The sequence below is a fragment of the Cibotium barometz genome, chromosome 12, assembly GCF_041138505.1.
Source record: "Cibotium barometz isolate CiBa-2024 chromosome 12, ASM4113850v1, whole genome shotgun sequence".
NCBI lineage: Eukaryota > Viridiplantae > Streptophyta > Polypodiopsida > Cyatheales > Cibotiaceae > Cibotium > Cibotium barometz.
In genome coordinates, this window is record NC_141057.1 from 35,457,904 (window position 1) to 35,529,992 (window position 72,089).

The window sequence follows — 72,089 nt, forward strand, 5'->3', positions numbered from 1 at the left end:
ACGTCAAAATTCTTCTTCCACCCTCCCAGGCAGCTTCACAGGTGAGTACAATTCTCTAGAGCCAAGGTTAAATGATGCTGTCAGGAATAGAAACTGTTTGAGAGCATACAGATCCACTTAAAAGCTCAAAGCCTATTCAGGATCAGCCAAGCTTAAGTGATGCTGTCAGGAGTAGAAACTGTTTTGAGAGCATACAGATCCAGTTAAAAGCTCAAAGCCTATTCAGGATCAGCCTTGCTGCCATTACTGTACCTGAGCACAACATGGGTGTAAGGAAGGCTTTATGAGCTTGTAAAGAGAGTAGCCCTCAATACAATGGCATGTTATCGAAGACATGTGAATTCAATATCATCTGATAAAACCCCTTTCTAGTTACTCAAACCTCTTCCAAAATCCATGTTTACCGTGCCAATGACAGTGTGAGGCCTTGTGAAACGATAGAAAGCATCCATCCATCTTGGGAAGTCCAGTACAATATTATCAACAGCTGCTGGAACAGACCCAGTTGATGGCCCTTGATCATCATTGACTGGTCTTGCAGTAGCCCGCACGGTAAGGATTCTTCCCGGATGTCCTTTACATTGCCACTGTGCCTTGTTGCTATACGTGATGCGATGTATACCAGCCTCTGTGTACCAAAACCCTGTTAAGATTTCAAACATGGAATGCCACAACATCAAAATTTCTACTTGCGAAAATTCCTATTCGAGACAACGCCTGCATATCACAGTGCCCACTTACCTAGAGTTGGTTAAAAAATTACACAGGGGGTTTTTGTAATGAGAGAAATTAGTGAGATAACCTGATAGAAATTAAGGGGTGCAGGATTGACTTGAAGCTCATGTAATGATGATCAAAGAGACTACGCTTCCAACTTGTTCCAAGCCTTAATGTAACAGATTAACTAGACTGAAACCGAAGTACATGCAGCACGAGATGGCCCTCGGTAGGAAGAGATTCACCGCCAATGTGAGCTGTCTAGTGAAGCAAAAGCGACTCCTCATCTTATAGGTACATGTAACCAAACTATGTGCAGCTGGACATGAACGCCGAGTACGAACCAAACTATGTGCAGCATGGACCACACATGCAAGTCGAGTAAAGCTGAGCAGCAAACATCAATGCATGAAGCGGGAAAAGGAACCCAAATCTCTAAGTACCTTGAGGTCGTGCAGAGATTCGCTCCAGCCGCCGCGGACTACAGGGGGAAGTGTGTGCGGGCGATCGATGGCGGGCCTGCGACACAGAGAAGCACCTTGCAGCTCGCAGAAGCTCCATAGAAGCACAAAAGAAGAGTGGGGAGGGGGAGAACTCAGAGCGATGGTGACATGATACTACTGGGAGGAGGCTATGGCGACGGGCGAAGGGCGAAGGGCGAGGGCGAGCAGCATGGAGGAGACGAAGGGGCGAAATGGAGGTTTAGGTTGAATCAGTAGGCGGCCTTCGTCCGCAACCATCGCAACGATCGCCATACACGCTTTTAGAAATTGGGCGCTTCAGTACGGCAGGTCGCCCGTCAGCTAAACAATTTCTGAAAACGTGTACTTGAAAATTTGAAATGTCTTGAAAACGTGTACTTGAAAATTTGAAATGTCTTTGATTTTGGCGTTTTTTAAATTGAAAAAAACTAGTATTGGACCCTCGCGTTGCCGGCTCAGAAAAGAACTGGTTCTCTCTCTATAGCCATTTCTCTATCTCTCTCTCTCTATTACACACACGGCCCCTATCTTTCTCTCTCTTCTCCCCTCCAGGCATGTCCCCATCTCTCTCTCTCTCTCTCTCTCTCTCTCTCTCTCTATTACACACATGGCCCCTATCTTTCTCTCTCTTCCCCCCTCCAGGCATGTCCCCATCTCACACACACACACACACACACACGTACTCACACACATACTCTCTTTCTCTCTCTCTCTCACACACACATGTAAATATTAGTATATATAATATTATGTTTTATATACATATAGGTGAATTTAAAAATATAAATACACACATACATATTTTTAATTAATTTTGATTAAATTTTAATGTATGGAGATGGGTGGTAAGGTGTGCTCATTTTTAAATATATAGATAGATATATTATACACACAAAAACACGCGCACAAATATATATTTCTATATATATGTGTGTGTGTGTGTGTGTATATACATTTACATATATATATGTATATACACACACATACATATATATGTATGTATGTATGTATATACACACACATATATATATATGTATGTATAAATGTAAATAAAAACACACATACATGTATACACACATATACATATATATTTTTTATTTAATTTAATTTATATTTATATTTTATTAACAGCTACTTTTTATTCTCTATCTCTCGCTCTCTTTCTCTCTCTTTTCACCCTCTCCCTCTCGCTCTCTTTCTCTCTCTCTCTTTTCACCCTCTCCCTCTTTGCACCTCTCTCTCTCTCTCTCTTTCCAGGCCTGCCCCATCTCACTCTCTCTCAAGCACACACACATAGATGCAGATGTACGCACACGCATGCACTCTCTCTCTCTCTCTCCCTCTCTCTCTCTCTCTCTCCCTCTCTCATACACACACACACACACATGTAAACACCCGCACATGCACTAATGCAACACACAAACTATCTAACACATAGAAAGTCTCTCTCTCTCTCTCTCTCTCTCTCTCTCTCTCTCTCTCTCGTCAGATAGATCATATTTGGTCTCTTGGGATTGTTCCTATGACGTTAAAAGAGCTGCTTCTTCTTCTTCTTCTCTCTCTCTCTCTCTCTTCACACACACACACACACACTCTCTCTCTCTCTCTCACACACACACACACATAAGTTTAATTAATTAAATTTTAATGGTGGGGATGTGTGGTGAGGTTTGTGCACGCACACATGCACATGCACACCCTCTCTCTCACACACATATACACGCACACACACACACTCTCTCTCTCTCTCTCTCTCTCTCTCTCTCTCTCACACACACACACACACATGTACACACCTGCACATGCACTAATGCAAACACACTCTTCCCCCCCCACACACACTCTCACACTAGACCGTCTCTCTCTCTCTCTCTCTCTCTCTCTCTCTCTCACACACACACACACAAACACACTCTCTTTGTCATGCCCGCATGCACACACACATATATGTAAATATATATTATCTATAATATTATGTTTTATTATATTTAGAGACATATATGTGTGAGTGTGTGTGTGCATATACCTATATACACATGTGCATTTACCTATATACATGTACATTTATAAAATAAATAAACACACATACACATATACTTTTAATTAATAATAAATTCTAATAAGTAGGGATGCATGGTGAGGTGTGCTCACTCTTAAATAAGTGTATCTTACATAGAATGTCTTTTATGTTTTCTTTTGCACGCTAATGTGTGTGATTGTGTGTGCACATACACACGTATACGTGATTGTGTAATGTCGACTTCATGTGCGTATGTGTCGTGCAAGTCTCTTGATTGTGTGTATGGTGTGAGTGTGTGTACGTGGTGTGTTTGTGTGTATCCATGTGCGAGTGTGTGCATGTACGTGTGTGTGACCATGTGAATATATCCATGTACATCTTTTTTTATATGTGTGTACGTGCACGTGCATATGTGTGTGTGAGTGTGTGCATGCAAATGTGTATAAGCTTACGTCTATGTATACATGTGTGTACATGTACTTGTGAATGTGAGTGTATGTATGTGTGTATATGTATGTGCTTTGTGTGCATATACACGCATGTATGTGTATGTGAAAGCTTGAGTGTGTGTGCATGTAAGTGTGCATATCTCTGTGTATACACGTGTGTCCATGAGTCGAGTGTGTGTGTTTGTGTGCATGTGTGCATGTATCATGTGCGTGTGTGTGCATGCACATACATGTGTACGTCGACATACATACAGATCTATTTATATATACATGCTTACATACCTATAGATAGATAGATACATATATATTATATATGTGTGTGTATGTATTTATCTATGTGTGTGTGTGTGTGTGTGTGTATTTATCTATGTATGTATAGGTAGGTATATTCTCTCTCTTATACATGCATATAATATAATATTAGAAGATATGTGTGTGTGTGTGTGTGTGTGAGGAGGAGGAGGAGGAGGGAGGGGTGGGTAATTTGCTTTCGAATGTATTATATATATATATATATATATATATATATATATAAGAAACTCATTCAATGAGCAAATGACTTGATGGTGATAATTAATTGTGAGCCCCAATGTAGCTAGTAATATGGAAAAGAAACCCCCAAAGACTGTTTTCTCTTCTCCTTTCTTCTTTTCAAAAGTTCTCCCTCTCCTTTCTCCACATAAAGGCTAGGTTTATAGGGTAGGCACCCTTGCTTTATCTTATACAGATATAGACGTATGTGCATATATACGTGTATATTTGTGTGAGAGTGTGTGCATGTACATGTGCAATTGTGTATGCATGTGTGTCTATGTATACATGTGTGTGTGTGTGTGTGTGTGTGTATCTATTTGTGCTTATATGCGTGCATATGCATGTATGTGTATGTGTAAGTTTGAGTGTATGTGTGTGTATGCGTGTCCATGTATGCAAGTGTGTGTGTTTGTGTAGGTGAGTGTACATGTGCGTGTATGCATATACAAACGTGCAACTCTATACATATGTTTGCGTAGGTGAGTGTATGTGTATACATGTTTGTACATGTGAGTGAGTGTGTGTGCATGTATGTTCGTGTGTGCATGTATGCATGTGCATGTGTACATGTGTGTGTGTGTGTGTGTGTCTCACAGAGACACACTCAATCTCCCACATATGCGCATACAAACATCCTCACATATACACATATACACATGCACATGCACATGCACCTGTCCTCTCTCTCTCTCTCTCTCTCTCTCTCTCACACACACAGTCACACCTCTCTCTCTCTCTCTCTCTCATGCATACACTGCATATGTACTGTCTCTTCTCACATATATAGAAACTCTCTTTCTCTCTCTCTCTCTCTCTCTCTCTCTCTCTCTCTCTCTCTCTCTCTCTCACACACACACACACACACACACGCGCGCACACATACTTGCACGCTCATCTGTGTGACTGTGTGTACATACACGTGTCTGTGATTATGTAATGTCGACTTCATGCCTGCATGAGTGTCTTGATTGTGTGCATGTGCTAGTGTGTGTATGTGCATGTGTTTGTGTGTACGGTGTAAGTGTGTGTACGTGTGTATGTTTGTGTTTGTATGTCCATGTGCGAGTGTGTGTACGTGTGTATGTTTGTGTTTGTATGTCCATGTGCGAGTGTGTGAGCATGTTAATGTGTTTGTGTGTGCGTCTTTGTGTCTATGTGTGTGCATGTACACGTGTAAATGTGTATGCGTGTGCATTTATGTATACATGGATGTGCATGTGGGTGTGCATATCCATGTGCGCACTCGTGTACTTGTGTGTGTGAGTTTGTGTATGTGTGAATATATATGTATATACTTATGTGCGTGCATATGCATGTATATGTGTGTGTCAGTGCATGAATACATGTACGTTCATGTCTCTCTCTCTCTCTCACAGAGACACAATCTCCCACGTGCGCATACACAGACATCCTATCTTCTCACATGCACGCACATACACATGCAATATACCTCTCTCTCTCTCTCTCTCTCTCTCTCACACACACACACACACACCCCTCTCTTATGCATACACATGCACATGCACTCTCTCTTCACACCCCCTCACACATGCATAGAAACACACACACACACATTCTCTCTCTCTCTCTCTCTCTCTCTCTCTCTCTCTCCACACACACTTGCACGCATATGTGTGTGACTGTGTGCACATATATACGTGTGTGATTGTGTAATCTCGACTTCATGCATTGTGCAAGTGTCTTGATTGTGCGTATGGTTAGTGTATGTATGTGTACGTGGTGTGTATCCATGTGCGAGTGTGTGCATATACGTGTGTGTAAACTTGTGAATATGTCCATATGTACATCTTTGGGTCTATGTGTGTGCACTTGTGTGTGTGTGAGTGTGTGCATGTAGCATGTGAATGTGTATGTGTTTCCATCTATGTATACATGTGTGCATGCATGTACTTGTGTATGTGCTTGTGTGCATATATACACATGTATGTGTATGTGTAAGCTTGTGTATGTGTGTGTACATATCTCTATATGTGCACGTGTGTCCATGCATGCAAGTGTGTGTATGTGTGTTTGTGTGCGTGTGTGCACGTATCACGTGCGTGTGTTTGTGTGGTGTGCGTGTGTGTGTATAGATCTATTTATATATACATGCTTGCATACCTATAGATACATACATACATGCTTGCATACCTATACATACATACATAATATGTGTGTGTGTATGTATTTATGTGTGTGTGTGTGTGTGTGTGTGTGTGTGTGTGTATTTATCTATATATGTATAGGTATGTATATATTTATGTGTGTGTGTGTGTATGTATATATTTATTTATATATGTATAGGTATGTATATTCTCTCACTTACACATGCACATAATATAATATTAGAAAATATATGTGTGTGTGTGTATGCGAAGGAGGGGGGATTGCTTTCTAATGTATGATATATATATATATATATATATATATATACATGCTTACATACCTATAGATACATATATACATACATAATATATGTGTGTGTGTGTGTATGTGTGTATTTATCTATGTATGCATTGGTTTTTTATATTCTCTCTCTTACACATGTACATAATATAATATTAAAAGATATATATGTGTGTATGTGGAAGGGTGGGCAATTTGCTTTCTAATGTATTATATATATATATATATATATATATATATATATATATATATATATATATATATATATATAAGAAACTCATTCAATGAGCAAATGGCTTGATGGTGACAATTAATTGTGAGCCCGAATGCATCTAGGTGTGTGGGAAAGAAACCCCCAAAGACATTACAGTGGTCGGTATGCTTCTCCACCCAATCAACAATCTTCTTTCATGGGAATAAAGGTTTTAGATCTTCTTTTTGATGCCCTCAATTTTATCAATCTCCTTCATCACAACAACGGCATCCATGGAATGGTAATAATGGTAATTTTGGTAATGGTGGTAGCAATGCACACACTTTTTCCAGTTCAAATGTAAATAACAATTTTAATACTACCAACCCAAGCAATGTACACCCCACACCAAATTCTAGTCACAATAGTAATGCACCCACTCCTCGCCCTACCCAACCTCATCAAGGCAATAATGTGCCTACATGCTTCAAGTGTCATCGAGCCAACAACAAGTGTACCTTTCGTCCTACTCAAAGGACGCATACATGATGGTGATGGTGATACGAGTTTGGATTGGATGGAAGAACAACTCAACAATGAAGAAGTCAACTGAGGCCACTAACAACACTATTTTAGATCTTTTGAAATCTTACACTATCTCATCTCCTACAAATTTGGATCAATATTTGCATCTTTTGCAATTTGCATATAATAGCACGCCTCATAAAACCACTCGTTCGCAAAGCTCCTTTTGAGATTATCTATGGTAAGAAACTTCCAACTCCAATTACTAGACTTTCTCATGAAGTTCCAACGGGGCCGATGATTTTGTTGTGACTCATAACCAAATTTTGGCTGAAGCTCGTGAGTTTATTCTTAAGGCTCAACAAGCTTACACTAAACAAGCTAACAAGCATAGAAGACCAAAGACTTTTAAAGAAAATGATTTACTTTGGCTTCTCATAGAAAAGCGCAAACTAAAGTCTGTTGAGAAACATCCAGCCATTAAATTATCTCCATAATTTTATGGGCCTTTTAGAATAACTACTAAGATCAATGACAATACTTATCATTTGTCCCTTCCTGACCATTGGAATATTCCTAATTCCTTTCACATTAGTCTACTCAGACCCTTTAAAGGTAGACCACCTTCTACCCCCATTTATGATCACCCACCTCTCCTAGAGCTTGATACAGAAATTTTAGTTCCCTGAAGCAAACTACTACTTGCAATGGCAATGTTTATGTCAGATATTTGGTTAAGTACAAGAATCATCCTGTAGAAGAATCTCAATGGATTCCAAACCATGCCCTTGCTACGCACTAAACCCTAATCTACTCCTTTCACCAGACAGTTGCAGTGAATTTTACACGGTATTGAGACCGGTGTAATCGTGTGAAGGTCACCGGTGTAATCGTGTGAAGGTCACCAATTTGAGGTATCACACGATTGGCAATTCATTTTAGTATTTGATATTGATATGTGTGAAGGTCACCGATTTGAGGTATCACACGATTGTCAGTTTATTTTAGTATTTGGCATTGGTATGTGTGAAGGTCACCGATTTGAGGTATCACACATGGTTATTTTTATGTGCAAAGATCACTGAATTGAGGTATTGCACGAGGTTTTGATATTGTGGATTCCTGTGATGGATATTTTGAACTTCATATTTACTTTCGTGCAAAGGTCATTGAATTGAGGTATTGCACGTAGTTGTTTAAATATGCAAAGGTACCAACTTTGAGGTATTGCATGTTTGGCAATTAAGGACAGTTGCTTTTCACTAGGGGAGGAATGTTGGAATTATTCGCATTATTTGGAATTTATGGATTTATTTGATGGATATTTATTTTAAGTGCAAGCAAGACTGATTACCTCTAACTTGTTACATATTTGAAATTTATGGATTTATTTGATGGATATTTATTTTATGTGTAAGCAAGACTGATTACCTCTAACTTGTTACATATTTTGAGCTTATATTGTGAATGTCAGTGCAGATCAGTGGGGGCAGGGTTAGTGTGTGGGAAGTGCATGGATCCATTGGGCTTGCTTCGATGGAAATCTATTGACGCCTTGCGCGTGGCGATTATTTATTTGACAATGGCAGTGATATTTTATGTACACATTAGTGTGAAACATTTTGATATACATTAGTTCTATTTCATGAGTGAATCTTAGAGTGTTCACATTTTTTGTATTTAGGCTTATGCAAGCCCAATGTGGAGATCCATATTTTTTGTTACATGTATTTTTGGCTCTTGCTTTTTGTACAAAGAAATATATTTAAATACACCATGAAGAGGACTTGAGCCACTCTCATGGTGGGGGAGATTTAACCCATTCTTGTTTTTTGTACAAGGAAATATATTTAAATACACCATGAAGAGGACTTGAGCCACTCTCATGGTGGGGGAGATTTAACCCATTCTTGTGTCGCGTGCAAAGCTTTCTTCTATTTTGAGCTTGACTATTTCTTTCAAGTTGATTTTTAATAGAGGGCCAACTGTGAGCTTCCAATAACATTAATAAATGGGTATGCTTGATGAGAGAGAGAGAGAGAGAGAGAGAGAGAGAGAGAGAGAGAGTATGTCATACATACACACACACACACACACACAGAGTACATGGCATGTGATTGTGATTTCTCACTTGTTTATGCAGCACTCACATATCGGTTGTTCACACATCCACATCTACTTTATTTAAGGTGAGATTCAGTATGAAATTTTATATAATCAAAGAATGATTTTTTTAATATTCTATACAGTTGGATACTCAAAGAGAATAGTGGGGCATGGGCCCCTATAAAAATTTAAAGCTAAAAGGTTTGAGTGGGTTGGAAAAGTTTGAGGTTTCTCTCATCTAATACTATCATTCACACTTCTTTGAGCAATTATCAAACCTTCCACTAGAAAGTCATTTGAGATTGAAAGAGAGCAAAGAGGATCTCCTTCAAAGCACATGGGTGTGGGCTCACTTTTTAGGGTCCAATGTGGAATACATCTTTCTTGTAGAACAATCAAAGGCTCACCTCTTCGGGTCTTACGCAGAACACATCGAAATATGTGTAAGGTGCATCTATTTGAGGATATAATAAGTGAGCACACCTCACCACACATCTCCACACCAATGGAAAAAAAAGTAAAAGCAATAACCATTTATATCTTTTTTTTTAATATTTTTTCTTTACAAAAATTCTACATACATGCACACACACATACACACATATATGTGGCACACAGACACACATATGCACACACACTCGCACGTGTACACACATACTTGCATGCACTCATGCACACTCACATACACATGCATGCATAGACACATGTAAGCATACACACACATAGTGTACACTTGTATATGCACATTCACACACACACACACGCACACACACACACGGCCATGCATGTACACAGTCACACACACTCACATGCATGCACACAGAATCGACACACACCTAATCACCCACATGACATGCGTGCACACACCCATACACATGCACATGATGCACATACACACTTTCTAGCATGCACGCACACACTTGCATACACACACATAACACAAATACACGTGTGCATGCACTCGAGTGTACACACACACATGCACATACATGTATGCATCCACACACACATACACATAGATGGATGCACACACTCTTGTGTACGTGTACACACACTCTCTCTTCCGTATGTGCACACACACTCTCTCTTGCAAGCGTGCACATAGAGACACATACATGTGCATATACATAGGCACCCGCACATACACATGCACACTCGCTTACGTGCGTGCACACAGAGACACACACACACATGCATAGACATAGGTACACACACATACAAGCACACACACAATGCACGCGCATATGTGATTGTTGTCGGCAAACACAATCATATGCGTGCACACTCAGAGTCGATACACATAATCTCGGTGTGAGAGTAATGTGAGTCGCCTTTCTTAAGGCTTTAATAGATGAGGATGCACGTCCATAGACATGTACGTGCACACACTATTGACACATAAAGGTGCACATATATGAGTACACACAGAGTTGGCGTGCACACACTCAATACACACATGCATGCATATACACACATACACTTCCACTTGTGTGCGCACTCGATACGCTTCCACTCATGTGCACACACATAAAGAAACACAATTGGCACATAGACTTGTACGTGCACATAAAATCGACACATACATGCATGTGCATGCACATATACCCACACACATGCACGTGATGCACATACACATAATGGCATACACACATATACACACACACTCTTGCATGCTTGCACACACACACACACACACACACACACACAACACATACACACACGAAATTAACGAGGCAAACCTTTCTTGTGCTCGGAATCATGAGCAAGAGAGATTGCATCAAGAGAAGTTGTCTTGAACATGTTCACATCTGCTTGAATAGTTGTCACAAGACCATCTTCATACTTTTGTTGGAGTGACTCTTCAGGAACATCCTCGAGCATACGAAGCATAAAAAGTGATTGCCAAAATCTTTCCGTGTATTGAGAAATTGTATCACGATCTATCATGCAGAGAAGATTCCATGCTCGATGAGTGTTAAGGTGGAATTGTGGAGAAAGAAAATCAGACTTGAATTTGTCTTGGAATTGATCCCAAGTGAGAGGCTTGGTAGGACCCATGTGAAGTGCGTTCCACCATAAAGAAGCTCAATCGTTCAAATCATTAGTAGCAAACTTTATTTTATCTTCCTCGGAGAATCGTTCACTAGCAAAATAATCACCAAATTGAGTCAACCAAGAAAGAACTAGATGACCATCTTTTTTACTGTCAAATTTGGAGAACGTGAATGCGCGATGGCTGATCTTGGAGTCCTTGTGAGTCGAAAACGGATTTGAGAATCTTGCTCAAGCGATCATCTTCGAGAGGCATGACATCAAGAGACTCCTCATGACCATGCTGTTGTTCTTTCAAGTTACATCTCGAGTAGAAGAATGGGCTCCTCCAAAGTAGGAGCGGGAAGAAGTGACACATTCAAAATGGAATCCATGGCTGTAGATGCTCGGTAGAAATCGGGGATGTAGGGAAACAAGGATAGGAAGAAAAATATTCCCCCTCAAAAGATATATATATATATATATATATATAATACTTCTTTTTTCTTCTTCTTCTCTCTCTCTCTCTCTCTCTCCTTCTTCTTCTCTTCTTTTTCTTCTTCTTCTCTTTTGTTCTTCTACTTCTTGTTCTCCTCATGATTTCACCGCAGAACACCACACAACCCCCCTAATAATCCCACATAGTGTTGAAAAGGGAAACGAACTAGGTATAAAGGAGAGAAGAGGATAGTGTTTGCCTTTGTCTCTTAGGAGACACCCACATTGGGATTATGGGGAGGTGAAGTCGTCGATGCATCGCCTGTCTCGGTGATGTTGCCGTCTGTCGCTACTGTTGTCGTCGCTTGTTGTTGCTAGTGTGCTGACTATACTTGATGCCCCTTATGCTCGCCTGTGTGCTGGCGGTCGATAGGAGCCGGTGTGTTCGTCAGTGGTTGGTATGTGTTAGCTAGTGGTTGATGCCCTGTCCACTATAGAAGTGTGCATTGTATACAAGGAGATAGGTGGCGCTCTAACAACTGGTGTCACCCTAGGGTTTTGTGCCGACGTCTCTCACCTTCGCCCAAAGGATAGTAGTCCTAGGGCATCTGAGTGCCCAATCCATAACTTTTTTTTTCTCTGACAAGAAAACTACGACGGCACAATTCTCTGTGTTTCCTGGCTCTATGGCTCAACCAATATTGGAGGCTCACGGTTGGCCTTCTATTAAAAATCAACTTCAAAGAAATACTCAAGCTCAAATTAAAAGAAATCTTCGCATGTGACACAAGAATGGGTTCAATCTCCCCCCACCACCATGAGAGTGGCTCACGTCCCCTTCATGATGCATTTAAATATATTTCCTTGTAAAGAGCCAAAAATACATATAGCCAAAAATATGGATCTCCACATTGAGTTTGCATACGCCTAAATACAAAAATGTGAACACACTAAGGTTCACTCATGAAATAGAACTAATGTATATTAAAATGTTGCACACTAATGTGTACATAAATATCACTGCCTGTAAGATCCCTGTCCCCACCGCGCAACAATTTCAAGGGTGCTAGCAGCAGAAGTAGCACTTCTTGCGCGGGTCAGGGTCCCACACTCGGGGCCTCACCCACGGATATCCGGACAAGAGACTAATCCATCGGTTTTTCCAAAACCGAACCTGGAAAAACTTCCTTTGTCCGAAAAGCACGGGCGACTCCACCAGGATAACTTTTCCCTAACATAGTCAAAAGCCTTAACTAATTGAGCTCATCTAACCGAAACCATAAGTCCCATAGTCAGATCAGGGAAAAGACTGTACTTGGATCATAGAGACCAACGCTTTTTTCCTCATTGAGAGGCAACTGGGTTGAAAGTTTCCTCATAATCAATGCCATATGTCTGCGCATACCCTTTGGCTACCAATCTAGCCTTATACCTGTTTATGCTTCCATCACTGTTATGTTTTACTTTGTACACCCACTTGCATCCTATGGCTTTCTTGCCTTCAGGCAATTGCACTAAATCCCAAGTCTCATTTCCATAGAGTGCATCCATCTTCTTATCCCTAGCTTTCTCCCAACATACATTTTCAACAGCCTCATCAATGCATGTGGGCTCTACAACCTGCACAACCTTTGCCATATATGCATAGTGATGTGCCACATAACCATCATAGGTAAACCTCTGCACAGGGTTTTTCACTCTCCCAGATCTTCGCAGCTTTTCATTCATGGCTTCCATAGCCTTCTTTACACCAGGTGTTCTCATAGCTGGGATCCCAAGCTCCTCATCAAGGCTCATCTCTGAGTCACTAGACTCTCCATCAACATGAGAATGCCTTGCAGAAATGTCAGGCATACCAAGGGGCTCAACCACTTTCTCTTTTCCTTTACGTGACGTACTAATCACATTTGCAGGACTGGTATTATGATGCAACCTGCCACTCCATGGTCTATCAACAAACCCAGTAGATGAGGACTCTCCTGGTCCACTCAAAGACTGTGATTGCTGACCTGCATTCTGTGTAACCACACTTCCACTCACATCAGCCCCAGCAGCCTGAAATTCTGAAAGTGAGTGAACACCTCACTCTTCTCCTTCATGAAATATACCCACACTTTCCTTGTGTGTGGTCATCAATGAATGTCACATAATAATACCTGCAGCCTCCCATAGAGATGGTCTTCGTAGGACCCCATACATCTGAATGCACAACATCTAGTGCATTTCTTCTCACATATCTGTTACGTGGAAATACATGCTTTGTTTGCTTTCCAAATTGGCATGCTTCACATATTCTCTGCATACCTTTCACTTTAAACTTTGGCAGCCCTGTCTCACAATTCCTTTAGTCTGCATAGACTTCATTCTCTGCACATTCACATGTCCAATTCTTTTATGCCAAATGTCTGTCTGTAACAATTCCTGAACCATTTGCAAACATCGCAGCACTCATTTCAGGCATGTCTACATTCAACGTAAACATTCTGTCCACTCTGTTGCCTTTTGCAAACAACCAACCTGCACTTATCTTAAAGTCTTCAACATAACAACCATTAGGATTAAACCGAACCTGCAAACCCTGCTCAATCATCTGGCCAACTGAAACCAGATTCTTTGTTATGTTTATCAGAACGTGAAGTACATCTGCAAGGTACTTCACTTTGCCATCCTGCATAGACAATGGCACATCTCCAACATGGGCAATTGGATGAGCAGTGTCATCCCCTGTTTCCACAAAACCTGGTCTTTCAAGGTTTTTCATCTCCTTGAACCACTCCCCATGACTTGTCATGTGGTTCGAAGCACCTGAATCCACATACCATATATCATCTTTTTGTGCTGCTTCAACATTTTCAGACATGGCATTAACGACATGCTGCATAACAAACAACCTTTCATTATCCTCATTGTTGCTGCTTGAGGATGCATAGTTGTTTTGCTGCACTTTCCTATTTTGCATGTCAGCTTGCTTCTTATAACATTCTGCCTGCACATGTCCAGGCTTACCACAATAAAAGCATTCACGTGTATCATTATATTGCCTTTGCCAATTTCCACGTCCTCTTTGACTCCCCCTACCTCTGAATTTGCCTCTTCCACCTGTGTGTTGTTGATGTTGTTGTTGTGCATTCTGGGGCTGTTGTTGTTGCTACTGCTGGCCATAATTCTGATTACCTGTTCGGCCACCTCCTTGACCGCGTCCACGGCCTCCTCTACCTCGTCCTCTTCCTGAACTTGTGTAGAATGCCTGTTGCTCTGAACTGTTTTTGTTTTGTGAAGACTGTTGGTCTTCACCCAAGCTCTTCTCTTCTATAATCAGCATAAACACCAAATCTGTAAAGTTGGGAATGTTTTCCCGAGTTTGATTAGACGTCTTGAATGCCTTGTATTGTGGCCCGAGACCACGTAGACAGACTTCCACCTTATCATCATCATCTACTGACACACCAATAGATGCAAGGGATTCCACAATACCCTTTATCTTCAATGCATAGTCATTCACAGACATGCTCTTTTTCTCCACAGTATGAAGTTCATTCTTCAACTGTATCTTACGTGCCTTGGTATTTGTTTCATATAGTTTACCAAGGTGTCCCATGCCTCCTTGGGGGACTTGGCATCCTGAATGTACCCAATCATGGTGTCCTATATACTAATGGAGAGCCAATACATAACTTTCCTGGCTCCTTGGTTCTAGTCTTTAAACTCTTTCACATCTGCAGCAGTCGGATTTATGTCCGGTATCTCTGGTGCCTCTTCATGCTCACCTTCTATGTAGTCCCAATAGCCCTTTCCCATCAGGAAATTCGTCAACCTGAACCTCCAAGCATGGAAGTTGTTCTTATCAAGCTTCTCAGTCACAATCTGGGTTATGCCATCATTTGACAGCTTGCCAGACACACAAATTTACCAGAAACAACACTCTGGTTGTTGTATTTTCTGCAGCGGTATTGTAGTACTCTCAAATGTCACAACCAGTGACCTCATTGTGCATACATACACCCAATGGCAACTGTTGACCTCTTTGCAGCACCCACAGTGTCTACACAGCCAATCTGTCTTCCTGTAGTTCTTAAAATAGAGTTCTGCAGAGAATCGATGACTTACCCGCAGTGCTCGAAATCGCCTGCTTTCTGAAAAACAGAGGTCCAGACGCGCCCGAAACGCATTTTCGTCCCAGAAAATTGGTCCGATAGGACAATATAGTTGCCCTATAGCTTTACTCCCACGAAGAAAACTCTTCGATCAGAGATCGTTTGCCGATGCCTCCCATAGAGCTCCCGACAAGGGTGTAGTCACCAACACAAATAGGGAAGAGTAGTTGAAGCTCTTACCCTTGTACCGCTTCCTGTGGTTCTCTTGCTTGGAGCTCAGCCCTTAGCATGAACCAGGCTCTGATACCATGAAAAGATGCAAAAGGGAAAAGAGAGCTTGAGCTCTTGCAAGCACACACACACTCACAAAACCTAATAGAGAACACACAAGGTGAGAGGCTAAAAATCTTCTTCTTCTTTACTCAACACTCAACACACCATATACAAGATAAGAGTACACACAATATGAAAGGTACTCAACCAAATACATACAAGGGTTCTCTATAGTGTGAACCCAACTAAATGAGCTGGCGCTATAACTATGCCAGTCTCTAGAATGGCTGTCACACAGCCTGTCATCCCACTGGCCACATATCACCCATGATCTCACCAACCATGCCAGTGGTGTAAGTGTGGGGCCTATCCCCCAGGCGGGTCATCAGGGTCCATCGTCTCACTAGATGAGCTTGATATCTCAACACCGGGTACTAGGGAAAAGAGTTCCCAGGCTCCCTAGCCGGATGTTCATGCAAACATAAAACTAGTCACACCACTTACACACCCAATATGAAATTGCCTTTTTTCTTAGCATCAGCTATCTTTAAAACAATCCTTTAATGAAACCATTGTGTCACTGATCACAATCCTCAAAATCTCTGGTTGAATCCTTATTTCCAATCATTCCTTCATCGGTGTACTTATGGCATTATTGGCAACCAGAATGCTCACCACCTGTTCACTCACGAGCCTTTTCTATAGTTCCTAGCTCATAGTAACCGATAATATATTCACATAACAAAATGGAATCTTCGAGGAAGATCAGCAAGATCAACCAACAGATCCATATAAAAAGGTCATGGACTCATCCATTGAGGATCAGCAAGGTCAATCAACCAGATCCACACCCGAATTGAGAAAACAACTCTTACTCCTTGTTCCAACATCTTCCTCGATGTACTTGTGGGTATCTTCGACGACCCATATGTGTACTCATTCTCATCCAATCACATCACATCAGATTCATTCACATCACATATCATTTATTCACATCCCAATTCACATGTTATCACATCTCATCCATTCACTCATATCGACGTCACATCATTTCACATACACATTCGCATTCATTATTCCACATACACATCCACATTTGTACATCCACATCCATACATCTACTTCCACATCCGCATTCATACATACACATCCATATCCACGTCCATACATCTACATCCACATTCATACATCCACATCCATACATCCATTTTCACATCCACATCCACATCCACATCCACACATCCATTTTCACATCTACATTCATACATCCATATCCACATCCACATCCACATTCATACATCCACATCCACATCCACATCCATACATCCATATTTCCACATCCACATCCACATCCATACATCCATTTTTACATCCACATTCATACATCCATATCCACATCCACATTCATACATCCACATCCCCATTCACATTCATACATCCACATCCACATCCACATTCATACATCACATCCACATCTACATTCATACATCCACACATCCATTTCCACGTCCACGCTCATACATCTACACCCACATCCACATCATCCATTCATCCATCTACATCAACTCCCACATCATTCACACATCAAACCACATCATCCATTCATCCATCTACATCAACCCACATCATTCACACATCAAACCACATCATCCATTCACATGCCGTCATTTATTCACATCCCTTATCATTCATTCATACCACGATTCACATGACATCACATTCCTTCACATCCTATACCATTCATTCACATCCTAATTCACAGAACATCACATCCATTCACCCATTTTCATTTATCTGATTCATATCACTTCCATCCATCCATTTACATCTATATGATTCCTATCACATCTCATCACATCTATTTAAAGAATGTAAGAGAATTCTAATTTTTTGATATAAAGATTCTTTACGCATCTAATTAGGCATAAAGACAACTTTAGTAGGAATAACACTTTTATAAAAAGCCTTTTTTTTGCATCTATTTAGGCATAAATTCAATTTTAAGGAAAATAACACTTTCGAATTAAAAATAAACCTTTTATGCATTTTACTATGCATAAATTTCATTTTAATGAGAATAACACTTTCAAAATAAAAATAAATCTTTTATGCATTTTACTATGCATAAATTCCATTTTAATGAGAATAACACTTTCAAAATAAAAATAAATCTTTTATGCATTTTGCTATGCATAAATTCCATTATAATGAGAATAACACTTTCAAAATAAAAATAAATCTTTTATGCATCTATCTATGCATAAATTCAATTTCAATGAAAATAATACTTTCGAAATAAAAATAAATCTTTTATGCATCTTTCTATGCATAAAATCAAAATTGATGAAAATAACTCTTTTGAATTAAAAATAAAATTCTTTATGCATCTATTTATGCATAAAAATAAAATTGATAAAAATAACTCTTTTGAAATAAAAATAGATTTCTTTATGCATCTTTCTATGCATAAAATCAAAATTGATGAAAATAACTCTTTTGAATTAAAAATAAAATTCTTTATGCATCTATTTATGCATAAAAATAAAATTGATGAAAATAACTCTTTTGAAATAAAAATAGATTTCTTTATGCATCTTTCTATGCATAAAATCAAAATTGATGAAAATAACTCTTTTGAATTAAAAATAAAATTCTTTATGCATCTATTTATGCATGAAAATAAAATTGATGAAAATAACTCTTTTGAAATAAAAATAGATTTTTTTATGTATCTTTCTATGCATAAAATCAAAATTGATGAAAATAACTCTTTTGAATTAAAAATAAAAATTTTTATGCATAAAAACAAAATTGATGAGAATAACACTTTTGGATTAAAATAAATTCTTTATGCATCTTTCCATGCATAAATCTAATTTAGTAGGAAGTTCACTTTTAGAATGAAAGAATTTCTCTTATGCATCTTCCCATGCATAAAAACTAAATCCAATGAAAAATACTCTTTAAAAATAAAAACTTTCTTTTATGCATCTATTTATGCATAAATTCAATTCTGATGAAAGTCACGCTTTTATAATAAAACAATTTCTTTTATGCATCTAATTTATGCATAAAAATCATTTATGATGAAAATCAAACTTTTAATATAAAAAAATTCTTTTATGCATACAAATCATTTATGATGAAAATCACTCTTTTAATATAAAAGAATTTCTTTTATGCATATGTTTATGCATACAAATCATTCATGATGAAAATCACTCTTTTAATATAAAAGAATATCTTTTATGCATCCCTTTATGCATAAAAATCATTTATGATGAAAATCACACTTTTAATATATAAAAAAATCTTTTATGCATATGTTTATGCATACAAATCATTTATGATGAAAATCACTCTTTTAATATAAAAGAATTTCTTTTATGCATATGTTTATGCATACAAATGATATATGATGAAAATCACTCTTTTAATATAAAATAATTTCTTTTATGCATCCATTTATGCATAAAATCATTTATGATGAATATAACACTTTTATAATCAAATTAACACTTTCAATATGCTTCCTTCTATGCATAGAATTTAATTCTAAAGAAAGTAACACTTTTTTAATAAAATATTTTTAATATGCATTTTTCTATACTTAGGATGAAAAATAACACTAAGAATACATATACCATGGGAATTACTCTTTTTGAATTTTTTAAAAAAAGTAAAACTTATTTTACACAATTTTAGAAAATTTTGCCATAACCTCCTTTGTATGGCTGACCATTTTTCAATTTTTACTCTCTAAAATTAATTAGAATTTCACCAAGAGTATTTAAATCATTCTAATGTAAACATTTTCTACTTATTTGAGAGAAACATTATGAAAAACTTGATTTTATCCATTAATCATTCATCTAGGATAAAGAATGGTTGGATTTACTAAAGAAGAGAGGGGAATGCCTTTTTTTCAATGAGGCATAACATCAATCATTTTAGAGAAGACAAAAATCATAAAAACCATTAAAATTAAGCATAAATGGGAATTTATGTATTTCCTTACTACCATTCATCAATTAACTTCAATAGCATTAAAAAGCCATTCCAATTAAGCTTCTCAAGCTTGAGAGGGGTTGAGAAGAGAGAAAAATTGAGAAATTATAGAAAACTGGTGTGTTGATGGAGCCACCAATGGAGATTGAAGAAGGAGGGAAGCTCCAATTTCTTCAATTTAGAGAGAATTTTAGAGAATAGTAAAAATTATCATTATTTCAGCATAATTCTGGCACAGTATAATTCTCCTATTTTTTTACAAAGGACTCAGGTTCTATTTATAGGAGAGGGAGGCTCTAACCAAGACCAACTGGTTTCTAGAATTTTCTAGATTCAGTTTGGTTGAATTTGGACCAGATTTGGACCGGATTTGGACCTAGTTCCTTTTTGATTCGGTTTGATGCAAGAGAGAGGAGAGATAAAAATATCATATTATTTTTTTAGTTTAAAACTTATTCAAGCATGTGAAGTAGGCACCTCCTTGAAGGGACTCCCCTTCCTTACACATGTGTCAAAATGGAATCATTATACCCAAAATATCTCATTTTTTTTTAGTAATACTCATAGTTTTTTACTAATAACCCTTGTACATAGTCAACTCTTCATCTTATGTGAGCATTTACTCATTTTTGGGTATTTTTCTTTTACAAATTGGATTTATCTCCTCCCTACACATGGATTGATCTTATTGGCCCATAGGAACTTTAATTTCAAATTTCAAAAAAATCTTGACCCTCAGGATAAGGCCTCTTGAATAGATTATACTTGATTTCTAATGCACCTTCTGAAAATCTTTTTGATCTTCTGTTTCGAGGGAACTTATTTAAATAAGCAGAGATATTTTTCCATCCAAAAATATTTAAAAACTGAATTACCACTCTCTAGAAGATTTTCTCTCTCTAGGCCAAAACTGGTAGAAACAAGATCTTTTATATTTCTGAAGAGGAATTTGACTACAGGGGAAGATACTGGACATCCTGAGAGGCTGGGGAGGAATCTTACACTGCCAATGTCGAATAAATAATTGCCACACGTGCCATGCGCCAATAGATTTTTGTTGAAGCAAGCCCAATGGATCCATGCACATCTCGCACACTAACCATGCCACTGATCTGCATTGACATTCACAATATAAGCTCAAAATATATGACAAGTTAGAGGTAATCAGTCTCGGTTGCACATAAAATAAATATCCATCAAATAAATCCATAAATTCCAAATAATGCGAATAATTCCAACAAAGGTCTATTATATATTCATTATATTCACATAGTTATTCTGTGTGTGTGTGTGTGTGTGTGTGTGTGTGTGTGCGTGTGCGTGTAATCACTTACTCATATAACCACTTATATAGATGTTTACATAAGTTATTCTTTCCTCACCTACATATTTTTTAAATATGTATATTTATATTTATACACACTCTTTTATAGTTTTATTTTACACACACACACACACACACACAACACACATATATATTTATTACATATACCCATTTTTTTCAATTACTCTGTGGGTGTGTGTGTGTGTGTGTGTGTGTGCGTGTGTCTCTATCTCTCTCTCTCTCTCTCTCTCTCTCTCTCTCTCTCACGTGAAACTTTGTTAAAATCATTTTGAAACTTATTGATTTGATCATACATGTGGCTATACACATGTATGGTGAAAAGAATGTATGGCTATACCCATTTGCTTAACATGCATGTACACACTTTTCAAATATTTGAAAATATTATCAAGTTATGATTTGGGTAAAACATTTGCTTAACATACACGTACACACTTTCATAAAAAATACTATATACATGTAAATTTTAAAACCTTAATACACATTTTTTAACCCTTCCAAATGTATTTTTAATATGGGTTACTATACCTACAAATTGTTTCGTCAATTTTAGCTATGCATACTTTCTCTCCTCACATCACTGGCAACAACCGAGAGCATTTTTATAAACACTTCGCCAGTTACATGGTTTCTCCTGCCCATCCTACTGTAAGGCACTTTGGCCTCTTACGTGCTAAAACGAGCACCTATCTTTTGTAAGACGGTGCTGGAATATGTAAAGTGATATTACCATGAGCTTAATGTCAAGTAGGAGAAGTCTAAGAAATTTGTGTATGTACTTACTTAAGACTAGTAATAGTGGTCAGACCATTTATAAGCTTTGGGTAACACTCGTTACCTGTGTGTGTGTGTGTGTGTGTGTGTGTGTGTGTGTATATATATATATATATAAGCTTTGGGTAACACTGGTTACTTGTGTGTGTGTGTGTGTGTGTGTGTGTATATATATATATACAATACTTGTGAGCTCTTCTCTTCTCTTCTCTACTTTTGCTTACATATGTATAGAATACTTGTGAGCTCTTCTCTTCTCTACTCCACTCTTTCTTCTCTTCTCTACTCTACTCTTACTTGTATGCTATTGGATTCTTGCATACTAGATGGATTTCTTGCATGAATAGGTTTGCTTGTAGATTGCTCTCTCTCATTAGCTTCTTCTGTCTACCTTTGTGAGAGAGAACCATCACATGCTATCTCCTTATTGCCTACATCTAGGCAAAGGAAGCTCTACCTTCACCCCCATAGCCATGGATCATTCATGTGTGAAAATGTGACAATAGAGTGAGGACATGATGGAGAAGCTAGCGCACTCACATCAAGAGTTATATTTGCGACTCGAAGACAAGACCCAACAACACTTGATTTCCATCCATTCTTAGCTATTGGGATTACCTAATATTGCTCAGTGTTGATTAGAAGGTCACACTCTAAAAAACATATGGTTTTGGAGTTTTGAATATGTTTAGTTTATTGTTGTTATTTCATTTTGAAGCTTGTTTGCATTAGGGCATTTTATTTTCATACTTGGAAGGGGAAAACCTCGATTTCTTTGATGCTTTGTATGCCCATAAGCTTTGTATTGATCGAAAAAATAGCTTAGTAATTGTGATTAAGAGTATAATTCACTCCAAAAGCATAAGATTTAAGCTCCATTAGGTGTGGATTAGAGTGGGAAAAAATTGTTCATGCATTGTTGAAATTGGTAGCTTAGAAGCATGCAAAATACACTTAATCACTTACATAACTATAATTCCTAGGATTTTTAGTTATACATGGCCTTCGTACTTATATTTGGTTTTAAGACTGAGACCTTAGACCATATAAAAGGCTCACTCTGAATGGAAAAGTGACTGGATCTTGGTACAAGGAGAAATCTCTTATCACTCATTTACCTTTTAAACTAGAATTAAATGACATATGTTAATAAATCAACCATGGTAAAAGCATATAAAAACACATAAAATCATGAATAAATTAGAACAACACAAAGTATTGGGTGCAATCTCCCCTCCTGACGTGAGTGGCTACAAAAGATGAAGAGTTTTGGGAAGAGGAGAAATAACTTGGAGAGTGCTGGTCTTGGAACATCTTAGGGCTTGGATTTTTTAGAACCTAAGCCTCGCGAAATCGATAGATCTCATGACACATTTTTGTACCTTGGAGAGAGTAGGTCTTGGAACATCTTAGGGCTTAGATTTTTAAGAAACTAAGTCTCATGAAATAAAGAGATCTCATGACACATTTTGGAGAACATTTGACACATAGTCGGTGTCACAAACCCTAACTAAGCAAGGTCTACTCTATAGGTATGCTAAAAATTTGGCAATCCTACTAGGGAACTCTCAACAATCAAGTGTGAGTTCTAGATTCTACTGTCGCATACCCAACACATGCTCTTGGGTTGGGCCATTGAGTCTGTTAAAAGCCCCTTGTCAAGTTGTTGCTATAGTCATAGAAAATACACTTTTAGTTTTGTGCCTCTTGCCCTCCTTGTAGCCCTCCTCCACCCTTACCCTTACTTAACTTAATCAAGATTGTTGGGATGGGTGAATTCCAAGTTGCAAAATTTTAAAGGAACCACCATAGAGGATGCCAATGACCATGTGCAACATTTGCTTCTTGGCCATGTGCAAGAGCAGAGGATTGGACTTGGAGGATGCCTATGTGGTGGTACTCTTTCCTTCCACCTTAGAGGGGTCACCTTGGAAAATGGTTCAATCAATTTCCAATGAACCATTTTGGCAACTTGACAGTTCTGTGTGACACCTTCTCCACCTTAGAGTAGAGGGTTGGACTTGGAGGATGCCTATGTGGTACTCTTTCCTTCCACATTAGAGGGGTCATCTTGGCAAATGATTCAGTCAATTCCCAATGAGCATTTTGGCAACTCAACAATCCTGTGTGACACCTTCTACCTTTTGTCCAAGCAATTATAAGGAGTGGGATTTCCAATACTTGAAGTTGCTTTCTCGAATAAAATCTATGAGCTCATTACATGAGCAGGAGAGCCTTGGTGGCCCACTTGCCCATCCATCTAGGTGACTTCATGGTGCTTTAGTGGGCTCTTCCTTGCACCACTCAACAAAAGATCTTGGAGAGCCTTAGGCTAGGTGCCACCTTGTGAGAGATCCAAGGACTTGCTCCTCAACTCAAAAATTCATGTCTCTTGTTTGAAGGTGACAACAACAGAGGAGTTGGCACTCTAGAGTTCACTACCGGGACAACATAGAAACCAAGGTCCAAATGGACTTGGAAACTCTCAAGCTCTAGAAGGCCCATAAATGAGGAAAACCATCTCAAACATAAGTTAGAAGCTCTCAAGCTCCAAAAGGCTCAACAAGAAGAGGGTAGTATTACATAGCTTTGAAAGGAGATAGAAAAGCTCAAGGCTCAACAAGAAGCCAAAGAGTACAGTTTGGTATGCCATCTATCAAGCTATCAATTACACTCCACATGAGTGTCCAACTAGTTACACCAACAACATCAGATGTTCCCACCAACCCACCATAGTTTCCAATCACTTGTTGGCAAGCCCTTACACTCCTCCTATGAACCACCTGCCAATCCTAGCACCCACATACACCCAAAAAGCCCCTCTCTCACCATTAAGACTTCCACCTCTCATACCCCATCCTCCAGTTTTGCTGCCACCCTAGCAACAACCCCCCATAGCTCGCTCACTTTCACTCACCTTGTCCAACTCCACCCCGTATATGGCCAATCCTCTTGCCTATTGCCAAGGCTCCAAAAGTGACTATAACATGAATGCCCCACACAAAAGGTGAGCACTTGTGCTTCTCCATCTGTGGACTTCACTTTTTTAACAGCACACCTTGTCTTAGTGGAAGAAGGAGCACCAGTCCCAACAATCACTTCCCCTCCTTCCTTAGGAGTCTCCCCTCACCACCCACTCCAACCTCCACACTAGTGAACTCCCTACGTGCATGTGCCTAAAAGAAGGCTCTAGGAGAAACTTTCACTAAATAATTGTCTGTAGATGCATCTCCTCCTTCACGTAGTAATATTGTGGACCATGCATTCCTACAAGCATACAAAGATCTTCTAACTAGATCACTACAGGAGACTGGTAAACATCCTAGCTCACCATTTGTACCTAGCTCAGCATGTTCAACAGCACCAGAGTTATCCACACCTTCAATATATTCCTTTCTTCAAGGGTGCTGAATTGGAGGTGTCCCTTCATGATCTACTTTATTGGAGCACCAAAGTCTACCAATAACTTGTAACACTCGCTCAATGGGAAGGATAGAGTCCACCACCATCTCCTCTCAATGGTGGGTGATTAGGGCAGCACAAGACATTATCACCTGCATGTGGATAAGCCCATCCACTGCCAGTCTCATTTTACGACAACCCTTGCTTGACAGTCCACATAAATGGCTTGTCACTTTTTGGTGCAATCATAGATAATGGGTTTGACATCAACTTGATGCCTGAGTTCACCCTACAAGTTGTCGGCCTTCCGCTTGTAGGGTGAACTCTGGCATCAACATACAAGTTGAATCCCAAGTATGATAAACAATTGAAGCTAGAGTGGGCACACATACAAGTTGAATCCCATGTATGTTGAACCATTGCAGCTGGAGCTAGAAAAGATGGAGGCTTCTAGCTTCACTTTGCCAATTAAGCACTTTGATTGGCTATTTGTCATGGTCATCATGCCCAAGAAGAAGTCCAACAAGATATGGGTATGTGTTTACTTCTACTCTCTTAACAAGGTAACTGTAAAAGATTCCTTTCCATCATGGTCATCATGCCCAAGAAGAAGTCCAACAAGATACGGGTATATGTTTACTTCCATCATGGTCATCATGCCCAAGAAGAAGTCCAACAAGATACGGGTATATGTTTACTTCCGCTCTCTGAAGAACAAGGTAATTGTTAAAGATTCCTTTCCGTCATGGTCATCATGCCCAAGAAGAAGTCTAACAAGATACATGTATATGTTTACTTCTACTCTCTTAATAAGGTGATTGTTAACGATGGCTTTCCTCTTCCATATCATGGACAAGGTTCTTGAGGATGTAGTTGTTCATGCCATGTACAACTTCATGGATGGGTTTAGTGGTTAACCAAGTTTCCATTCACCCAGATTGTCATGCCAGAATAGCATTTGTCACCCATAGTGGGGCACATATATCTACGACAAGATGCCATTTGGGTTGTTGTGCAATGCCCTTGTCCACATTTCAAAGGATTGTCACCTACATATTTATAGAATTTCTTCTCACTTTCCTTTAGGGCTTTCGTGGATGATTTCTCTAACTTTACAGCCTTTAGTGAGCACCTTCTCCAACTGACCCAAATCTTTGACAAGGGTCGGTCAGTTCAATTGCGTCTCAACCCTTTCGAGTGGACCCTTCATGTCTCCTACTTTGGTGCTTCTCATTCTTCCTCCATCAACCATCTCTCTATCGCATGGAAGAAACTCCTGCCCCTTGGATGTTGAGTAACAAAGAAACAAAGAATGGAATGACTGACATTTATGTTACTCTTGCTTGGTCAAGGTGCCTAGGTGCTCCTTAACTGGGCTTAATATCTTAAATATGCCCCTAAGGGAAAAGATCAAGCAATGGAAAAGATCATCACATGGGCAAACTCACACCACTAGAGCAAAACATGCCACAACTTAGATAATAATGAAATGTAACCAATGAGTAATAGAGTGTACTCAAGGTCACCCCACAAGCATCACATAAGCACAAGCTAATCAAAAATTCAAAGAGGAGAGTATTTCCACAAAGGACCACTTAGTATATTGATCACTAAGCAAGTACACAAAGCATGGGCATTACACTCTCCACTTAGCTCTCTAGTTAGCTCTATAGTGTGAGTAGTATACCCTGTTTATATAGGCTCAGGAGAAGGAGGTGCTTAGGGCCCATGAATCTCTCCACCTCCCTTAGATTTCTCACCAGGCTCACCTAAAAGGTGATGCCTTAATCATAGGAAAGTATCTACTAGACCTACACTCAGTTACTCTAGTAAACGAGCCTTCTAATCTTAGAACAAGACACTCTAAGGTATCCCTAAGGATATCACATTAAGAATGGATGCTAGATCACATATCTTCTAACATACCCCTTGATCAAGCATCCATACCGTGTAGGGTGTGCTTGGATTAGATCCACCACTAAGATTAGATCCACCACTAAGATTAGATCTACCAAGGGTGTGCTTGGATCAAGCATCCATACTGTGCAGGGTGTGCTTGGATCAGATCTACCACTAAGATAAAAATCGCTAAGACATCACTAAGGTAAAAAGTACCCATGGGCTATAAAATGTCATACATAAAAACTATTAAAATAATAAGTTGGAGAAGTTTGTCTCCTCCTTTTCTGGTTGCTTTGCCTTGCCCTTCTCTTTCTCCTCTTCATCCTTCTTCCTTTGAAGCAATCTTTGATGATGTGACCTTTCTTTTTGCAATAGTAGCAAGTTCTAGGAGCCTTGGTCTTCTTGTACTTGACTATAGCGGAATAGGCATGCTCCACTGGGTGTTGAAGGAGTTGGGTTCCATGCGGGTTTCCTCTAGAATGAGGGCAGAAGTCATTCAGGTTAGAGTATGATTGGTTTGATTGATTTTCATTGAGATACACTGCTCATTTATGACAAGGAGGTATGCTGGAGAGCAACACATAGATGGCCTCCTCTTCATCAATGGTAACACTTGCACCACTGAGTTGATTAATCATACAATGAATGTCATTGACATGAGAAGCAACACTGTCTTCGTCATTTTCCATCCTATAAAGTTTCTTCCTCTTAAGAAGAACCTAACAGCTGCATTGGTTTGCCCAAAGGTGGACTTGAGCCTAAGCCATGCTTTATTCAAAGTCTTTGTTGAGCTCACTTGATGGATTTGGCTATCACCTAGCCCACAAATGATGAGAGATAATGCTTTGGAGTCTAAATTAGTCCACTTAGTGATGAGATCTAGATCTCTATTTGGCCTCTTCTTAATCCCATTAACCACTCCCCACATGTCTTTTTCTATGAGACACATTTGCATTTTGATGCACCAAGTATTATCCTTGGAGACATCAAATTTATCTATTTTATCAAACATCTTTCCCACCATAGTTGCCATGGTACACTCAATCTGACACACATACACACACAATGTTACACAAATAGGGAAGTCCTTTACTTTGGAATTTGGCTAACACACCGCACCCTTTAACCCTTTGTTTCACTAAGAAATGCAAGATGAGAGATGTGCTGTTTATAGTGCTAGAGCATATACATGATGATTTTCACAAAGAGTGCATATGTATTTCACTTCCCACAAAGGTAAATGATTAATATGCCAAAAGGTTTGAGAACTCTTTAATCACAAGGTTTGAAGGGTCATGGTTACTATGGTTTAAAAATAGAAATGTTTATTTGAATTAAAAAACCGATTCCCTCTTCTCAAGGAGAGAAAAGAGGGGACCTCCCTTGAATTCTACACTAGAAAAGAACATGTTACCCCCATTGCGCACGACACGGATTGAGGCAAGGCAGGATAGCATTTGGAAGCAAGCACAGTGGCGTGTTGTTACTGTAGGGGAACTACATAGAGTCTCCTCCTTGTTTTTTGGTACTGTGGAGAGAGCTCCTCTAGGATGAGATCCAAGGCTCACCTAGGCCTTGTGATACAACCTGAGAAGCTTGTGAAGAACCCCATCTGTTGCACAAGAGCTTTGAGCTATAAAGAGTCCGCATTCGGTTGCTATAATAGAAGCTTTGAGATGTTGTGGAAAGGCTGTGATGTGAGCTCAACACTCAGCTCCTTAGTGTGGGCTACACATAGTAGGGCGACAATAATGGGAGCTGCCTCACATAATCAGAACTAGAAAAACATATTACGTCAGGAGAGCTAGACTTTGTAGACTAAATGCAACACTCATAGAGAGTTGCGCTACTAGCTAGCTCAGGATTAATCTTTCTTTAACAATAATAATGACCTCTTCTCACACAGAGAACTCATCAAAGATAAGTAGAACAGAGTGCACAAATCTCTTCATATAAACCTTGAGTAGATAAAACTTCTCTTTGCTCTTCTTTTGACTTGCTCTAAAGTACCTCTTTTCTAAGCTAAATGCAGAGAACTTCTTGACCTCTTCCCTTAACTCAGTAGAGAGAGCTCAATCATGGAGTATTTGAGCTCTCTTGGCCACCTTGAGACTCTATTTCAAGCTTGCTATAGTTCACAGGAATGTTGCTTCTTGGAATGGAGCTCACATAGAGCTAGAACTCAACTTCACACATAATTTCTTCACATAGAATAGCCTCACAAGTTATGAAGCATCCCTCCCTTAAACCAATGTGTTCCACCCACACTAATGTAATGAGGAGAGTCCACACAAGATGTTAATGCACAAAGCAATGCTCACTAAGAAGTTGAGATTGATGAATTTTCTCCTAGCTCCAAATGCTACTTAATGAAGCAAGGCTACTCAATCAACCAAAGGATACAATGAACTCCACACAAGTATGATGCTAGTGAACTAATCACTGAAACACCCACACACTCCTCACATAGAGGGAGCTCCCAAGAAGGGTAGTTTTGATACCATGTTAAAAGACATGGTGTGAGCCTAATGATTGAATGAATCAAGCAATGGAAAAGATCATCACACGGGCGAACTCACACCATTAGAGCAACACATGCCACCACTTAGATAATAATGAAACGTAGCTAATCGAAAATGCAAAGAGGAGAGCATTTCCACAAAGGACCACTTAGTATATCGATCAGTAAGCAAGTACACAAAGCATGGGCATTACACTCTCCACTTATCTCTCTAGTTAGCTCTATAGTGTGAGTAGTATACACTGTTTATATAGACTCAAGAGAAGGAGGCTACTAGGGCCCATGAATCTCTCCACCTCCCTTAGATTTCTCACTAGACTCACCTAAAAGGTGATGCCTCAATCATAGGAAAGTATCTACTAGACCTACACTCAGTTACTCTAGTAAATGAGCCTTATAACCTTGAAACAAGACACTCTAAGGTATCCCTAAGGATATGACATTAAGAATGGATTCTAGATCACATATCTCTAACAACTTTAAGGAATTCACAATTCTCTCTTATGACACTATGAGTAGACACAATAGGGAGAGGCAAGCATGGGGTCATACGTAAACATTGTATGCAAGATGGGCATAGCTATTCCAAGTATGATTTGAGGGAAATTGAAGAACTACACACAAAAATTTCAAGGTTGGTGGAAGATAGACAACACTCTTGGTGAGGCAAGAAAAGAAGAATGTTTGCAAGATAAATAAAGGGTAAGAAGCTACATGGGTGGCAATTTGCCCATATCTTAAGATGCACAAGAGGGAGGTATGGTTACTCCAAATGATGCATGTGAAAAGTATAAGATGGATGGAAACTCATGGCAAGTGTGTCCTTATGAATTAAGGGGATGTAAGCATATTTGAAGCCACACTCTAAAAGAGGTATATCAAGAACTTGTGATGGCAATCAATAGGCATGATGAGCATTTACAACTAGCCACACTCTTATGGATGGAAACTCATGGCAAGTGTGTCCTTATGAATTAAGGGGATGTAAGCATATTCGAAGCCACACTCTAAAAGAGGTATATCAAGAACTTGTGATGGCAATCAATAGGCATGATGAGCATTTACAACCAGCCCAAAGAGAGAAAGGAAACATGTGACTATTGCATAGGAGATGTACATCTTAGCAAGGAATGTTTTTTGAAGAAACTTGAGGAGATAAGACATGATATTATTATGGAGATGTGGTACCAAAGGCCTCACGAGACTGCCCAAGAGAAGCGGTGATGACAAAGCATGAGGACCAACCAGCTAATGTGGAAAATGTAAGTATAAGACAAAAAGAAAGTGACGGTTTTATTGATTGTCCTTGCCCAAAGGAGGAAGATACCATGCCAAGTAAAGACAAAAGAAAGTGGTTGCCAAGGAGGGTATCTTATGTACAAGGGTGCTAATACTATAAATAGATTAAGAAGAAATGCATAAATGCAAGGATATGGAAGAAGAAGGTACGCTAGCCATCAATGATGAAATTGATGAGAAGGTATGTATAGGACTGATATCATCAAAAAGGAGAAAATTTTCTTGCAAATCTTTATAAAAGAGGTGCCCCCATATAAGGAGAGTAACTTACTTGTGGAGGGCCCAGCATTATGGAGCCCATAAAAGAGGTACCCCCATATGAGGAGAGTAACCTACTTGTGGAGAGCCCAACATTATGGAGCCTATGCATGATGATCCTTTGGAGCTTACATATTACATTATGGAGCCTATTGGAGCTTACATATTCCATATCTTCTATTCATGAGAATATTCTACTATCATTGGAAGGAAGTCATATTATGCACATGGGAGAAATATTTTTCCATACATGGAAAAAAATCCAGCATGTTTATCCATATGGGTATTTCCAAAGTACCGAGATTTTGATCTACATCAACATGGAAGCTATATTATGGATTGGGAGTTTGCTTACATGAGTGGAGGACAACGTCAACATTTATCTTTGACATCAGCTATTATCCTTTTGACCTCGGCATACTTTTTGTACCTCACTATGGTGGGATTTCATCATGTAAAAAAGGACATAAGCACATGCCAAGAAAAAGTGCAGTTACAAATAAGTGATGATGTGGAAAAACATTTTCTCTTTCTAGTATTTTTGATGTGGAAAAGGGAAATAGTATGGTTTTATATAGGCATGTGAGTGCAATAATTGCAAAGTGCCTTGTATGCAGCACACACTTATGAAGAAGGAAATAGACATGGGCTTTGATCCCCTTGCCAAGGTTACTACCCACTTTGCATGCTCATCAAGGAAGATAGCAAACTCCACATCACATTATGCAAGCAACAGTTAAAAATCAACATGTAAGGTAAAATTCTCTTTCAAACTCCTCTACACAATAGCTCACTTTGCTTTTGCATTATCCCTCCTACTCTTGCACAAGATTTCACCTTCTTTTATAGCTGCAGCCATGGTAATAGGCGAGCTCATAGAGTTTGAACTATCAAACACACTACTGGACCCTAGCCACTCAACCCATCAGCCACCATATCTGGAGAGGACATGACTTATTGACATGGCCCAATTATATTGGTGAAATATGCAAGATAATCAGGAAGAAGAAGAACACTTGTTGGTGATGGAACAGTGATTTTTCGCCAAGATGGTTGTAAGCTCTAGATTGTTTTGTGACTTGGTGAGTCGAGGGATTGGAGATGGATGTTGGGATGTCGAGGTTTTGAAATTACAGTTGTTCTTATGATAATTTATTTCTCTGTGTAGGCAGACTTGATTGCAAAAGAATGTAAGGGATAAAGGAACCTATGCACAAGGATAAATAAATTAATCATGTTGTAACTTCTATCAATGAAACAATGTGTCTAGTAATTTAGGTAAACCTCATAGATGAACAGTTCTAGTCATTAGGAAATGGGTGGCTGGGTGGACCTGATGAGTGAGGTGTTTCCATATACAAGAGACTAGAAGCCCAAAAGCAATCCTTAACATATTCGGTAGGACCCCCAACTCTGTGGAGATCACTTATAAATCGGATCTTCTACTAAGAGAGGCACCGATGAGATAGCTCTTACAATGGGTTGTGATTGATCTTACCAAGTGAGGTGTCTCCCTATCTCCCTGGTGACAGGATGGGCAGTATCTTATAAGTGGCATATCCACTTTTTACTAACTTCACTAGTTTTGGCTATTTTAGTGGGTTAACACCACTTTAATGTGATATGGCGTGGCTATTTAAATGTCACTTTAGTGTGTTCCAACTTCAAGGGCCTGTCCTCACACGCCAAATGTTAGTACTTCAAAAAGTAAAATTTAAAATTTAGGTTCCCCCGATAATGAGTAAATGCATTTGAAATTCCCTAATCTACCATCAACAAGGTGTAGACTACTATAGAAAGAAGGCTATGATAGTTACTAAGGAGAGAGTGGAAAAAGCCTTACATCTCCCATTTAAAGGCATAACAAATGTAGACACATCAGAGGCAGATATTGCCTCAAAGCTAAAAAAGGTAGGCAAGGTCTATTAGAGAGCCAAACTTGCTAAAAACAAACAACGTTTTACTTGGATATGGTATGCATGTTGGCAATGTGTTGAAGGCATAAAAAATGGGACAGAAGGTGAATTGTGCAATAATGGCCTCCTTGGGAGGACACTTGAATATGTGAGGACATCTAAAGGTAGTTACATAACTTGGAAGCCCATAATAGTTAGATGAAGAGGAAGAAGAAGAGATAGGTATCCAGGAGGAGAAAGAGGAGGAGACGAAGAAACAAAAGCATCAAAAGCTCTCATAGGCCTAGATCTCCACTCAAGTGCAGAATAAGCAAGCCTTTCTAAATCCTAACCTAGTTTGCTAGCAAGAGATTGATTGATTGGACACAAAATGTTAACACATATAAACCAAAGAAAACCAAGTTGAAGAAAAGGAACATCAAAAAACTCAAATGATAAACATTGGTGAAACTGTCTTACAAAGGGTCCTCAAAACCCTGAAAAGCAACAAGATAAAGAGGAGCAAATAGTGAATTTGCCCCCAACTTGCAAAGTGCAGCATGCCCCACTATACATATAGATGCAAGATGAATAGTTCAAATGTAGCCCTAATAAATCCAACTATTAGTTTAGCAACAAAGGGCACAATAATAACCCTGGCATCTCAAGCGGTGCTATAGGCTTTATTGATAGTCAAGTGACACCATCATGGATCACCTAGTTAGCTTAAGTACAACACCTTAGAAGGAATGAAAAAGAAGTAGAAGCTAAGTTTTTAAAAAGGCAGCAACTCAAAAAGAGAGACTTTCTACAACTAAACCCGAGAGTAACAGAACTAGAAATGACATAAGTAGACCATGTCAGCAAAGAGAATGAGATAGAGTGTGGATTAGATAAACTAATAAATATAAATAATGAGTTATAAACAAAAGTTAAAAGAAGCCAAAATGTAGATGGTAGACATATGCATACAAAGCAACAAAAATAGTTGACCATGCCACAAAAATGATTTTGAATGTGGAGCACATTGTAGAAGTAGACATAAGAGAACTGTTACCACCAAGGATAAACCGTGAATCTAGGAAGTAGAAGATAAAGATGAAGACATCAATGTAGTACAACTACCAGTGGAAATGATGTAGGTATGGAAACAAGAGATTATAAAGACATAAAGAGCATGTTGGGAGGAGAACATTAAAATAATCAAAGACTTCATGGTCCTACCTCATCCCACATGCACGCCATTGCTCATGCCCTTAGAAGACAAAGACATTTATGAAAGAGGATCATGAGAGCCCAACGGACTAGATGAAATAGCCATCAAGCAAACCATCATAGATAAGGGACCACATAAGTAAACAAAGGACCAAACCTCCTATAAGTTCAAGCCAAATAATGCAAGAGCTATAAGCACACAAATATAAAATATACAGAAAAGCCTTGAGGTAGAAAGAGAGAAAGCTAAGAGAAATTGTCATGGGAAAATCTGTAATTCAACCAGAGGAAGACAAAGGCAAAGAGATAGTGCTCATATCTGCAACAAAAATACTCAACACACTATGAGTCCATCACAAATGTGAGATCAAATTTGAGTTAAGAGCATTTAAAAATAGCCAAAAATGAGTATGATAACCTCAAAGCAAAACATTAAGAATATGTTGCATGACAAGCTGAATATAGCAAGAATATGTTGCACGACAAGCTGAATATAAGCAAGAATATGATAGCCTTAAAGTAGAACATTAAAAAATGGATAAGATTATTGCCTTAAAGTAGGACATTAAAAAATGGATAAGATTATTGCTCAAAAAATTAACTTTCTAACTAAGTAGAAGAGCTACAGGGTTCAAAGTCACCAGCAACACACGAAAAAGGAAAATGAAAGAAAGGCAATAAGACACAAGAAGAATCACAGCCTAGAAATTACAAGAAATCACATCACTAAAAAAGAGCAATCAAGAGCTACAAAAATAGGAGTAGAATGTGTAGTAGGCTATGTGGAGGCTAAGGCTAAGAAAGTTATCAACTATCTATGGAATTAAAAACTCTCAAGAAGTAGAGGAAGAAATACCAAGGTAGTTTCCAGAAGCTATCCACAAAGAGCTAGTTTGAATGCGGCAGGCATTGCTAGAAACTATCCACAAAGAGCTAGTTTAAATACAGCAGCAGTAGCAGGCATTGCAAAAAAAGGAATATAAAGTCATCAAAGTGCACAAAAGTAACAAATCACACATAACACTACTAAAACTCAAAGGCCTTGAATGAGAGCAATGCAATCAAAAAAGAAGTCAGACGAAACTGCATGTAGATCTCTGCATGCAGATCTCTGCTTAAGGTCAATGAAAAAGTAAAGAAGCTGACATGCATTAGAAGCTAAAAAAAGGAAAACCTTGTTTACATAATCTATGCTAGGATGCACAAGTAAAAAGAACTTCTTTAGAAAATTTTATAGATATGCAAGTAGAAAAACAAAATGAAAAGACAAATACAAGCTTAAGGCTACAATTTAGACTATGTAGCAGCACGACGATGGTCACCGAGCGAGCTTGGTGGAGGGAGTTTTTCTTGGCTTCCCTCTCTCTCTACTTGTACAATCTCTCTCTAACTATTGCCACCACCATCTTTGCCCACCACTGCCCAGCCCACACCACCCTGTCTCTCCTTCTCCCACTTTCTTCCCTCCACTCTCTCTTCCCTCCCTCCCCCTCTCTCCTTCTCCACCCACCCTCCCTCCCTCTCTCTCTCTCCCTTTCACTCTCCCACCCACCGTCCCTCTCTCTCCACTCTCTCCACTCTCTCCCTCCCTTTCACTCTCCCACCCTCCCTCTCTCTCCACTCTCTCCCTCCCTTTCACTCTCCCACCCTCCCTCCCCCTCTCTCCCTCCCTCCCTCCCTTTCACTCTCCCACCCTCCCTCTCTCCACTCTCTCCCTCCCTTTCACTCTCCCACCCTCCCTCTCCCTCCCTCTCCCTCTCCCTCTCCGACCCTCTTCCCTCCCCCTCTCTCTTCCCTCCCTCTCCCTCTCCCTCTCCCTCTCTCACTCTCTCTATCCTTGTCTCTCTTTGCTAACACTCTCTCTCTCTCTTCTATTACCACCATCCATTTCTCTCCCTCACTTTCACTCTTCCACCCTCCCTCTCTATCTTTCTCTTACCTCCTATCCTCCTTCCCTCTCTTGCCCTCTATATTCTCCTCTCCCTCTCTATCTTTATCTTACCTCTTATGCCCCTTCCCTCTCTTACTCTCTATATCCTCCTCTCTCTCTCTCTCTCTCTCTCTCTCTCTCTCTCTATCCATCTCTTTGCTCACTCTCTCTATCCTTCTCTTTACGCTCTCTCTCTATCCTCCCCCCCTCTCTCTATTCATCTCTTTGCTCACTCTCTCTATCCTTTTGTTTTCTCTCTCTCTCTCTCTCTCTCTCTCTCTCTCTCTCTCTCTCTCTCTACCCCTCCTATCCTTCTCTTTTCTAACTCTTCAGTCCTTCTCTTTGCTCACTCTCGGCTCTCTCTCTCTCTCTCTCTCTCTCTCTCTCTCAATGTTAAAAAAGTTCTCTTCTCAATGTGTGTGTGTGGGTGTGTGTGTGAATAAGAAGAGGAAAATGGGCTAACCTTTATATCACCCAAGTGTGGTAGATTGGTTAGCTCATTTCCCTCTTGAATCAAAGGTCTTGAGTTCAAATCTTGTCGGATAGATCAATTTGGTCTCTTGGGATAGTTTCCTATGACGTTAAAAAAGTTCTCTTCTCTCTCTCTCTCTCTCTCTCTACCCTTCTCTTTGCTCTCTCTCTCTGAGTCTCTCACTCTTTCAATCCTTCTCTTTGTTCACTCTTTCAATCCTTCTCTCACTCTTTCAATCCTTCTCTTTGTTCACTCTTGCTTCCCCCCTCTCTCTCTACCCTTCTCTCCTTCTCTCTCTCTCTCTCTCTCTCTACCCTTCTCTTTGCTCTCTCTCTCTCTCCGAGTCTCTCACTCTTTCAATCCTTCTCTTTGTTCACTCTTGCTTCCCCCCCTCTCTCTCTCTACTCTTCTCTCTCTCTCTCTCTCTCTCTCTCTCTCTCTCTCTCTCTCATTTTCTCGAACTCCTCATTTTTTTCTTGCTTGCTCAGGAACCTCCTCAGAAGACAAGATCTCTCTACATCTTTCCTCTCTACCCTTTTCTCTCACTCTTGCAGTCCCTTTCTTTACTCACTCACTTTATCCTCCCTCTCTCTCTTTGCTCACTCACTTTATCCTCCCTCCCTCTCTCTCTTTGCTCACTCACTTTATCCTCCCTCCCTCTCTCTTCCCTTCTCTTTGCTCTCTCTCTCTCTCTCTCTCTCTCTCTCTCTCTCTCTCTCTCTCTCTCTCTCTCTCTCTCACACACACACACACACACACACACACACACACTTACTCTTTGCTTACTCTCTCTATATTTCTTTCTCATTTCCCAGCAAAGCTTACTTAACTCATTTTTTGCATACAAATCCTCGAGTCTACAAATGCTTCACTACCTTATTCATCCACACAATATAGAAAATGTCGATTCTTTATTGGTTTGTATGTATATAAACATCATTGTTGCAAATCCCCAACATGCATTGCTCTCGCCCTATTTCTCTTGACACAATCATAAACAATTGTTACAAATAAGATTATGAACCAATCACTTGAATATTTACAAATAAATATGTTTATTGCACTACAATGAAATCTTCATCAAGATACTCTCCACTACATCCTCATATGGGTCAATACAAACAATGTTCATGCCTAATTTTTTTGCTACCATAGCCCAATCTCCACATTCAGCATAAAGCTCTACTAACACTTGCCCTTGCTTTACATGGCAGCTTAACAAGCTTTCCCAAAAGTCATATCCATGCTGAGATCCACCTACAAAGAAAACATCTCTCTTAATTCCACCAAAAAATGTAAGGCAAGCGAGACTTGCGATCTCACATATGAGTATTTCAATGATATATTAAGGTATGAAGTAATTTGATACAATCAATACATCTCATCAAAGGAGAAAATAGAAGATGGAAAGAAAAGAGAGCTTCATCCAAGGAATTTGCAATTCTTACAAACCATGTTTAATCTCTGTCTCTCTCTCTCTCTCTCACTCATGAAATAATTAAACCATATAAGTAAAACAATAAGAGATCTAATACTCCCTGTAGACGTTTGCCTGTTTCAGGCTGTCTTGGTTCCTTGTATACAAGTACAGGCCTGCAACTTGTAGCCATTGTATCTCTCTGGTTTTTCCTCAGAATATAATCGAGTTGGTACTTAAAATTACTGGAAAGTCTACAACTTCACGTGACAGTTTTGCTAAATTTGGTTGTATGCAAAAACTGACCTACTTTTGGGGATCTCTATAATAAAGATGCTATTTTATCACAAATTTATTTCTTTTATATTTTTCTAATTGTTTAGAGATATTCATATACTCTCATATCTAACTATAATTTTTATTGAATAAATATAATTAAATTCTCAAGAAAGTCCACTCACATAATAGTTCTCCCGGTTAAGAAAGCAATTGTCCTCAGTTGTGTAGCAAAACCTGGTCTAGAAATTCGACAAAAGAAAATTCCAACAAACTAGCAAGGTTGTGCACATGGTACATTAGATCATACATTACCAATAAAATGTGTTTGGCAAGTCCTACCAAAATCATCAACAACAAAGTATGCATGTTGTTAAATATATTTTCTTTTTTCTTCAAAAAATAATAACAGTTGGTAAGAAGCATACCCGTCGTTGCCAAATGCTCGATATTGTTGTTAAGATATCAACGATCTCGATCCATTGTCTATATTCATGCCATATTCACCCTGGCTAATGATGATGAGCAACACATACTCAAACTCTCTCCAACTATACCAGTTGTCCACCATCACACAATGTTAGCAGCTCACAACTACTAACACCAACAGCAATCATGAGTACTAACTCGTACTCAAGTTCAGTTTTCTCTAAGCCATGAGCATCCCCAACAATGACCCCATATGGTGATCAAACACACCAGATCAGTGCCTCTTTCCCGAGAATACAACAGTCATCCAGTGTGTGGTAGAGAAAACCCTTCCTGGTAATTACTCATGCCATATCATCACCATCACGTCCCAGCCATTCCGGCTTACGAGCACAAAGCCTGTCAATCTCACCAACCTACACAAGGTTGTCCATTCAAAATTCACATTAGCAACGCATGCTAAAGTTACATGACAGCACATAAGCATTAAATCCAACACTTAGTTCTAGCTATCCTAAATTCATATGTCCTACACATGGAATATTTAGAATCACCCAAGTGCCATGCTTCGAACATAGTGGTAATTAGGCGTTCCCAATTAACCACAGAAGGATGGACGGACAAACTGTGACATCCCTCCTGCTCGGGATAGCAACTATACTTAGTTGTATCATATCAATTGGCCCGTGTTTGAAAGTAAGATTGGGTGAGGTTGGGATAGGTGGGACAAAACCGTATAAATACCTTTATAAGATATTTATAGCAAAAATCTCTCAAATTTGAGGAAAGCAATCCTTAGGTTTGAAATGGCTCAAATCAACAAGTCTAAATATATGTACCTACCTTAATGTCAAAGAAGATGACGATGAAAAGGTTAATTCCTATTTGAAGTTGAAATAAACTTGAATAATAAATATGAAACTTGGTAATCATAAGATTGATTTAAGAGTAGGAAGGTAGCACCTTACATAGATTCGATTACAAAATGATGCTCTACAAAATAGCAAAAGCACTATATTTCAATTATTAATAGGTTAGTTCCATAACCCACATCTTTGATTTTCTTTCCCTAAGCATGTGAAAAGATCTTGTACTTGGCGTGTAGCTTTGATACCACAATTACAGTACCTTTTCTCCAAGTACAAGATTTTAACAAAATTTACAAATTACTTTAAATAAGTTAACTACAAGTTAATACATCAACCTTAGAAGAAAAATTGAATGGAAAACTTAAATGGAAAAATGTTTATGAACACAAGATAAAAACATTGGGTCCAATCTGCCCCCCATATGCGAGACCCGCGATCTCACATATGAGTATTTCAATGATATATTAAGGTATGAAGTAATTTGATACAATCAATACATCTTCTCATCAAAGGAGAAAATAGAAGATGGAAAGAAAAGAGAGCTTCATCCAAGGAATTTGTAATTCTTACAAACCATGTTTAATCTCTTTCTCTCTCACTCATGAAATAATTAAACCATATAAGTAAAACAATAAGAGATCTAATCCTCCCTGTAGATGTTTGCCTATTTCAGGCTGTCCTAGTTCCCTATATACAAGTATAGGCCTGCAACTTATAGCCGTTATATCTCTCTGGTTTTTTTTAGAATATAATCGAGTTGGTACTTAAAATTACGGGAATAGGCCTAGTCTACAACTTTACGTGAGCAGTTTTTCTAAATTCGGTTGTATGCAAAAGTCGACCTACTTTTGGGGATCTCTATCATAAAGATGTTATTTTTATCACAAATTTATTTCCTTTATATTTTTCTAATTGTTTAGAGATATTTATACTCTCATATCTAACTATAATTTTTATTGAATAAATATAATTAAATTCTCAAGAAAGTTCACTCACATAACAATCATTACCACCAATCAGTAAAAACATACCTGGCAAATTCATTTGGATTGGAGTTAGGTCACACCCAGAGGCTAGGTGGATGAATTGGTCACAATGGTGCATTTGGCACTTCACCTCTTGCCAAGCTTATCTGAATCCATAACTTAATCTATGTTAGTATACAAACAATGTAACAATAATACCAACAATGAACCATAAGTAAAAGAGTGCCCTGCCTGTGTTGCTGCATGACCAACTTCTTCAACTTTTGGGGTTGCCTCAATTTTGCGTATGCTATCATCTAGAACCGCTTTCATTATATTCTAATGGGGAGGTATTAGAGTCATCCTCTTCTTGTAGTGATTTTCCTTTTACCTTTGTTGCATCTTTTTTTTTGGGGGCACTTTTTCATCATCATCATTATCATCCTCTTCATTCATCATCATCCTCTTCATCTTCATCATCCCCTTCATCTTTCATAAGATCTTTACCTTTTCCTTGAACATGTGATTTGTCACGTAGACTTCTAGGCTTCAAAATAGAATTCACCATTTGAAAAGATATAAGAAACAATATTTAAATTAAAGTGAAATATCTAATTGTATAGTTCATACCGTGGTTGATTTCTTTGCTTTATAAGCCTGAGTATACATCTCCTTCTCACTCTTGGGAAATTTGCCACTTGGAAAGTCAAGGAACAATGGACATCTCTTGTATATCTCTGCATCCCAAAGGTCTCAAAGTTGCTGCTATGTATACATAGTGTTTTCATGTTTTGGATTGCACCATTCTTTTAAGATTGCAGGCACATCTGCAATAGATATCTCCGTATGGCACTTAAAAATCCATCTACACATTATTACATCTATTCAATTTATAAATATAAGAATACAACCAAGTAGTAAGTACGCTTTATGGAATGTTACGCAACTGAACACAGTACGCTTGGTAGCCTTTACGAGACAGCAGGAAGCTACCACACCTTGTTTCTTTAGGAATTCCATTATTTCCTCGAACAGCTTTCCAAAATATACATTCTCTTAAGATCAGCGAGGTCATCAAGGAATGTATATGAAAAAATTACCTTGTACTTTTTTGATAATTCTACAAGGACGGTTACACCTGCGCTCCAATCTCATGCCATATGACTTCTCTTCGAAGACAATCCTTGAATAAACTTGCATTTGCTGCATTGCCATTGAAATTGTTATTCAAACAAATTAGAGTACTTTGTAAATATCAAGAAGATAGGAAAAGTAATTATTACATACTTTTAGGGATTTGTGAATCCTTTAGCCTCTACAAATCGCCATCAATCAAAATATCAAAAATTTGAGTTTTGTGGTCATTTGGCAATGAGCTAGGTACCAAGTTGTATAGTTTATCCTCTGCCAAACAATCCGGTTTCTTGTCCCAACAATTAACTTGCACTAGTCATCGGCAACACAACACCATAATTAAGTCGTCGGTATGTGCGTCGGTATGTGCTTCGATATGTGCGTCGGTATGTGCTTCGGTATGTGCCTTGGTATGGCCTTCGGAGAGAGTGTCGGTATATATATCGGGTATTACCGATGCAAATATCGACGTTATGGTTCAAACGCAGATACCGAGGTTCCCGATGACGGGGCTTTTTTAGACTCCATTTAATGACGACGGTATAAGCGCCGGTATTAGGCTATCATGTAGTAGTGTAAAAAAGTGTAGAGAAACACCCAACAGTTAAATTAGCTCCTCAATTTTATCTCCCATTCAAGATTCTCCGAAAGTGTAATGTTAATGGTTTCTATTTGGATATTCTATCCCATTAACGTATTCATAACTCTTTTCACATTAGTCTATTGAGACCATTTAGAGGCACTCTTCCCACATATCCAGTTTATGATGACCTTCCATCGCTCAAAGAAGATTTTGAGATCATAGAACTTGAAATTATTTTAGACGATGAGTAGAGAAAAGGAAATATTTATCACATTTATTTATGAACTTGAAATTATTTTAGACGATGAGTAGAGAAGAGGAAATATTTATCACATTTATTTAGTGAAGTATAAAGGCCACTCCATTGAAAAATCTCAATGGCTCCATGATCATGCCCTCCCTCTGCCTATCCATCCTTGAGTGCATCTTATATTTATCCTTGCCCATGATTATTTTAAATTTTGTGACAAGTGAGGATAGTTCCTTCTTAATCTCGGGGCATGTTATAAGGGGTAAATACAGAGAAAATAGTGTAGGATTTCTTACTCAAAGAAACCTTCCCCTTCTGTGCAGGATTTGTAAAATCACCACCAGCTACCTTGTAGCATGCCTCCACTTTCTTTCATCTTTATAAAATGCCATTCTCCATCTCTCTTCAAACTCTTGTGCAGACAAACTATCTACTAGTAGGGGGTCAATATCTCGGGTGGTTGGCGAGGTACTTATCCTATTATTCATGAATTGCAACATTAGTGGATAATATGCAAATGTTTATCATATATTGCAAGTGTCTAAAGATTGGATGTTCCGAAAGCTCGCAGGTTATACCAAGATGGGCGGCCCTCTTTTTTCTGTGTCGAGGCATGCTTGTCCATCCATGCCGTGTTCATATCTCTAGTGTGTTTCATAATTGTTTCTTTGTTTGCTAGCCCAAGAGCCTTGCCCTAATAAGGCACACTTTTTCCACAAAGGGAAGAAGAAACATAGCCCACTTCATTCATCCTACGGAAATAAAATTTAAGGTTATGATGAAAGATTGAAATATAGTAGGTTAAATATTCCTAATTCAAAGAGTCTTAAAACATATATTCTCTTACCTATTTAAGCGAGCGCTGTGAGAACCTCCCCCTCATTATCCTCATCGAATTCAATAAGGATAGCATCAACACAAGGATGTCTTGATGCGACATTCTTGAATGCTATAGTTAGATAGTGCAAATCTAATTAGTTCCGAAACCGCATTAAAAAAAGTAGGTAGTGTAAGTATACTCACATTTATTAATCTCCTCCATCCTTGCCACAACTCGATGATTGACATCCCACACATACAACATCTTGTTGCTCATGAATTCCCACTTTGTGCCTTTGATCATATTCTCAAACTTCTTGTTTTTCAATTGCCAGATGTTATCCCATGCAATAGAATCATCTTGAGTCACTTCTCTAATAGGATTATGGGATGAGGAGATGGAGCAAATGAACCTGCATCTATCGACAACATAGACATTCGTATAAAATTCCCTTTCTAGCTTCTTGTACATCTAAACTACACTGTTTGTATTATAGAGGGGTGGTTAGGTATAAGTTTGCACAAGGGAGTAGGTGGCAAAGGAGTGGATTCCACCTCCCACAATGCACGCACACACACACATTATGCTTGGTAATCCAAAAGATACCTTATGTAAGATGTGATAAAAAGTGGTTAACAATTACCTTCACTCTGTTTTAAGACTGTCTTGTAGGAGTTCTAATTGCAAGAGAGTTGCAGGAGTCACCATGAAATGCTCTTTATTCTCACCTTCTTTTTCAATTCCCTCATCCACCTCTCCTACTTCCTTAGTTTTTTAATGATTTTTAAAGAAGCACCTTTCTTCGACGAAGACTTAGCAACTTGACTTGGATTCCTTTCAGGAGGACTCCAATCATTATCTTTCTCTTGCACTTTCTTTCTCTTCTTGGTACTTGTCACTTCTTGGCTTTGTTGCCTGGTAGGTGTGCTCTTTACCGGTTTTGAACACTTTGGATGTGGGGTTTCCTTTGATGTGTTTATAACAATCTAAAGGCATCAACATATACAAGACAGATTTCTCTCAAAAAAATCACTAAAAAAGAGCATAATTGGAAAAGTGGAGAGATATAAAATAAGAATTACATAATCTCTGGCTGGCCACACAATGATGTATCCTTTGGTTTAATTTAACTTGTTGATATCACCATCTTTGAGGGAAAAAGGAAGAGAAACTTCTCCCACTTCAACATCTTCTATCGACATGCCAACATGACCATGCGGCAAATCAATTTCATGGATAGTATCCACCACGGTGGAGTCTACATGCAAAACGGTCCCAGTAGCTACCTTGGTATCACTAAACATCAAGGATACTTGTGTCCCTCTTTGGAATTGGGGAGATGCCATGAGGAGTAATACGAAAGGAGAATAAACAAGAAAGAAAGAGGCCTAAAAGATATAAGAAAGCAAAAGATAAAAATAGAGCAAAAAAGCAATGGATATAAATAGAGGGATAAATATAAATAGAGAAAAAAAGATTAAATTAAAAAAAATTAGGGTTTTGAAAGAAGAGAAAGAAGGAACAAACAAAGAAGAAGAGAAAAAATAATGAAAAAAAAGGTGGAGAGAAAAAGGCATAGAGAGAGAGGAAAAAAGAGAGTGAAGAAAGAGTTGGTGAGAGAGAGAAAGCTTAGGATTTAGAAAGGTAGAGAATCTCTGAGAGAGAGAGAGGACAAGGGTGTATGAGAGTGTTTTTAAATAAAGGGAAAGAGTTTTGCTTTTAAGGATAGGGAAAAGAAAAAAAATGTTTTGTTTTGGTGGGAAGGAAAAGAAAGCTATTTTGAAAAGAGAGAGCATGTTTTGTTTTGGGGGGGGGGAAAGGAAAGTGTTTTGTTTTGGAGGGAGGGAGAGAGCACTTTGTTTTTTTTTTTTTCGGGGGGGGGGGGGGGGGGGGAGCGCGTTTCACATCCACATATATTCACATCACATCTCATCCACATCCACATCACATTCACATCCACATCTCTTTTCAGCACATCACATCTCATCCACATCCACATCACTTTCACATCCACATCCCTTTACATTACATTCTTTCACATACACATCAAATTCCGCTCTGGGAAGGATAATGTGGTAGCAGATGCACTTAGCCGCAAATCTTTCTTAAGTGCAATTAGGATGCCAAATGATCCCATACTAGTCGAGGTGAAAGAAGTCTCATCTCATGATCCAGATTATCAGAGGATGGTGAAGTTAGTAGAAGAAGGGGGAAATTCAGAGAAAGAGAAGAATATAATCAAGGGATACTCCACTCATAAAGGAAGCCTCTACTTCAATCACAGGCTATGTATCCCTCAGGATCCTGCTTTAAGAAACTAATCCTCCATGAAGCTCATGATAGTTCCGCTGTAGGGCACCTAGGCTATGAGAAAAAATTAAATGCCGTAAGGAGGAGCTTTCATTTGGTAGGCCTGAAAACATTGAATGCCGTAAAGGAGGAGCTTTCATTCGGTACTTGAAGCAATGTCTCTCATGCCAAAGGATCAAATCTGAAAGAGTCAAGATGTTTGGGAAACTTCAACCCTCGGATATTCCCCAAATGAAGCGGGAGTACGACCCCTCAAGATGGTCCAATGCTCGATCCTCCCACCCCTCAGAGAGATGTCTATATGCTAGGGTGGGTTTATTCACCACACTAGCCTGGGCCCTCAGAACTAGACAGCATCATAATCACTCGCCTCAATCGGCGAACCTCATTCTCCCAATGGTATGAGGGATACCATGGGTCGATCCCAGACTTTGCTAACGATGCCGCTCAGCTACACAAGCACGGAAACATAGTTAACGTCGAAGCCAGGAGAAAAAAACAAATACTTGTACTCTTTCTCTTAAAAATAGCGGTTTCAATACAAACCATTAATTGCAAAATGCAACATCACTTCAAATAGCTTCATAGAATTTCTAACATTTTTTAATGGAAAAGATATGCATCTTCTTTCTTGATTTATTGATATTAATAACAAATAATAATTTAAAACTCCTTTTAAAAGATAATCAAGCTAACCTGGCCACAGCTCCCTTATGGGGCTTGCAAGGGGAGGGTTGGAGCAGCATTAGGAGCATCTTCTTTAATCTCATTGTTACGTGATATTTTGGCGTTTCCGAGATGGAGCCATCTTGAATACCCCCTTGTAGTGCTTGATGCTGCAATCGTGCTTCAGTCGGATCTGGATTCCGAGATCGTTTGCTCACACTATGAGCCAAAAACTATAGCGTGCGAACCTTCTCTAAGGTAGAAAACCTCTTGCTAAAGTCGACGCAAATGGGAGGGGGGATTTGTGAGATGTCCATAAGGAAAAAGAAAAAATGTTTTGCTGAGGGGTGAGGGCTGCTGCAAGTCTCTTCACACCCGCGGGGGTGGGGAGAAGAGGTAAGGACACTCTCTCCTCACAACAAGGATGGGCTGGCTGAAAATGGGCTTATCTGAGAGTAGGCAGATTAGGGGGTGCTGAGAGGACAACAGTAAGGGATGGCTGCAAGTACTGTAGCAAGTACAATATGTAGGCTCAGAAGGGTGGTACGGACTGGCGCTATGACCTTGTCCAGGGTATACTCTACGCAAAATAGGTGTTGGCCATGGAGTACCCCAGGGGTTTATATAGCTATGGGGTACGGGTGACTCTACGCAAAATAGGTACTGGCCATGGAGTACCCCAGGGGTTTATATAGCTACGAGGTACAGGTGTGGGCGCTGAGCAAAGTACGGTTGAAAGGACGGTGTATTGTCAGAGTGTGCCAATCAGTGGTTGTTGACATGGGCTCGGGGAAAGGTACGATGGCGGTGAACAGGCAAAGGAGTGGTACACATGTACCCTTTTAGTTGTTGGTCAGAGGTAACATGGATGTCCACATGGTGGTGCGTGTGGACCATACAGTGGGGCGGTCAGCTTTTGGTCCTTATGTGGCCATTGTATGGGTGCCCTAGTGAGTGTACGGTTCTTTTTTGGGGCGGGGTCTCCAAATTTAGGATACTGGCCTCGATTTGCATCATGTGAGACCGCTTGGGAGGGGTTTTTTTGGCAAAAATGTCCGGGATGTTCCCCTGGTCATTGGGGTGCAGACCGTTCGTCAATCGGATGCCAGATCGTGCATTTATTAACGTTTAAAGGTCGTCGTTTTTTAAACTAAAAATAGCTAAAATTTACGTATAAGCTTGATCTGTGTGTGTTTTGGATGTTGTAAAGTCCTATAATAAGATCAAATCACGCGTAAATTCTAAATTTGGACTCGAAATTTGAAGATTCTAAAGTAGAAATGGCTTGTTTAATAAAATCACTGATTTTTACACCATAAAAACTTATAAATTCATCTATTACATGGACATTTTTTTATTAATGAAGATGGGCATGTTACATCCTTCCCCCCTTAAAGAAATTGAGATGTCCTCATCTTGTCATGAATTGGGGATAGTCCTTTAAGAGTGTAGCTTCATCTTCCCAAGTTGCATCCTCTTCACGGTAATCTTTCCACTGTACTAAATGTTTTACAAGAGTTCTATAACGGACTTGCCTTTCTCTAGAATCTATGATCCTACTAGGCTGCAATTCAAGGACTCCTTGAGTAGGGATTACAACTTGGTCATCATCAAGAATATGATCGAGACTGGGTACATAAGGTTTTAACAAACTTACAACTTACATGAAATACATTGTGGATTGCATTGGCAAGTGTGTTGGAAGATCAAAATATCCACCTTAAACTTGGTATTATGTTCAATGTTGATCCTAGGTTGCTCATCACTTAAAATGATGGGGATATTGGATGTTTGAATTCCTTGGATTGATTATTAAAGGTGCTCGAATGGGGTTGGCTTGTCTAGATTTATCCCTTGTGGTGGGATAGTGACATGGATCGGGCCTATAAGGACGAAAGGGAGAGTGGGTTTATATTCAACTTTCCTTTCGCTCATGATTTTGGGTAGAGGGGCTGATTGACCCTTAGAGACCCTAGTGACACCAACCTCCCATGTACATAGATAACCTTCCACGGCTAGCCATTAGGAATTCTCTAGAGGGGGTGTTGGGACAATTAACATAGCCATCTTTGATTATGTAAAGTAACGTTAGAAATAACGTTAAATTTTTAAATTATGTTCCCTATATTAATCCTCTTGGTTAATGTGTTTTTTGCAACTTTCATTTTGGTAAACTATAAGGCACAAAGTAAATTTCACTTTTTAACGTTATTTGGTAAATTAATCTTGATCAAAAAAGTTATAAGGGCCAATGTTTAGGACATATCCAATTAAAACATGAGTTACACTCGTAAATTTTTTTAAATGAGTTAAAAATTCCAAAAATTATGGGAATATTTGAAAGATTTTAAATCTTTCTTGCTTCTAACTTTATCAAATTTATTATCAACACCATTATTATTCACATCGATGCATCTTCTTTTTCTAAACATATTGCTTGAATTTTATTAATAGCACATATTTTAATGATGAATAAAATCAACATCTTCTTATTCTAAGGAAATTTAAATATTAAATTCCTTCTATTTTTTGAAAGACATTTAACTCATGTACACTAGCAGGCCCTCCCCCTCCCCCCTTAAATCTTGAATTCTTAAACTACCTTTTTTGAAACCTAAATCACACAAAGCATCATAATTAAAGATTTGATTATGATGTGATACAATTGCCATGGTAGTTAGTTTTGGTTTTGAGCATAACTATTGCAATACAATGACATTTCACTGTCTCAATGTAGTCCATTTTGTATTATGATATCTATGATACTACCAAGTTGGTGGTGGCATGTCATTTTCGGCAATATTCAAAAAACTAAAGAACACATGTCTTTGACCTTGCATAAATTGTGCATTAGTCCATGGTAAGTAAATAAATTGATCAAATAAGATGTAAATCACGTCCACTTTTCCATCATGCCCAAGATTTTCAGCATCTTAGCAATGTTAATTTTTGAGTACTCTTTCTTAGTGCTATATGTTTCAATAGCTCTAGATGCAAAGAGCCACCCTTTTATGCATCTTTTAAAAATGGGTATTTAAAAAATAATGGTGATATTGATTATTATAGTTTAAGTGCATGGTGTTTCATTAAAAGGCATTAAGTGCATGTTAGGTCTAGCTTGAAGGAGTTATGTGTTAGGATATTGCTTGAATTTTTTTAATAGCACATATTTTAATGATGAATAAAATTAACATCTTCTTATTATAAGGACATTTAAACGTTAAATTCCTTTTGTTTTTTGAAAGACGTTTAACTCATGTACACCAGCAAGCCCTCCCCCTACTCCCTTAAATCTTGAATTCTTAAACTACCTTTTTGAAACCTTAAATCACACAAAGCATCATAATTAAAGATTTGATTATGATGTGATAAAATTGCCATGGTAGTTAGTTTACGTTTTGGGCATTACTGTTGCCATTAGAAAAGAAGAGATATGATGATATTCTTTATGTATATTTGAAGGAGAAAAAAATGAGATTAATAGGATAGAGGACATGTTTTTAAGCATCCACTTTTTCTTGAAAAGTAAAGATAGATATGCGTTAATAATACTTCATTGTCTAAATATAGTCCATTTTGTACTATGATATCTATAATACTATATGCCAAGTTAGTGGTGGCATGTTGTTTTTGGCAATATTCAAGGAACCAAAGAACACGTGTTTTTGACCTTGCATAAATTTGTGCATTAACCCATGGTAAGTAGGTAAATCGATCAAATAAGATGTAAATCAAGTCCACTTTTCCATCATGCCCAAGATTTCAACATCTTAGCAATGTCAATTTTTGAGTACTGTTTCTTAGTGATATATGTTTCAATAGCTCTAGATGCAAAGAGCCACCCTTTTATGCATCTTTTAAAAATGGGTATTTAAAAAAATAATGGTGATATTGATTATTGTTGTTTAAGTGCATGCTGTTTGGCATTGAGTACATGTTAGGTCTAGCTCGAAGGAGTAACTTGTTTAGTTTGGCTTGAATGAAAAGGAATTGACACCTTCAAATAGAGACACTAGTGCTTAACAAGGTATATTCTTGATTTTTTTTTCAAATAAGAGACATTAGTGCTTTAATAAGGTGCAAGTGTGACGTAATTTTTTCATATTCGATAATACCATTGGTTTAGGGCTATTATGGGATCAAGGGGCTGAATGTATGTGTCTTTTGTGAGATCAAAGAGGTTTAGTCTTAGAATAACAAAAAGGTTCATGTTTTCAAAACTCAAGTCACTCTTTAATGAAATGAAATCATCATTTAAGGGCATAAATATACTTGCTTATGCAACCAAAAATTGCAATGCAATCATCACTATAAAGCAAGAGATCTAGATTAGTGGAAGAAAAGGCCTCATTCATGTTATATAGTTTCCTTTGGATTGTGTGGAAAATGCAAGTGCTTATTGCACACCTTTTGAATTATGTATCACACCTCACTTAGACTACATTGTGAACAAAAGTATGACCATCTCATGATGATAGTTGAAAAATTAGTGCTCAATTTTATAAGGAGCTTTGTGTCATGTTCATGAAGCGGATAAAATCCCCATGCATATGCCTTTCTGATGACTTTGATAGGTGTGCAATTATCAAGACTATAGAGTGGGGGGGAAGGACAACAGCAAAGGCCACCATAGCACCGGTTCAACAACACATAGATGATCGAGTGGTGCAAAATAGATATTTGTTGGGTTGTCTTTGTAAAAAGGTAGGTTTGAGGGATTGTGTAAGAGAACCTTAAAAGAATACACACACACACACACACATATCTATATATGCCTTAAGGAGAATCCCCTTTTCTTCTCTAATCTTTATCCCTGGCCCCCTCCATTGTTTATGTCCCTCTCTCTCTCTCTCACACACACACACACACACACACACACACACACACACACACACTCTCTCTCTCTCTCTCTCTCTCTCCTTGCGCCGCGGTTGAGATGGTGGGGAGGGCACTAAAAGAGGTGGCAATGTGTGAGATGTGGGTGCAAGGTCAGCATCTTGCCTCGCAAGGAATAAGCAAGAATGGTAAGGGGGGGACACAATGGTAAGGGGGCGGGGAATCTAAAAACATTAATTAAACGCTTTTTTTTTGACGAATTTTAAAAGATTTTGACGAGACTTTTGTGTGGGGCCAGCCATCCCCCTGTGCATGCAAAAACTATTATATCTTCAAAAACTTCGCCCTCTTCGATCTCGCCAACAACTTGCAAGCTTTCCTATGGGCGATCTCAACAAGCATTCTGAGCAAATTCTAGGGTTTCTGAGAAGAATTTAGGGTTTCTTGATTCTTTCGAAATCAGTGTGCGTAGGGATTTTCTCAGATGAATCGGGACGAATTAGGGTTTCTCGGGCCAGAAAATTAGGGTCTCTGAGACAAAGCAACGCTTTTTTGGGGGAGAATTCGCGCGTTATTTTGATCATTTCCATTTTCTTAAGGCATAATCAGGTTGATCAAGCTCTTCAATAGTATGTGTGCTGGGTTTTCAAACATGGGCAGACATGAGCATCCCTGCTATGGAATCATGCCCAAATCCAAGCGGTCCAAATTGGAAGAGGACGACCAGGCAGGTTTTCTCTTTTTGTTTGCACATGTTGTTTCAATTGTAAAGCTAGCAAACAGAGCTTTGTTCTTCTCATCTCTTGTGTAAGCTGTGCATCAATCTGAGCTTGATCCTCAGGTGGGGCGTCGCAGTCGAACCCTAATGCCGGGGACATTATGCTTTGCTGGCCAAGAAACCATGGTGACATCATCAGATCATGGAGTACGCTCTGATTTAGAGGAGCGAAATGAGCATATGTTTGCAACCGCAGCTGATCAACCCAATCCTTTGTGTGAGCCCAGCCCTTCGGGCCCTTTGGGCTTGATGCTGAGAAAGAGCCCATCTTTAGTAGACCTTATTCAGAAACAGCTTGCTCAAAATGAGGAAACGGTTTCTCATTGCATGGATGAAGATTTAAATCTTGAAAATGGCAGTCTCGCACCAGATAAGGACAAACTGAAAGCTGCGAATTTTCCGGCATCGATGCTACAGATTGGGACATGGGAGGTATTGTATTTTTTCGAGCTGTTCTTGTCTTCATTTATACACATGGCACATGACATACTACTACAAACATAGATACATACATAGATAATGCATGGTTACACAGTATGTATATGCATCCGTACATAAACACATTCCGCATACATAGGTATATACTGTATGCATACATACATACATACATAATATATATGGATAGACACATTAATGTATGGAAAACATCGTCATCCCCTGGTTAAATATATACATGATGTATACATGGATAGATATATACAAAGAAAGATATATGTACACATAAGTGCTGGGTGCGTATTACATACATGCATGCATGCACGTATGTATGGACATACATACATAGAGAGAGAGAGAGAGGCTTTATCCTCTAGTTTCTCATTCATACACTAAGACCTTGGTCACTTCATTTGTGGGATGCATGCACGTATGTATGGACATACATACATAGAGAGAGAGAGAGGCTTTATCCTCTACCCAGACTAGATAAACTAAGACCTTGGTCGATACTGGGAGCCAGCACTTTTTCTGGACTACCAGTTTCCACAAATCTCCGAGACGTCTCATGCTCCTTGTGTTTCATCTTAACGAGGTGGTTCCATATTGTCCTTCTAGTAGTCCTCATGCTGGTTTGGGGGGGGGGGGGGGGGTGAGGGGTGCTCTAGTAGCATAAAATTTTGATCATTGATTTCTATTACTTGGAGAAGTTTTCTTTCATGCTTGCCTGCAGCGTAATTCTCGATATGATGGTGATCTGGTAGCCAAATGCTATTATGCCAAACGAAAGCTTGTGTGGGAACTGCTGGATAGTGGACTTAAGAGCAAGATGGAAGTCCAGTGGTCAGACATTTCAGCTTTGAAAGCAGTATTTCCAGAGGGTCAGCCTGCTATGCTAGACATAGAGGTAAATAATAAATTATTCTTGGGTGCCATTTTAGCCGTTAGTTGATCTTTTTAACAAAAAGAAGTAAAGGTGCTCTTCTGCTGCAGCTGTCTAGGCCTCCACTTTTCTTTGGCGAGATAAGCCCCCAACCTCGCAAGCACACATTGTGGCATTCCACAACAGATTTCACTGATGGTCAGGCTACTATGTGCAGGTCAGGTGATTCTTGGCTATGAAAAAGGAGCTCACAATTTCCTCTCCCTACACCCACCTCACACATGTGCACACACACACACACACGCAAACATGACACCCAGATGTTCCACTCCTGTGAGGACCCTTGCATGTGCATGTACACGCTTGAGGCATGTGCACACACGCGCACACATGGACACACATACGCTCACACATACATACACATACACACGCAAATGTACACACGCATGACACCTAGACATTTCACTTGTGATAGGACTGCATGCACACATGCATGGGTGTGCAGATATTTCAATGGAATGGATAAACATGTCAGAATTCACTTTCTGTGTTTTAGGATTATCAACACAAAATGACACTTTTAGGATTAAAGAAGGCGATAGTTTTTGAACACTTCTGACCAGATAATTGGCACTAACTTGAACTTACAGGTTCTTGAAATCTCATGCTTGTCTGCTGTATGATATGGTGTTGAATGATTTTTGTAATTTTGGCAGGCATCATTCTGTACAGTTTCCAGCAGGCGTACTTAATCGCCATTTTGAGAAGATCTTGAAGTGTGATGTTCGTCTGAAGGTTTTGAGCGAGCAAACCAACAGTGTAACCAACTCGTGCTTTTTCGAGACTAAAAGCATGCACATCAATAGCAGGCAGCACATGTTGCATTCTGAATCTGCCCCCTCTAAGCATGCCGCCCTTCTGCCTCTGGCACTGAAAGGCTTTAAGAATGACATTCTACAGCATGCAGCAGCAATCAACAGCATCGAAAGTCATCTCGTAGTTGAGGGGCAACAACATCACCCTATACATACAGCGCTTGTATATAGCGCTGTTCAGGGCATGAATCATGAGCCCTTGCATCATGCAGTGTCTGTAAGCAGTGATAGTCCATGCAATTCAGGGATTTCTGAGCCGCTGGGAGGTTCTGGAATTCAGGGGTCTCAGCCACAGCACAGTTCTGCAGTTCAGGGGTCTCAGCCGCAGCGAGGTTCTGGAATGCAGTTTTCAGTTGTTGCTTCTCCTAGCTCAGGTACGAAGCTTGTGTGTGCGCGTGTGTGTGTGAGTGCAAGTGCGAGTGCATGCCTGTTTGCAGTGCGTGTGTATTTATAAATATATGTATGCATATATCTATGTATGTAGTATGTATGTGCCGCTTGCCCTTGGATACATTTTTCCACAGACTAAACAAATTTTTTTCTTTTTTCATGTCAGTGAATGATGTGAGGGGCTCGGATGAAAGCAGCAGTAGTAGCGAAACAACGGAAGAGGCACAGCCCCAAATACTTGATGAACGTATGCATTTTCATGTATCGCACGGGAATTCTAGGCATGTAGCAGCACTTATGGCTGGCCCTTTAAGGCCGGCTAAGGACTGGGTTGCCTTCATGCCACAAAATATCGCCACTGCATGTGAGGTGGACAATACAGATTTCCTTTTAACAATCCAAGCGTACGAACAGCAAGCACTTAATAGGTTGTCATTGGATCTACTTGGGGAACCTATTTCTTCCACTGGCCAACACTTGTATGTTTTGGGCCAAGAAAATGCGGTGAATTGACAAACACAGACTATCTCCTCATGTTCTTATGTAAATGCCTGCAAAGACCTACTTCACAAGCTTGATAGGAGCATGGAGCATGGAGAATCCCCATCATGAGTTTTTGTTTGCTGAGGACTCAAAATCGTGTTCAAAGAGGGGGGAGAGAGATCGAAATGAAAGGTACTACACATCGCGTATGCGTAAATTTGGTATATTTGCTTCGGATTGCTTCTTTACCACAATTCTTAGATCCAGCACCGTAAGGTCAAATGTTCAACCTATAAGTTTTTGTGCGCGCATGTGCATGCCTGCCACATTCCTACCTAATATTTGGAGATCATTTTGATCCTTATCAAATTAGGCTGTATGCATGCATTCCCTTGGGCTCAGAATCTTTGTGGTATACTAGTTTATTTGCATTGAGGTATCCAATCCTCTTTTATTTTATTTTAGTTTTTTAACCTTTTTTTTTGGATAAGGCTGGAATATATTAGAAAGGAAAAAGTACATTAAGCTTTTTAACTGAAGAAGCTTAACTTCTATGCTAAACACTGAGGACTAGAAAACCAGAGAAAACTTCATTCTTGATCAATGTCTTTTGCAGCCTTGGTCAATATTTTGCCTACTCCTCAGCTCAACTCAGGGATATCAATTTGCTTCTTATTTGAGCTATCAATTTGCTAACCTTATCGACATTTGCAGCTTATGATTGGCTCTTCAATCTTGTGACTGCCATTTAATTGACACTTGATGGGGGTGATTCGACAAATTTTAGGCTGAAAATATGTGTATAATATGTTATCATTTATTATGAGATTTACATGGCTCTTTTAATCCATAAAAAATTAGAATTAAAAACAGCTTTACGTCAAATGCAGATTTGACTTACACTTATACTTATTTTCCAAATACAGATTTGACTTACACTTTTACTTATTTTTCAAGAAACAAAAATTTAAAATATAAACAAACAATTTACAAAAGCTAAAAATTCATATCATTATTTTAAGATGGGGAATACTATAACCACTCCACAATCTCAAGGATGTGGGAGGAAATACATTGCTTGCATGTAATATACTTTTCACATCTTTTCCTAACCTTCTTATCATTTAGCTTGAAATAGAAGTTGGTAAGGAGATTATTTAACATCAATTATATCTCTTGTTTAAGGAAGACAAGAGGCGAATTACTTTCTACATTGGATGTGATTGTGTTGTGATCCTTTGAAACAATCACATCCATCATACTAGAGTATGTGGGATTCCATAAATCTTGATCATTTTCTAACACAAACAGTCAATTAGGTGATAGCATTATCTCATCTTATCGAAAGGACATTGTGAGACGTGATCACGATCATAATTATCAGTCATGCCTCGTGATTGGACGTCATGATCTTGTTTCGCATTAAACGTCGTGATTCCATTTTGTGTTCACGATTATGATTTCCAATTGTTAAAAATCAATTTAGAGAATAATAACAAGGATCAATAGTTGGGATTATTACTCTTGAGTACTCAAGCATATCGTTAAATAAAAGTTATCGTAATTACTATAATCATGGCTGTGATTATTGCTCATGGTTGTGAAGCTTTGATTATACAAGCTTCCATAATTGATATAGGATATCGAATAGAGTATGGTCTAATGGAGATAATATGTTTGCATTTTAAAGTTCAATAGATTTATTGGTTATGATAATACAATAACTTTACAATCTTTCCTTGTGTGAACAAAAGGTCGTAATTGCCATTAATCAAATACTATCTTTACTGCTAAGAGCATCCATCTCTCCTAAATTATTTTCTTTCAACCATGCTTATATAGAATTTTTCAAAAAGAAATCTTTCATTTCATGACTTTTCTTTAAAACCAAAATGCTTGAACAGTTGTCTCTATTTTCTAATTCATATTTATTCATTCTCAATGTTGTTATGACAAAACATGGACGACTTGAACAAAATAAGACGAGTAGGAGAAACTAATATTAATTCCTATCAACAAAGGAAAAAAAATAAAAATGCATCTACAACACAGGAGGCTCATTGAAAAAATTATATTTACATTAACAATAGGTGTTCATTTTATTAGGTGTCAATGTATTTGAAGGCATGTATACATACAAGAAATGATATGTATATTCTAAAAAAACCATGTATGAAGAGCTATTTTTTAGTATCCTCTACATGCACGTGATAGAGGAGTTTTCTTAAAAGTGAGGTACCAGGGACCAACACCAACAAGAGTAATTATCAAGAACGAGATGTATGTTCTAATTGTTGATACAAAAGAATTCTCTCATAAAATCCTTGCACATGAACATGTTAGACCGGTAAAGTTTATTGTTTGACGGCAGTTATGGTCAAGAAGGGGGGGGAGGGGGAGGGAATACACTACGCAAGGTATGGCATGAAGATGGTACAGTTATCCTCTTAAAACTATTATCTTGAGGAAATGTTCCATTCCCTCATCATAAGACCACATAAGGTATGGCATGGAGATGCTACATGACTATTATCTATTCTCCCATTATAGAGCACTTTTAGAGTTGAGGTGAAGGATAATTGGTTGTTATAGAACCATATAGCATGTGATAGGGTACTTATATCGTGGTTGGGCACTTGCTTCGAAATTATTTTGGAGCATTTTCTCCTTGCTTATTGTTGAGTCATAGGATCCTTGGTAATGAAATTTTTGTATACACATTACGTATGCCCAAAAAGAGAGAAAAATTGCACGACTAACTTGATACTTCGAGGATATAGAAAATAACTCTAAATAGAAAGAAGCCGATCATCAAATCTTAAATATTAGACAAAAAGAGATCTCAATGCCCCTAGATAGAAAGAAGTAAACATTAAACCTCGAATAATGGACTAACCATAAATAAATAAAAATTATCAACACACCTTGAATATAATGGTCTAACCATGAATAGAAAGAAGTTATCATCAAACCTTGATTAATGGACTAACCATTAACATTTCTTTGCCATGGCTGTGAGCTCTTCTCAATTATACTTCTTTTCACATGTAAAATTTGATGGTGTGTTATGGGAGTACAACATGTCATCATTTATAATTATAAATAGAAGGTGCTCCAGTGAAAAGTTAATAGGTTGGTGTAAAATCTTGTGATATATGTAAGTTCAACTTATTAAGGATTTTGTATTTGAATTATTCATAAATTTTTAGGCTTGCTGCTTTATATGCCTGCACTTGATAAGGGGTGGGATTTTCTTCACCAATCTATGACTCCTTTTTATCACCCTCTATGATGAACTCCCAATATCCTTTTTCTATAAGAAAATTGGTCATCCTTGAACTTCCATAAGAAGTTATTCTTGTCCAGCTTCTCGCTCACAATCTGTGACAAGCTATCAGACATCTTTACTTGTAGCAACTTACGAAACAATGCTTGCAAAAAACCTTCTGCACCAATAAATCTCTAATCTTCAACAGTAGTATTGCAAACCTATTATAATGCACATGTATGTGAACCAGTCACATTAACATATATCTACCAACACTTATAACACTTAGATTCTCCTCACAAACTATTCTACTATAGCCAACTTTCTACTGTAACTTTGCAACAAACCAAAAATTGGGCATACACAGTCAAAATCGACACTTTCACAAAGTGCTTGCAAAAAATTTGGAGAGCCAACACGGGCTCGAAATGTGCTCTAATTGCATTGAAACATGTATAAATTTCAGTTACATAGTTATCTGCACATAATATGGTCTTCTTCCTTCAGCCAGGAGGATGCCTTAATATGAGACAATGACTTCTCTATTTGCCTATAGCTCTCACATCTACCAAAGGTGTTGCTGCAAAATCAAAGAGGGAAAGAAATGGAAATACCCTTACCCATATATTGCTTCCTTTCTTGCCTGGGAGAGAGAGATGGATGGCTGAATTTTTCTTTTATCTTTTTCTCTTCTCTACAACCATAAAACTAAAGAGGTAAGAGTATATACTATAAGGAAAAGTACTCTGTTACTGTTGGTACATAATGTGAACCTGATTATATGAGCTGACATTTACTATGACATACTCTCATAATCCAAATATGAACTGACATTATAACTATGCCATACTCTCGTAAACACACAACCTATCATCCACTGGCGGGCATATCAACCATAATCTCACCAACCATGCCTTCTCGACCTTGCAAACAATAAGATAACCAAGACTCCCCCCTAGGATTGATGAACGAGAGTAATCTAGCGGCCCTGTGCATGGCCCAAAGAGCAAATCCCTCCCCTATCAAAACACATGAAACTAAGGGGAGAAGAGAAGGCAAAAACATTCTACTTGACAAACACGGAGACATCCCATTTGAAGGAGGTGCTACAAAAACTTCCACAAATGGCCAAAAATAAATCCTAGTATATGTAGGGCAGATGCAATCAGTCGTGTGGAGAAGACTCTCAATAGAGTAGACTTGGTAAGCTCTCGTGGTTCATTTGTTCATGATGATTAGGAGAAAACATATGCAAGAGCCTTGATTAGTTTGTGCTATGGCCCTCGCCCTCCAGGAGAGCATAGATTTATAACAATTAGTGGGCTCCTGGACACACCCAATATTCTTCTAAATAATTATTTTTTCTTTTGTTTCAAAGAGGAGGGCATGGAAGCTAACGCCCTAGGTGCTACCCAATGTCCTAAGAAACTCTCTCCTCTCTTTGTTCTGGTGATTTTGATGGGCCCAAAACCCACCTACTATCATTATGGGTCAAATTCCCCAACTTGTCCCTACACCTATACCCTTTACTAAAGATAGTTTTGAGCTAGCCAGTAGGCAATTAACAAGGTCGTCAATAGATCTTAACCCCATATGATTGTTGGAGTGGACACAAAGGTAGCAACACCCACACAGATGCAACAAGCAAGTACAGATAGGAAAAAGTGCAACACTCAAAGTAGATTAATGAGAATGAGTAAAGTACACAATTGAAGTAACATGATAAGGTCATTTACACACTCACTCATAAGAGTGTGTACACATGCTTGGGGAAAAAACCTCTTAAGGAGGAAAAAAGTGCCCCGGTCCATTATTAGCCTATATCCACACATCACTACCATATCCCCCTTGTAGTGATGATTTTAACATGTACATGGATCATGTGGTTGATCAATCCCTAAATGGCAATAAGCCCAAATATTTACAAAAATCTTTAAACTAATCTCATGAGAGAGTCTTCATGGATATATACACCAAATTGTCGTGCGTAGAGATATAGGCCAGGCTCATCTCTCATGTGATAATGGCATAATGATAATACATCTCAATGTGCTTTTTATGAGCATGAAACACTAGGTTCCTCGCAAAACGGCTAATGCACTCTAGTTGTTAGTGAATATGGATGTGGGGGACTATTCGCGCTAACACCAAGATTTGCCAAAATGTGTTTGAGCCATACATACTCCACGGTCACTATAATAGTACCTTTATACTCAGCTTCATAGCTCGAAGTGGCACCATCTTCTTGTTGCTAGCCATGATATACATAAATCACAAAGATGAAGGCAAAGGCATGATATAATTAATCATAACAACAACAAGCCCACAATTAATAAAAAATACATGGCCATCTATAGTTGAAACCACTTTATTCCAAAAAAAGGCTATTACATGGGTTACTGCAATCTAACATTTTTTAAAATTGAAAACATACTATAACTACCTACAGATCCTACACCTATACACTTTTTTGGGCTACTTTATTCTTTAACTCCTCTTGTAAGGGCTCCTCCGTCTCTTCAGCAATATATCCGAAACTTTGCCAAGTACCGATGGCGCTTCCAATCTTCATGTTCCACGCGAACAAATCTCCAGAATCAATGTGTTCATCTACTATAGCATCTTTATCCAAAGCCTGCAGGCCTCTGTCATGATTCTGAGATGTTTTGTTGCATCTCCGCCTATTTTGTTGCATAAATCTTTGCAAACCCTTTCTAGGGTTTCCTTTATATCTAGGGCCATTAGAAGAAGCCATTAGAGATGAACAAAGGTAGTTGATGGTCGTGAGGGTTGTAAGGAAGAGAACAATAGAGGGGGAGAGAAATACAATGAGAGGGTGAGGGAGGCAACAAGAGGGAGAGGAAGGCAACAAGATTTGGAAGTGAGAGGATTAGAGCAAGAGGCAAGGGTCAAATTTATAAATACATAAAGCAAAAAGCAAACACCTACTTTTTTGCATGGTTACCCACTAAATTTAGAAAAGTAGATGCTTGGCTTTTCCCTAAATTTAGAACAGTATATGCATGGCTTTTCCCTAAATTTAGAAAAGTAGATGCATGTTTATCCACTTTTTTTTTTATAAAGTAGATGAATGGAATGAACATATTCAGGGCATTGACATATAACCATATTAATTGTCCTCGTAAAACATTTAAAAAATAAAAAAGTAATAGTCGAACATTTTTTTATTGCAACATGAAGGATCTTTTCAAAACTATAATACAATGTCATCAACCGTACTAGGTCCTTTTCATATTGTTCTCCTACTATTGAACATTATCATTAGGCCCTCCTTTTTTAGAGTCGGTTGATGTATAAGCATATTATGGTTTGCATCTAACCCAAAGATACACAAATATACAAAGCACCTACCTTGATTTGAAAATCGGGGCATGTGCATGATGGATTCTTTCCCATAGTCCCGGTATTTTTCATTGCGCACTAGTGATTCCTCAGTCTCAATTACAAAAACTTCCATCTGCCCAACTTTAATAACCAAATGCTCAAAGACCGTAGCTCTACTTGAGACTACCGAATCTATTTGCTTGGCTACCATATTTGATATGCCACTTCTATACCTTGTTAACTATTGGCCTACATCATTTGCTTGACATTGTCCCTTTTGCAACACAAACCCACCAGCCTCCAATTCTTGAATCTCATCCACAGTCAGGTTTGTATCTCGTACCACTGGTTGGGGGTCTAGTAGGTGATTGACAGATGGTGTTACATACTCTCCAAGTATGATCCACGTTGTTGTTATAAAACCACATGAATTGATGCCTTTTCCCCCCATACCATTCTCTCATACCATAGAAAGAAGGAGTTGAACACCTTGCCCGCAGTTCTTGATGCTCTTTTTACACTTGCCATCTTGGCCACCTAACCATCCTTGGAAAGTTACCTTGTTGTGTAGATATGTTCGACGTATAGCCCACATTAAATCGTGTATGTCACTCTCCATAATTTCCTGCAGCTCTACTTCAGTTGTCTCTCCCTCTGCATTTTTTTGACCACCTATAGTTAAAGGAATAGTGGGTGGAAAGCCTAATCTCCTACCTTGTTTCTTGCATGGCTGGTTTTCTATTACCTACTCTAGATGATGTGATGAGTTATCTTCCTCATAATTTATAACTGTGGATTTTCGACGCTGGCTAACAGTAATGTTATCACCAAAAAAGCTTGGTTGCACGTGCATTGGTGTGCCACTCATTGCTTTCCCCACCAATTTGCTAGTGCTTGATGGACTTGAAGCTTTTGATGTTTTGGCCTTCTCCATCAACTTTGTTATTGTAGGGCCTTTTCCATTATATTTGCCTTGCATGAATGCATGATTCTTTGTGGATTGCAAGAGGGCATTAGCAAGGTGTAAAATAGTTGCATCATATAAAGAGATGGTTCCCCTGAAACCCTCTCCTACTAACCAACAGCATGCTTCGTTTTTGCTAGAGTAGTGGTCGGCATGTGCGACACACAAGCATTGTTGACATCCTACAAACAGGAAATTAAGTTAATTACATCATCCAACCACATTCTATAAACCAGATAGTTAAGTTGATAATTTAGATTCTAAATACAAGCTATTCTTTTCAAGAACCAAGAAAACAATACTTACCCCTAAAAGATGTTTCCTCCAATGGGGATATCTATTATGCCACCAACTAAGCCAACAATCCATGGCTGGTAAGTTTGCATCAGTGACTTTACCATTCATCCACCACGATCGAATGTGTGTATTTTAAAAATGCCTCTCTCACTCAATGCACAACGCCACTGACGCATAGTCGCTTGTGCTCTTCCTGAAAAATCCTAACTACATATTATATTATATGGATGTTCAAGCTTTGTTCCCAATGAAAAAAACACGAACGCTCACATGACCTTCCAATATATTCTCTGGTCCAACAATCCTAACTACCCTCCAGTTGGCTCCAGCTACCATGAAGCCAAAAAAATCTAGCTTGGAGAAGCCTTTTTGGACCACAACATTGTTAATCATCTCCCAGAAAAGTACTTGTGCCACTGTGTCCTCCTCTTTCATTTCACAAGTTGCAATTGTCTCATGAGCTCTTGCAATTGTCATGAGCTCTTGCAAGCTGCATGCCATCATATGACAATTGGAAAAGTACTAAAAACAAGAACAATTTTTTTCAAGAACTTAACAAGACCACACTCTACCTTGGATCATATATATGTGCAACCATTGTTGTCCATCCTTGCACATGCTTGACGTGATAAAAAAAAACCCAAGCCTTTCTTAAATCCTCGCTCCTATTTGGCGCATACGATTCACCAGATCTAAACTCGATGCAGGCCCTGTGCATAACACCAATTTGACTCATCCAAAGCTTGCCCAAGGAAATAACTACCATGGAAGAACTCAAAAGCATATTGTCTCTTCAATTCTAGGATACTTGACTTTGCTCCTTGCACTAAACTGTTGATCCTAGAAGCACACACCATCCTCCTGAATCTACAAGAGAATTGGACCAATTAACAAACTATGTAAACGTTCATTCACAAGAATCACTGAACAATTAAAATCAATATGGAAAGAACATTACCTTTGACATTGAATTAGGGGATGCATGTGTTCCAATAATAGTGACAACTCCATGTTGCTAATATTTGATTCATTCTTCGTATGCTTCCTGAGACAACTGCATCCAATACGAGTTGTTTGGTGATACCATTTGTACCTTCCTTGGACCACTTGTAACAACCTCTGAAACTTCCTCTTGCACAAGTTCTCTTATCTTTTGCAATGCCTGCCTTGATGTGCCCCTTTGCATCTCATGCAAATGTTCCCCTTGACGTATCATCAATCTCGACATATGTGGATCAGCACGCATACAATAGTACACCATAGCACTACATATTCTTCTATGTACAAGTTTGTTCTTACAATAGAAACAAGCTAGTGATCCATATCCATTTGTTGTTAAGCCCAAAGAGGGAAGTTTCTGTGTGAGCTTTCCTATTATGTGAAAAATTAGAAAGTTCTAATAAATACTCTTATAAATCAAAGTTTACTAAAATTAAGCCAACAATAAGCTTACCATTACATGACGTTATATTCGGTGTGCCATTCATAGTTTTGCTTCCACACAAGGCATAAGTGCACTCAAATAAGCCTCCACAAGAACTCTTTTGTACAACCCAAGGAAACTTCACATGACTCTCTACAAGTTTCACCCAACAATGGCCATCATGTGCTTGCTCCATTCCTTGCATTGAAGAGGCTGAAGGATCATGTACATTTGGCAACTCAAAAGCCACGTTACCATTATAGATTTGAGGAATCTCTTCTACTTTCTGAATATGTGTGCTTGCTAATAACAATCTACTAAGAACACCAGCATGAGATTCCTCAGACAATAAGTATTTGACCACGCTCTTCTGAAGTGGTATACCTGTGGGAGAATCTCCTATTGTAAGGTCAATAATAACTTCTTTTGGGATGCTTGCTATAGTGTTGCTTGACTCTCCTATTATTGGAATAACAAGGTGTTCTGTTGTTATATCTTTATCAAAGATATAACATGGTTCCTCTCCAGTGGGTCTAGCTGATTGGATAGGTATAAGATATTCTACACCATCATCTTGTGGTTTGATTTCAAAAACTTTCAATCCTCCAGAGTGAGGACATAATATTCCATCAAAATCATCAGCTTTAGTAATATAATAACGACCCTGTACAGTTCTAACAATAGGATCACTCTCCAAACCTCCCACAAAAATGTGAAAAGAAGTGCTCTCCATGGCAAGAAAAGCTCTCAGAAAACCAGCTCAGAAACACATAAGCTCTCAAAAAACCATCTCATAAACATACAACAAAGTAATGACAACGAATTCAAAGTCTAAAAATGAATTTTATACATATTAGATTTTTTAAAATTATACTCATTTTATAAAAATGATCATTATAAATAATGTCATTAATACACAAAATCTAAAACTCACTTTCAATAATTATACTATACAATAAATGCATACATAACTACTTCTCATTTAATGATTATTTCATAACTCACTTCTATATAATGATTATTCCATAACTAATTCTTAGATAATGATTATTCCATAACTAATTCTTAGATAATGATTATTCCATAACTAACTCTCATATAATGATTGCATAACTTTTATATCTTTGTCATGATCCCAATTTAAGTTTGAAACCTTTTATCATCTCTTTTATGATTCCATCCATTTTTATTTCAAATAAAGAGTACATTCTTTTATTGCCCAACAATGCATGGGAGAATTTGAAAAGATTCAAAATGCAACATTAGAGCATGTCTATCATCAACATGGTCATTGTCATCATCATAATAATAAAGGTCTCTTGTTTAAGTTTAGCCACAATTACAAACTTATGCTTACAAAGTCAGCTCGTTGAAAGATAGCAAGTGGCAACTCCTCATCATTAGGAATGATAGAAGAAGAAAATAATGTACTGCCTAACCCCTTAAGTACATGTTAAGCTGGGACACACAAAGAAGGTGGACTACATTGAAAAGCAATTATATTGTACATCACGTAACGTGTGTCATATGTAGTGTCATATGTAGTGGATTGTGATGTTATACTTTTAAGTAATGATGTACATCACTAAGCACATATGAGTGAGTTATCCTTAGTGATTTACACCTACAAAACGCTTGCCCACTCTACTAAGGACGATGGTCGCCCTTAGTGGGCAAGCTTTCCCACTAAGGGCTTAGTTGGCAGGGCGATGGTCGCTCTTAGTGAGCAAGCCTTGCCCACTAAGGGGCGACCGATGCCCTTAGTGGGCCCATCGCCCTTAGTGGAGCAAACATCGCCCTTAGTGGGGCTTGCCCACCCCCAAACTCAAAACCCACTCTCTCTCCCCCCTCCCAAATAACGCACTCCATGCGCTCTCTCTCCTCCCCTTAGTGGGGCTTGCCCACTAAAGGCAACCCGGTCACCCTTAGTGGGCACACACCCCCAAACTCAAAACGTACTCTCCCCCCTCCCAAATAACGAGCTCCATGCTCTCTCTCTCTCTCTCTCTCTCTCTCTCTCTCTCTCTCTCTCTCTCTCTCTCTCTCTCTCTCTCTCTCTCTCTCTCTCTCTCTCTCTCAAATAACGCGCTCTCTCCCCCCCCCCCCCAAAATTCAGAACGCGCTCCTCCCCCTCCCCCCAAAATTTAAAACGCGCTCCCACCCCCCCCAAAAAAAAAACAAAGCGCTCTCTCCCCCCCTCCAAAACAAAACAAAGCGCTCTCTCCCTCCCTCCAAAACAAAACACTTTCCTTCCCCCCCCCCCCCCCCCCAAAAAAAAACAAAACATGCTCTCTCTTTTCAAAATAGCTTTCTTTTCCTTCCCACCAAAACAAAACATTTTTTTTCTTTTCCCTATCCTTAAAAGCAAAACTCTTTCCCTTTATTTAAAAACACTCTCATACACCCTGTCCTCTCTCTCTCAGAGATTCTCTACCTTTCTAAATCCTAAGCTTTCTCTCTTTCTCTCTCTCACTCTTTCTTCACTCTCTTTTTTCCTCTCTCTCTACGCTTTTTTCTCTCCTCTTTTTTTTTCATTATTTTTTCTCTTCTTCTTTGTTTGTTCCTTCTTTCTCTTCTTTAAAAACCCTATTTTTTTTAATTTAATCTTTTTTTCTCTATTTATATTTATCCCTCTATTTATATCCATTACTTTTTTGCTCTATTTTTATCTTTTGCTTTCTTATGTCTTTTAGGCCTCTTTCTTTCTTGTTTATTCTCCTTTCGTATTACTTCTCATGGCATCTCCCCAATTCCAAAGAGGGACACAAGTATCCTTGATGTTTAGTGATACCAAGGTAGCTACTGGGACCGTTTTGCATGTAGACTCCACCGTGGTGGATACTATCCATGGAATTGATTTGCCGCATGGTCATGTTGGCATGTCGATAGAAGATGTTGAAGTGGGAGAAGTTCCTCTTCCTTTTTCCCTCAAAGATGGTGATATCAACAAGTTAAATCAAACCAAAGGATACATCAGTGTGGCCAGCCAGAGATTGTGTGATTCTTATTTTATATCTCTCCACTTTTCCAATTATGCTCTTTTTTAGTGATTTTTTTGAGAGAAATCTGTCTTGTATATGTTGATGTGTTTAGATTTGTTACAAACACATCAAAGGAAACCCCACATCCAAAGTGTTCACACACAGGTGGAAGAGGCCAGTCTTAAGGTAGGGGGAGCCAAAGAGGCCGACAAAATTGGTAAAGACAACAATCAGAAACAAGTTCCAATGATTGCTTTTATTGTGGCAAACTAGGTCACTTTGTAGCAAAATGTCACACAAGAGGCAAAGTGACACAAAAAGCAGCAAGTTGCAACAAAACAATTATGCATCTTCAAGCAAGAAAGCTAAAAGATAGATGTGAGCAGTTGTTTGTTATACAACACATGGTAAATTCAGTGACTACTAATGTATCCACAAACGGTGATGATGTATGGTATATGGATTCAAGAGCCTCTAACCACATGACTTATTTAAAAAAAATCCTTTGGTTGTAAAGGGAAAAAGAGTAGGGAAAATGTTTAATTTAGATGTAAGCATGCCTGAGGTGAAAGTAACTACGTTTACACAAGGAGCAAGTGTTGTGGCCGCCGATATAGATATCTGGCACAAACGTATTGGTTATGTAAATGAGTAATGATTGAAGGTCATTGTTATAGGTTTGCCAAAGTTTAAGGTGGATATAATGCATAAAGTATGTGAAGCATGTCAGTTTGGAAAGCAAACAAAGAATGTATTGCGTAAGGGAGAACCTAATGTGGTATACTCAAAAGTATGCAGGCTGACAAAGGTAACATCAATGGGAGGATGTCATTACTATGCATCTTTCATTAATGACCATACAAGGAAGGTGTGGGTCTATTTCATGAAAGAGAAAAATGAAGTGTTTACTCACTTTTGGAATATCATAATGTTGGCTAAAAAGTAAACAAGTTTGTAGGTTGTGTCTGAGGTCAAATGGAGGGGGAGAGTACTTCTCCAATCAGTTCAGTGATTATTTGAGAAAGCGTACCTGCATGGAATTCAGAGGCAATTCACGTGCAGGTACACTTCGTGAGTGACAAAATGACATCACTGGATAGGAAGAATAGACACATTGCAGAGATTGATATGCATTGATGGTGGCTGAGAAGAGCATGCCTCACCATTATTGGGCTAAAGCAGTTATGATTGTAGAACAGGACCCCCACAGCAATAGTATATGGTGTGATTCCAAAGGAGTATACTGGGTGGCAAAAAACTAGATTTGTCACACTTGAAAGTGTTTGGATGTATTGTATATATATATATTGAGCTACACAATAAGTTGGATCCAAAGGCTAAAAAATTGTGTGTTTATTGGTTACTCCCTTAAGAAAAAAGATAGATAAGTTACAAACCTATCACTTATGAGATGAGGATAAGTAAGGATGTTATCTTTGATGAGGTGAGTAGTTAGTAAGATGATGTAAAAGACTAGATTGGGGATGATATAGAGGAGTAGGTAGCTGCGCAAAATACAAGCCAGCAATCACAATCATTAAGTGGACCAAGAGAGTCCTCTAGCAGTGGTTCTATTGATAGACCATGGAGTGGCACATTGCATCAAAAAATCAGTCTTGTAGGTACAACAAATGCATCACATAAAGGTAAAGAGAAGATTGATGAGTCTCTTAATATGCCTCATATTTCAATAGGGCATTCATATGTTGATGGAGATTCTAGTGGTTGAGAGTAGAGCCTTGATGAGGAGTTTAGGATTCCAGCTATTAGAACACCTGGTGCAAGAAAGGCTAAGGTAGCCTCAAGGACACCAAGGATAGATCCAGGACCATGCAAGTCAAATAGGGTCAAAAACCATGTTCAAAATTGATGTATGATGGTTGTGTAGCTCACCATTATGTATACATGATAAAGGTTGTGCAAGAGGTTGAACCCACATGCTTTGAAAAGACTATAACTTAGGAGATTGTTTTAGAGGAGATGCATCAGTCATAGAGTGGTATCCTCGACATTACAAGTTATGACTAGAGAATTCTATTATTCGCCTATGATGAAAAAGGATGTAGCTAGATTTGTTGCCAAGTGCATGACTTGCCAAAAAGATCAAGAGCTGCAAAGGTAAGACTCAAGGCCTATTGATGCCATAACACATTCCTAATGATCCATGGGATGAGATATCAATGGATTTCATTATAGCTTTCCCACTACTACAAGTCATAATAATGACATGATTTGGACTATAGTGGACCGCTTTAGTAAACAAGCCTATTATATTCCATGCAAAAAGACATCAACATCTTAACAAGTCATAATAATGACATGATTTGGACTATAGTGAACAAGTCTATTATATTCCATGCAAACAGACATCAACATCTTAACAAGATGTCGATGTCATTTTCTTGATAAACAAGCCAAACGCTTCAAGAAAATCTTTGTACATCATGGCTTACCCCAAGTAAACAAGCCTATTATATTCCATGCAAAAAGACATCCACATCTTAACAAGATGTCGATGTCATTTTCTTGATAAACAAGCCAAACGCTTCAAGAAAATCTTTGTACATCATGGCTTACCCCAAGTCATTGTGACCCATCACATGACTCTAAGTTTTGCAAACATTTTTGGACTACATTCTTTGACAACATAGGCACTATGTTGGATTTTCACAAGACTGCATTTCATCCAGAGTCCAATGGATGAAATGAAGTTACTAATAGTACAATTATGAACTTACTTAGAGCCTATGTTTCATCCCAACCTAGACTTTGGGATAAATATATGCACCTTCTTTAGTTTGCTTATAACAATACACCTCATTCACCTACGGGCTCACCTACGGGCCCGTACACCATTTGAGATTATTTATGGGAAATCTTTACCCATTCTTGCCTCTCACTTTTCTTATAAAGTAGAGGTTTCTAATGATTTTACTCGAGATTTTGAGAATATATTTCAGCAAGTAAACCAAGCCATGCACAAATCCTAAGAAGCATTAGCTAAAACAAGCCAACAAGAAACTTAAAGCCATTTCTTTAAAGAAGGTGATTATGTCTCTTAAGAATTGAAAAGAGAACCCAATAGGGATATTGGCACCAAGGTTTTATGGACCATTTAGGGTCTCACCAACAAGATTAATGACCTAGCATATCGATTAGATATGCCATACTGACACATATCGATTAGATATGCCATACTGACACATTCATAATTCTTTCCGCATTAGTTTGTTGAAACCATTTAGAGGACCACTTCCTTCACATCCTACTTATGAAGAGTCACCTCTAATTGTTTATCAAGAGTGAATACTTAAACGTGACATAATCATTGATTATCAACACACTACCACATGCAGGGGAACACTTATACTAAGTATCTTCTAAATTTCAAGAACCATCCTATAGAATTTGCTAAGAGATATTTTTACACTTATCAAGACCTTATCCACTATATAAGCAAACATGCAATTGATACTTAAGAAAAAGGGATGTTAAGTAGATCCTTCTATGGTGAGGATGCCTAAAATTCCATTGTACCATCCTGGTAGTTGGTATCATGGGTGACTTCATTATTAAATACTAACATGCTAGTGTTATTGGTGTATACACATTTAGGGCCATGCTAGCATTATTGCTAATATGGATGATTCATGTTATATAATAAGCTAATATTATTGGTGTATATGTTTGTGCCTACCTTATGATGTCATCATGTTGGGATTGATTGTAAGGAATCTAATACATTGTATGTAACTATCATGGGATTGATTGTGAGGAGTCGTCTAATTGATTGTGAGGAGTCGTCTAATTGATTGTATGTAACTAACATGGTTAACATTGTTGAGTAATAAATGATGAGCACTAACGGAGCCAACTAGGATGTCAAATGGATAAAGGGTTGTACACGATAGATATTTATCGTTTGTAATATCATGTGGAGTTACTTCATTTATTTGGCCCCCACGAGCCAATATTTTGTTATTATACCCACCATTGCCGTTTTATATAGTTGGGGCGTGTAATAGTTTATGGTTGTGACCTTAGTTTTGTAAGACTTATATTTTTGTAAAATACAAGCCCAATTTTGTAATGGAAAGCTATTTATGGCTCCTTGGGCTATTTG

The 72,089-nt window shown here is 38.6% G+C and overlaps 2 protein-coding genes across 4 annotated transcripts in view; one reads left to right on the forward strand and one right to left on the reverse strand.

Moving 5' to 3' along the window:
• LOC147633352 (homogentisate phytyltransferase 1, chloroplastic-like) overlaps nucleotides 1-1,476 on the reverse strand; it is a 6,537-nt gene extending 5,061 nt beyond the window's left edge. The window contains exons 1-2 of one of the 3 annotated variants that reach the window (XM_086806415.1): nucleotides 1,161-1,411; nucleotides 405-643 (exon numbers count right to left, since the gene is read on the reverse strand). In XM_086806415.1, the coding sequence (XP_086662541.1) occupies nucleotides 405-643; nucleotides 1,161-1,278 (357 nt within the window). In that variant the 5' untranslated portion in view covers nucleotides 1,279-1,411. Of the gene's footprint in view, nucleotides 1-404; nucleotides 644-1,160 lie in introns of all 3 variants that reach the window. The other 2 variants (XM_086806414.1, XM_086806417.1) reach the window with 2 other exon arrangements.
• Nucleotides 1,477-52,196: 50,720 nt separating this feature from the next.
• LOC147633353 (uncharacterized) lies at nucleotides 52,197-56,075 on the forward strand. The gene is made up of 6 exons (XM_086806418.1): nucleotides 52,197-52,571; nucleotides 52,686-53,054; nucleotides 53,791-53,964; nucleotides 54,051-54,157; nucleotides 54,657-55,189; nucleotides 55,372-56,075. Exons 1-6 carry the CDS (start codon nucleotides 52,476-52,478, stop codon nucleotides 55,716-55,718), a joined length of 1,626 nt encoding a protein of 541 aa, XP_086662544.1. The 5' UTR covers nucleotides 52,197-52,475; the 3' UTR covers nucleotides 55,719-56,075.
• Nucleotides 56,076-72,089: the final 16,014 nt, after the last annotated feature.

Excerpts from the sequence above, each read along its gene's own strand:
- LOC147633353 (XM_086806418.1), top strand. The coding sequence starts at position 52,476 with ATGTGTGCTGGGTTTTCAAACATGGGCAGACATGAGCATCCCTGCTAT. Across the intron at positions 54,158-54,656 it reads GGTCAGGCTACTATGTGCAG|GCATCATTCTGTACAGTTTC; the intron begins GTCAGGTGATTC and ends TAATTTTGGCAG. Across the intron at positions 55,190-55,371 it reads TGTTGCTTCTCCTAGCTCAG|TGAATGATGTGAGGGGCTCG; the intron begins GTACGAAGCTTG and ends TTTTCATGTCAG.